General features: G+C 43.4%; 3 protein-coding genes and 2 pseudogenes across 6 annotated transcripts; 3 read left to right on the forward strand and 2 right to left on the reverse strand.

Moving 5' to 3' along the window:
* Nucleotides 1–1476: 1476 nt before the first annotated feature.
* Nucleotides 1477–7290, forward strand: apodb (apolipoprotein Db; the record flags this gene model as incomplete). The annotated part of the gene is made up of 4 exons (XM_083631882.1): nt 1477–1593; nt 2621–2742; nt 4346–4431; nt 7058–7290. 4 exons carry the CDS (start codon nt 1477–1479, stop codon nt 7288–7290), a joined length of 558 nt encoding a protein of 185 aa, XP_083488008.1.
* A 1498-nt stretch (nt 7291–8788) lies between these two features.
* otos (otospiralin) lies at nt 8789–11798 on the forward strand. Of its 2 annotated transcripts, none has more exons than XM_083632380.1 (4): nt 8789–8903; nt 9041–9104; nt 9879–9905; nt 11252–11798. In XM_083632380.1, exons 2-4 carry the CDS (start codon nt 9047–9049, stop codon nt 11437–11439), a joined length of 273 nt encoding a protein of 90 aa, XP_083488506.1. In that variant the 5' UTR covers nt 8789–8903; nt 9041–9046; the 3' UTR covers nt 11440–11798. The 2 variants fall into 2 exon arrangements, with proteins under 2 accessions (XP_083488506.1, XP_083488507.1); XM_083632381.1 differs by having other exon boundaries at nt 8847–8903; nt 9022–9104.
* Nucleotides 11799–13305: 1507 nt separating this feature from the next.
* On the reverse strand, nt 13306–13731 carry LOC310797049 (histone H2A pseudogene; annotated as a pseudogene). Its single transcript has one exon. The product of its transcript is annotated as a histone H2A pseudogene (transcript).
* A 4531-nt stretch (nt 13732–18262) lies between these two features.
* LOC310771136 (histone H2A pseudogene) lies at nt 18263–18688 on the reverse strand (annotated as a pseudogene). The gene has a single exon. The product of its transcript is annotated as a histone H2A pseudogene (transcript).
* Nucleotides 18689–26685: 7997 nt separating this feature from the next.
* Nucleotides 26686–40162, forward strand: cops9 (COP9 signalosome subunit 9). The gene is made up of 3 exons (XM_083656803.1): nt 26686–26875; nt 34852–34924; nt 39983–40162. The coding sequence occupies exons 1-3, from the start codon at nt 26813–26815 to the stop codon at nt 40018–40020; spliced, it is 174 nt and encodes a 57-aa protein (XP_083512929.1). The 5' UTR covers nt 26686–26812; the 3' UTR covers nt 40021–40162.
* The last annotated feature ends 21150 nt before the right edge of the window (nt 40163–61312 follow it).

The raw sequence follows: 61312 nt of genomic DNA on the forward strand, positions 1-61312 counted from the left end.
CCAGATGTGTAGCAGCCACCTGGCTGATGCACGGTGGTATGGACCATGTGTAGCAGCCACCTGGCTGATGCACGGCGGTATGGAGCAGATGTGTAGCAGCCACCTGGCTGATGCACGGTGGTATGGATCATGTGTAGCAGCCACCTGGCTGATGCACGGTGGTATGGACCAGATGTGTAGCAGCCACCTGGCTGATGCACGGTGGTATGGACCAGATGTGTAGCAGCCACCTGGCTGATGCACGGTGGTATGGACCAGATGTGTAGCAGCCACCTGGCTGATGCACGGCGGTATGGAGCAGATGTGTAGCAGCCACCTGGCTGATGCACGGCGGTATGGAGCAGATGTGTAGCAGCCACCTGGCTGATGCACGGTGGTATGGAGCAGAACTCTCACCACACATCCACACAGTGGAGAGTTGAGGACTGAATGTGCCAATTAGATATGGAGGGATGATTAGGTGGCCATGATGGAAGGAAGGCCTGTGTGGGAATTTAGCCAGGTTACTGGGGTTACACCCCCCAGGGCACCGGCCACCGGGGTTACACCCCCCAGGGCACCAGGGCACCGGGGTTACACCCCCCAGGGCACCGGGGTTACACCCCCCAGGGCACCGGGGTTACACCCCCCAGGGCACCGGGGTTACACCCCCCAGGGTACCAGGGTTACACCCCCCAGGGCATCGGAGTTACACCCCCCAGGGCACCGGAGTTACACCACCCAGGGCACCGGGGTTACACCCCCCAGGGCACCATTACACCCCCCAGGGCACTGGGGTTACACCCCCCAGGGCACCAGGGTTACACCCCCCAGGGCATCGGAGTTACACCCCCCAGGGCACCGGAGTTACACCCCCCAGGGCACCGGGGTTACACCCCTACTCTGGCAAAGAGTGCCGATGGGATATTTAATGACCACAGAGAGTCAGGACATCGGTTCTACCATCCGAAGGACGGTGCTCACTCACAGGACAGAGTCCCTGTCTCTGCCCTGGGGCATTGGGGATGGAGATATTATTCATGAGAGCAGAGGGAAGAGCACCTCCTACTGGTCCTCCAACATCACTTCCAGCACTATGGTCTCCCATCCAAGGACTGATCACAGTCGGACCTGCTTAGCTTCCCCAGCAAGCCAGCGATTTATTGCAGAAGCCACGATGCCAGCTCAGAGGAATAGGGCCACATTATTTCAGTTCAAGTCAGAAATCTGAGATTAAAATCAGAATTCTAAATGAATTCTCAGATTAACTCAGAGAGGGGGCACAGTGGCGCAGCGGTAGCGCTGTCGCCTCTCAGCAAGAAGGTCCTGTCGATTCCCGCCTGGGACGCTGTGGGCGATGAGGGTGTGTCCCCAATGTCCATGGGCTCATCAAAAGTGCCTTTCTGTGTGGAGTTTGCATGTTTCCTCCAGATAGGAACCCCCTGCTAAAAAACATGGAAGAAGAAAGAAAAAAAATCCCTCTCCCCTCCGACAGGCATGATGTGTCCCTGTGTCTCCCTGCTCGTGCTGCTCCTCCCTCTGGCCTTGGCTCAGACCTACCACTGGGGCCCCTGCCCCAGCCCCAAGATCCAGCCCAGCTTCAACCTGAAGCAGGTGACACACACACACATGCACACACGCACACACACACACACACACACACACACACACACACATGCACGCATGCACGCACGCACGCACGCACGCACACACACACACACACACACACACAGACAGACAGACACGTGCGCACACACACAAACACACACATATGGACCAATTATCATATCACTGTATTTTCAGGTGGAATGGCGATAAATTATATATATATCTTGGTATTTTCTACAAAGTAAAGCAATAGAGAGCCAAAGTGAAACGTCACTTCCTGTTTTCTCCTTGTACCAGCGCTGCGAAAAATATGAATGGCGGTGGACGGAGAATAAGGTTACTTTTTTGATCACGTTTGAATTGTGCCACGGGGTGCCAACGCTAATTTTATCAATTTTGTCAATTTAAAACATAACTTTGCATGTCAAGAAAGTCACAGTTTGTCTTCAAACTGAAATGTAGGGGTTAGTTTCGTATAAAAACTACATACTGTAGCTTGTGGAAGCTCGTGGCATGTCGCCGGTCTTCAGCTTTGCCGGTAGAGAAAGTGACATCACTTAGCCGACAGTGTATAGTCCTTCTGATTTATAACTTTGGCGATAAACTGTGACTTTCTTGACATGCAAATTTACGTTTTAAATTGACAAAATTAGCGTTGGCCCCCCCGTGGCACAATTCAAACGGGATCAAAAAAGTAACCTTATTCTCCGTCCACCGCCATTCATATTTTTCGCAGTGCTGGTACAGGGAGAAAGCAGGAAGTACCTCAATATTGATTATTGCAACAATATTGGAGCTTTCACAAAAATATTTACACAATGAGATTTTTTATAGATAATCATCAGTAATGTGGATATATTTACTAAGAACAGTTCAGTTCAGAAAATGACATCACTTTGGCATATCACAATATTACAATATCCAAAATCTAAGACAATATCAATCTCATATCACAATATCGATATAATATCAATATATTGCCCAGCCCGAGACTGAAGCACACAGGACTAACCAGACCTGTCTCCTGCCTCAGTACCTGGGTAGGTGGTATGAGATCGAGAAGCTTCCCGCCTCCTTCGAGAGAGGGAAGTGCATCGAGGCCAACTACGACTTCAGGAGCGACGGGACCATCCGGGTGCTCAACTCCCAGCTCTAGTGAGTACTGGCTGATTTTAACTCCCAGTTCTAGTGAGTACTGGCTGATTTTAACTCACAGTTCTAGTGAGTACTGGCTGATTTTAACTCACAGTTCTAGTGAGTACTGGCTGATTTTAACTCCCAGTTCTAGTGAGTACTGGCTGATTTTAACTCACAGCTCTAGTGAGTACTGGCTGATTTTAACTCCCAGTTCTAGTGAGTACTGGCTGATTTTAACTCACAGTTCTAGTGAGTACTGGCTGATTTGAACTCACAGCTCTAGTGAGTACTGGCTGATTTTAACTCACAGTTCTAGTGAGTACTGGCTGATTTTAACTCACAGTTCTAGTGAGTACTGGCTGATTTTAACTCCCAGTTCTAGTGAGTACTGGCTGATTTTAACTCCCAGCTCTAGTGAGTACTGGCTGATTTTAACTCACAGTTCTAGTGAGTACTGGCTGATTTTAACTCCCAGCTCTAGTGAGTAGGCTACTGGCTGATTTTAACTCACAGTTCTAGTGAGTACTGGCTGATTTTACTCCCAGCTCTAGTGAGTACTGGCTGATTTTAACTCCCAGCTCTAGTGAGTACTGGCTGATTTTAACTCCCAGTTCTAGTGAGTACTGGCTGATTTGAACTCCCAGCTCTAGTGAGTACTGGCTGATTTTAACTCACAGTTCTAGTGAGTACTGGCTGATTTGAACTCACAGCTCTAGTGAGTACTGGCTGATTTGAACTCCCAGCTCTAGTGAGTACTGGCTGATTTTAACTCACAGTTCTAGTGAGTACTGGCTGATTTTAACTCCCAGTTCTAGTGAGTACTGGCTGATTTTAACTCCCAGTTCTAGTGAGTACTGGCTGATTTTAACTCACAGTTCTAGTGAGTACTGGCTGATTTTAACTCACAGTTCTAGTGAGTACTGGCTGATTTTAACTCACAGTTCTAGTGAGTACTGGCTGATTTTAACTCACAGTTCTAGTGAGTACTGGATGTATCAACTCCCAGCTCTAGTGAGTAGTAGTGGCTGATTTTTGGTGTTGAGAATCTTTGCCGAGTCCTGAAAGACTAAACTGCCCACGATCAAAGCCTTTAGTTGTGTCTCTGTCCACAGTCTCACTCCAAACCAACTCGTCAAATACTGACGTTTGGTCAGGACTGGGAAGCCAACTCCTTTTTCGCCATTCTTTGACGCCACGAGACCGTAGCCAACAACTTGTGTTGTGGTTACAACTTATGGTTAAATAAGAAAAACGCCAATTTCAAATTTCAATGTGGCCTACAGTTGAAATGTACTTTGAAAGCTGTGTCTTGAACCCCGGTCGCATACGCCCATCCCCCACATTTTTTTAATCTCATTGTCACAGTTGAGTCCCGTGGCGTGGATGTCAACCCTGCACCTTGAAAAATGGGCATCCAGTGTGTTGCTCTGTCTCATGTTTCTCTCTCTCTCTCTTTCTCTCTCTGTGTGTCTGTCTGTGTGTGTGTGTGTGTGTGTGTGTGTGTGTGTGTGTGTGTGTGTGTGTGTGTGTGTGTGTGTGTGTGTGTGTGTGTGTGTGTGTGTGTGTGTGTGTGTGTGTGTGTGTGTGTGTGTGTGTGTGTGTGTGTGTGTGTGTGTGTCAGTAAGGACAAGGTGAGGACAGCAGAGGGGACAGGAGTGGTTGAAGACCCGAGAGAAGCAGCCAAACTGGGAGTCAGCTTTTCCTACTGTAAGACTCTTCTTCTGATGCTGCTAGTAGGCTACACTCCTGCTCATTATTGTATTGAGTTCTGAGTCCAAATTTAACAGGAGATGCTGATGATGATGATGATATGGAGTTAGTTAATAATCAAGCCTGTTTCCAAAGTACTGTAGGTAGGCTGCTATACATTTGTGTATACAGCTTTTACACATATCAATTGCAGGTTGAATTACCAATGACAAAAATAGAAAGTTGTTTTTAGTATTAGTAGCACTATAAATCAATTGTATACCTACTTTTTAAACACCAGTAAGAGATAATAAAATAATTGTATAGTACAAAATACAGTATGATATAAAATTAACACAAAAATACAAAGTAAAAACACACAAAAAAATCATAGAAAAGAGTCTTTTACATGAATCCTCATTATTTTGTGGATATATATATTTTTTTATATATATATTCATCGTCATCCACATAGTGTTCTCTGCAGTCATCAGTGAGCTAATCTGAGCCTGGTTAGAGTCGACATATTTACTGAATGAATGAGGACGCCACGCCTGACAGCACTGCACACTCACTGTTTGCATCATTTATTGTCACTTGAGAGGGAAATGCATGACCCTGAGTCTCTCTCTAGTCACTCCCTACAGCAGTGGTTCCCAAACTTAGGGTCGCGACCCTAAGTGGGGTCACCTGGAATTCAAATAGGGTCGCCTGAAATGTCATTTTTATTTTTATTTTTTACACCACACACAATTTAATATTACTGGCGGTGATTAGGGTTACTTGTGATTTTTGTTTTGTTTTGTTTTTAGTTTAAAGTGATAATCTCTAAGATTTCAGTTTTGTTCTCTTGGGTGACACCTATGGCGGTGGGTGGTAATTGCAGGTGAGATCCAAACAGTGTAATGACACATGTCACTATATACTGCAAAGGCTTCATCCAAATGGATTCTGAGAATAAAGTCAGAATTCTGAGATTAAAGTCGGAATTCTGAGATTAAAGACAGAATTCTGAGATTAAAGTCGGAAGTCTGAGATTAAAGACAGAATTCGAATTTACTGTCAGAATTTTTGGAAAAAAAAAATCAGAATTTTTAGATTAAAGTCAGAATTCTCAGATTAAAGTCAGAATTCGGCAGGGAAAAAGAAGCATATGTGACATCACTGACGATGTCACTGATGATATTATCGATGGTCTACCAGAATTTGAAATGTCTCTGGTCCCTAGATTTTTGTGACATCAAAATAGGGTCACAAGCCAAAAAAGTTTGGGAACCCCTGCCCTACGATCTGCACTGGATCCTGACCACAGACTACTCCAGCCTGTCTCTCTCCAGTCACTCCCTATAGTCTGTACTGGATCCTGACCACAGACTACTCCAGCCTGTCTCTCTCCAGTCACTCCCTATAGTCTGTACTGGATCCTGACCACAGACTACTCCAGCCTGCTCTCTCCAGTCACTCCCTATAGTCTGTACTGGATCCTGACCACAGACTACTCCAGCCTGTCTCTCTCCAGTCACTCCCTATAGTCTGTACTGGATCCTGACCACAGACTACTCCAGCCTGTCTCTCTCCAGTCACTCCCTATAGTCTGTACTGGATCCTGACCACAGACTACTCCAGCCTGTCTCTCTCCAGTCACTCCCTATGGTCTGTACTGGATCCTGACCACAGACTACTCCAGCCTGTCTCTCTCCAGTCACTCCCTATAGTCTGTACTGGATCCTGACCACAGACTACTCCAGCCTGTCTCTCTCCAGTCACTCCCTATAGTCTGTACTGGATCCTGACCACAGACTACTCCAGCCTGTCTCTCTCCAGTCACTCCCTATAGTCTGTACTGGATCCTGACCACAGACTACTCCAGTCTGTCTCTCCCAGTCACTCCCTACAATCTGCACTGGATCTTGACCACAGACTACTCCAGCCTGTCTCTCTCTCTCTCTCTCTCTCTCTCTCTCCCAGTCACTCCCTATAGTCCGTACTGGATCCTGACCACAGACTACTCCAGCCTGTCTCTCTCTCTCTCTCTCTCTCTCTCTCTCCCAGTCACTCCCTATAGTCCGTACTGGATCCTGACCACAGACTACTCCAGCCTGTCTCTCTTTCTCTCTGTCTCTCTCTCTCCCAGTCACTCCCTATAGTCCATACTGGATCCTGACCACAGACTACTCCAGCCTGTCTCTCTCTCTCTGTCTCTCTCTCTCTGTCTCTCTCCCAGTCACTCCCTACAGTCCGTACTGGATCCTGACCACAGACTACTCCAGTCTGTCTCTCTCCCAGTCACTCCCTACAATCTGCACTGGATCTTGACCACAGACTACTCCAGCCTGTCTCTCTCTCTCTCTCTCTCTCTCTCTCTCTCTCCCAGTCACTCCCTATAGTCCGTACTGGATCCTGACCACAGACTACTCCAGCCTGTCTCTCTCTCTCTCTCTCTCTCTCTCTCTCCCAGTCACTCCCTATAGTCCGTACTGGATCCTGACCACAGACTACTCCAGCCTGTCTCTCTCTCTCTCTCTCTCTCTCTCTCTCTCTCTCTCTCTCTCCCAGTCACTCCCTATAGTCCATACTGGATCCTGACCACAGACTACTCCAGCCTGTCTCTCTCTCTCTGTCTCTCTCCCTGTCTCTCTCCCAGTCACTCCCTACAGTCCGTACTGGATCCTGACCACAGACTACTCCAGCCTGTCGGTGGTGTACTCCTGTCACGACATCCTGCGCCTCTTCCATGTGGACTACGCCTGGATCCTGGGCCGCTCCCGCTTCCTGCCACCCCAGACGGTCCAGTACGCCAGGTGGCTGTTGGCCAGCGAGGGCATCGACCTGTTCAGGATGAAGGCCACCGACCAGACCGGCTGCAAGGACCACTAGAGCACTGCTTCTCAACCTGGGGTCTGGGGACCACCAGGGGTCCTTGAGGATGTTGTTCTTTGTTATCTCTCTAGCTACAATAAAAATAGTGGTGGAATTCTGGACAGAATCATGTCTAACAATAAAGAAATGTTCTCTGATTTGGGTTCAAGAGACAAAATCCCTGACCCTAATGTGGACTCATTTTGGGGTCCTTGAAATAAAAAGGGTTGGGAACTAGAGGAGGAACAAACCAGTTCAGTCTGCTGCATGGAAGCCTATAACCTTCAAGGGAGAAATATGGATTGACATTATTCGGGAATAATGTTATACTTCGTACATATCGATCAATATAATGTCTTTATATATTCTAATAGGACATGTTTCACTGTGTAAAAGTGTTTGTTGGATTATGGTGTGACCAGTTGCAATGAAATTCTTTTTTTGGTGATGGGAAGAACTTTTCTTTGTAAATTAAAGCTTTGTTCATATTGTAAGTCAGTAGTCAGAGGTGTGTTGAATTGTTAATTGGGGCCCTTCTTTGTTCAAAACCTCCAAACTAGACAACACAAACTACATCAAACAAAAGAACAGAACAAAAGTTGTACAGGTGAGGAGGGAGAGACACTGTGGTCTGAAGGCATTAAAGCCCAGGTGCACTCAATCCGCTTAACAACGACCTCAGCCACCAGGCTCCACCTGCAAGACAGAAACAGGAGAGTGGGAGGGTCGTCACAGTGGCGGTGCTGGGGTTGTGTTCCTCCTGTGAAGGAAATGAGAAGGATCACTGGCTTGATTATTCAAACTGGATCTCTGCTTCCCTCTGCTGGCAGTCTAGTGAAACAGCAGACGTGTTCAGCTATCTCACTGAAGACTGGGTAGCCCTCATTTTGAAGAGTTCCTTTCCACATCCATTTAGCAAAGGACAATCATAGTATATCTAAAATACAGGAGATTCAGTAAAGGACAAATAATGCCAGTCATTTTGAATAGGTTTCTTCAGTTGGGGGAAGGCAGACAGAGTAACACATGCAACATCGTCTCTTGCAGTCAGTCCTATTGGGTCACTCAAATAACAATCATAATCTGGTTATTAAGTGCACAGTGAGGTTGTGTGTGTGTGTGTGTGTGTGTGTGTGTGTGTGTGTGTGTGTGTGTGTGTGTCTGTGTGTGTGTGGGTGTGTGTGTGTGTGTGTGTGTGTGTGTGTGTGTGTGTGAGAGAGAGAGAGAAAAGTAATGAGTGAAATCAAATGTGTCAAGATTGGGGAACTTGGACTTCTCCATGCACTGACTTGGACAGTAACTTTGTGGAATCTACTGAATGTGTATTTGAGCTTTTACACACACAGCCTAATGCATTACAATACTACTACTAATAATAATAATGATGACTGACAAATGATGTGCTAAGACTTCTACACCAGGAAAATATATCCACATTCCTCACCTTCTAATTTATTCTCAGTGAAGCTCACATGTGTAACTTCTGTGTATTTTTCAACACACAACCCTGTGGGCAAGGCTTGGCTGAGCTGTGTGGGTCCACTGGGTCTTCCTCCAGCGAGCCCCTCACACCACTGCAGACCAGCAGATGAGCAGCAGCCTCTCCACACGGCTCCACAAACTATTCACAGGTAAAGAGCCGCACACATCCCAGTTGCTTGCGTGTCGTTGTAACCTTGCAGTATTATGGTCATCTCTCAAAAAGAGCTGTTGTATCACAGAGCGGATATCCTCACCATTGAGCATCAGGTGTATTGTGTTCCCTCAGGGCAAGATGAAGGGGCTGGTGTGGCTCGGTGTTCTCCTCTGTCTCATTGCCTGTCATCTCAGTGGTGAGTTTCTGTCTATAGATATCACTTTTTTTAAACTGTTAAATGAACTTTTTGGATAAAAAGTTGTGTTGTGGTAAGAATGTGATAAAGTTTAGTTTGTAGAGTGAAAACCTGAAAACATAAGTGAAATGATAAAACCTGGCATGATACATGCATGCACAAATGTTTATAACAAATAATTAGAAAACTGATTCCTCCAGATATGACAGCCCTGCATCCATAGAAGATTTGTTTTTGACCTCTGCATGTGTACAAAGAGCAGTCTGTGTGGTGAATTCCTTCTGGTTCAGACTGTGTGTGTGTGTGTGTGTGTGTGAGTGTGTGTGTGTGTGTGTGTGTGTGTGTGTGTGTGTGTGTGTGTGTGTGTGTGTGTGTGTGTGTGTGTGTGTGTGTGTGTGTGACTGTGTGTGTGTGTGTGTGTATGCGTGTGTGTGTGTGTGTGTGTGTGTGTGTGTGTGTGTGTGTGTGTGTGTGTGTGTGTGTGACTGTGTGTGTGTGTGTGTGTATGCGTGTGTGTGTGTGTGTGTGTGTGTGTGTGTGTGTGTGTGTGTGTGTGTGTTGTGCACGTGCGTGCGTGCATTTGTGCACTCACAAATAGTCAGCAATAATATTTGAGGAGGAAACAGGTATCCTGCATGGATTCCTCTGGGAGAAAGCTCAGTTTTCAGTTTTCCGGACCTGAATCCCGTCTTTGTACGAGGAAGGAACTGGAATGTTTGGGAATGTTAATTCTCTCTCTCTCTCCCTCCCCCCACCCCCCACCCCACCCCACAGAGGCCAGGATCATCGTCCCAGAAGGAGGTATCATACAAATAACTTCTTCTCCTTTTAGACATATTTTGCAACAGAAACCCCAGAAATGCCTTGCATCCGATTTTACTGCTGTGGAAATATTTAAATTCAAACACTCACTCACTCACTCACTCACTCACTCACTCACTCACTCACTCACTCACTCACTCATCCACCCAAATAGAACCTGTTTTTGTTTATCTCCACCAAAACCAAATAGAGGCTGGAGGTTGCACATTGCAGGCTCCATCTGGGCCCTTCTTGAACTAACTTCTTTCTCTCTCTCTAAAAAAAAACAAAAAAACTTACTAACTACTTACTAACTAAACTTTACCACTATTCCTTCAGAAGTTGTAGCTGTCATAGACTGTGTTGCATAGTTGATTGCTCTATTGCAGACAAAAATGTGTTATTGTAAGTCGCTTTGGATAAAAGCGTCTGCCAAATGACGTAATGTAATGTAATGTAATGAGGTGTCAGCCAATGCCAAAAATGGATGGATGGAAAAATGGATGAGCTGTTTATTTTTTCAGCAGCTGCAATGAACATGTTTCAGCATATAGGCTACTGTAGATATGTGAGAGATACAGCATTGATACAACAGCCTCCACCAATATTGAAGATGGTGGCATCCATCAAATGCTTCCTGGGTGGACATTTTGAGAGCCACAAGCATACAGACATGATAGTGTACACAGTGTACTGTAGCCTACAGCATACCATGGGTCATACAGACATGATAGTGTACACAGTGTACTGTAGCCTACAGCATACCATGGGTCATACAGACATGATAGTGTACACAGTGTACTGTAGCCTACAGCATACCATGGGTCATACAGACATGATAGTGTACACAGTGTACTGTAGCCTACAGCATACCATGGGTCATACAGACATGATAGTGTACACAGTGTACTGTAGCCTACAGCATACCATGGGTCATACAGACATGATAGTGTACACAGTGTACTGTAGCCTACAGCATACCATGGGTCATTTTGTCAAGACTTTTACCCCCCAAAACTTACAGTTTAAGGGAAAAATCCACTCTATGACAGGTTTTGCTGTCAGTCCCTCATCATAGAAGAGACAGAGAGACACATTTCCAACCCCAAAGTGGCCTCAATAGACCAGAATGCAGTTTTGAGTATGTTTTTCTTGACTGGAAAAACTGTCTTGCTCTTACTATGTTATCACTATCGCTCTTTCACCTACACATATCATTCACCTGTTCTCTAAGTGTGTTGAAAGGCATTCTGGAAACTTTAGGGAATACTGAAAGTAAAATGCAGGTTGAGGGAAATTGGGTTCACAGTGGAAGGCATTGATGATATCATCTGCTGTGTCTGCAGTACCGTATGATGAGCCACCAGCGGTCCCCTACTGGCCCTACTCCACCTCAGACTTCTGGCAGTACATCGAGTACTTCAGATCCATCGGAGCCTACAACCACATCAACGAGATGGCCCGAGCCTTCTTCGCCCACCAGCACCTCGGGGACACCCTGGGCTACGAGACTAACGAGGGACACGAACACTGAGGGGAGAGGGGAGGAGATGTGAGGAGGAGCAAGTGGGAGGAACCAGAGAGAGAATGATATTCAAATAAAATAAAGTGGGGGAGATCAGGAGAAAATAGAGACGTGGAGAGGAGAAGGGGACTTGAACTAAAAGAACACATTTAACATGAGGGAACATTTAATAAGGGGAAATATAAATGTTTTTCCCCCAAGTGTTATGTAGCGTTAGGCTATATGTTTTACTATAGCATATCCATTAATGGTTCAGTAGTAGTAGCAGCCAGGTAGTAAACATATTATGTCATGTGAATGTCATATAGGCTTATTACAATTTGTGTTCTTCATGTAATGTGCAAATAAATCAAATGTGGAATGTTTGTCTAAAGGATTTTTTCCACTACCATAACAACTGAATAGTATTTTCATGGAACAGATGTGTGAGAATAATTCATTATAAAATATTCCTGCATGTGAAAGCGGAACAATGGTGGAAGCAGGCCGTAGTCGAGAGGTCACGTCTGGAAGGAACGGACGAGTAAAACAAGACTTGGTTTGCGTGGCAGCTTTCAGAATCAGTGGCTTTTGGCATAATCTGATTTGTGACTGGATCTGAATGGTTAGTGACGGCTCAGATGAGGAGGACGGTATGGAGGGTTTGGAGATCAGTGCAGAGTGGCCTCAAATTGACAAAGGATGACAGAGGATTGTGAATAAACCGAGAAAAAACGAGTTAAAGCGGGGGCGGGATGGACGGGATGAGGGCAAGCCTGGCGAGGCAAGGCCAGTTGTCAAGAAAAAGCCTGTCATCGATAGGGTGGAAGAGTTTAAAGTAATCCTTAAATTTAAGGAGGGAAATAAGATAGCATCTGTTAGCCCAATGACTTTGACAAATGCATTGAAGAAGGCTGTAGGGGGGCAGATAGAGATGGCAAAGGTACTACAGGATGGAGAAAGCAATGAGTATAACATCGCTGTGTAAGAAAGAAGTAGCTGAGAAAAAGATGGTTGGGGAATGGAGAGGAGCTAGGGGAGTGATATCAGTGATCCCCATTGGAGAAAATCTGGAAGAACTGAAGAAAAATATGAAAGGAGGAGGGGTAGTCTCAGGAGTTAAACGCCTGCAAGCTTTTAGAAATGGAGAGAAAGGTGACTGAGTCAGTGCTGATACATTTTGAGAATGATGTGCTTCCTGTGAAAGTGATGGTAGGATACATGAGCTTTTATGTGAGAGAGTATGTTCCTCCTCCGGTCAGGTGTTTTAAATGCCAGAGATATGGACATACTGCTAATGTATTTAGAGGGAGACAAAGGTGCGGGAGGTGTGGAGGAGAACATGCATATGGATGAGGTTGGGATTAAATGTAACTGTGGAGGGAGCCATACAGCAGCTTATGGTGGGTGTGCAGTGAGGAAACCGGTGGAGATTTAACAAGTGAAGTCAGAACATAAAGTAACGTATGCAGCAGAGGCAGTAAGGATGTACAAAAGTGAAAAGAGAGGAAGGAGTCAGTCAAAGTCAGCCCAGTAATCAGAATGTCCAAAGCAAGAATGAAGCAAGAGCAGGATCAGGACAGGAGCATAACTGCAATTCAGGAATACTAAAGGATAAGATAGTGGTATTTCTAGCATATGTCATCAATGTCACAATCGATAATGAAGATAATAGTTGCAGCCCTAAATCACTTTAGGCATGATTGTGTTCACTTTAAACGAGTAGACAGAGCAGTCCCAGTAGAGAGGCTGGATTTTAGTTCTCCACCCACCCCACAGAATTCATAACCCTGACAAGCATGCACCAAAACCTTCCAGCAGCCAAGGCCAGTATATAAACAAGTGACATTTTACTCAAAAAAATCTTTATTACAAAATATAAACATTAAAAATACATTAAAACTCTTGTGACTGAAGGTCTTTGGCGCCGCCGTCACCATTAGGCATCTTTTTGGTCTTCTTGGGCAGGAGGGTGGCCTGGATGTTGGGCAGCACGCCTCCTTCAGAGATGGTGACCCCGGCCAGCAGCTTGTTGAGCTCCTCATCATTCCTGATGGCCAGCAGGAGGTGACGAGGGCTGATGCGTGACCGCTTGTTGTCTCGGCAGGCGTTCCCAGCCAGCTCCAGGATCTCTGCCGAAAGGTACTCCAGGATGGCTGCCAGGTACACCGCAGCACCAGTGCCCACTCTGTGGGCATAGTTGCCCTTCCTCAGTAGCCGGTGGATACGGCCCACTGGGAAGATCAGCCCTGCTCTGGAGGACTTTGACATGTGGGTCGTCTTGGCCTTGGGCGCAGAGGCTTTCTTACCACGGCCAGACATCTTCAGTCTGAGGGGGAAGAGAAAGGCTGTAGTCAGAACAGACTACTACACAGCAGTGAACAGCAAACACCACAGCAGGGAACAGCAAACACCAAACATGGTGGCACACACCTGTAGAGATCACCATCTTGTGGCATTTGGGCGGACTGCCTCCACGTAGGCCTACCTAATGTATTTAGCAGTGATGTGAAGTGCAGCTTGTTCGCAGTTATGCATCATTGGAATCCTTGCTTTCATTACCGTCACACACGTGCATTGTCAAAACTTGCTGAGCTGGTTTTAAATGATCATTGAGGGCTGTATTGTAAACTGCCTAGTATACAGACTAGCAGTAGGTACTGATCTGGCCAAAATGTAGTACACCACTGTTTAAGTGACTTCAGCTCTGTGGCCTATAGCGACCCAATAGTACACAGGTTTCCATTGCAACCAGCTGTAGCTGAAGTGTAGACTTTAAGGTTACAAAAGGTTACAATGCCAACATGGCTGAAGAAAGACTGGAGTCAGGCGGTAGTAGCTATAGGACATAATACATAATATCCAACACCACCTTAAAATAGGTATTGTGTCAACCAATCCAAGAATATTAAATAAAGACACAATCAAGAATATTAAATAAAGATACGAGTATCAATATAACAATAAAGGTTTATAGTCCCTAAATTATCAAAACCTTCAGAAAATTATATCACCACTCACCAGTATAAATATTTTCTAGCTCTTTCAAGGACAGAGAACAGCTGAACATTCTGTCTCCTCCAGCCTGCTGCTTTATATGAGGCATGTTAATGACCTGATTGGTCACACCTGACCGGAGGCAGGTAGTAATGACCTGATTGGTCACATCTGATCTCAGTTAATTAACAGGCTGTCTGGCTCCTCTGCTGCATGAAGTCTTTCAATGTTTGCCTGGAGTTACCTACTTCTACAAATAATAAATAATGTTTATATGATCAGGTAAATTAGTTGTGGAGCTCTTAATTGTGATTGCAGTGGTTTCCATTATCCTCCCATTACATTTGAAAGAAATTGCACATCAACTTCCGAAAGCTGCACTCTCTCTCTCTCTCTCTCTCTCTCTCTCTCTCTCTCTCTCTCTCTCTCTCTCTCTCTCTCTCTCTCTCTCTCTATGTCTAAATCTCACATTGTATTTTGAGCTTACTTTGTAGCACAAGTGTGCAGAAAGGCATGGACATTAACACTAGTTAGAATCAGAATAGCTTTATTGATCCCTGAGGGTAAATTGAGTCATGCTACAGTTGCTCGCACTCAGGGAGGGAAAAATATAAATATCAAACATATAAGAGGCATAGGAATATACCATAACAATGAAATAGAAGTTACTTAACCAGAACAAACATGAAATAGCAAATAATATAATTATTTTAATGATCCCAAACACCATTTCACTGAGCAGCTATACTCTGCAACTCATTAGCACAGTATTCATATATGAATTGGCTTTACTTAGACTACTGTACATTCATTACTGTAATCCCCATTGCTGCTACTATTGTATACTATACTATACCACTTTACACCCACATACCTTGGTGGCGCCCCCTGTTGAAACCCAATCACCCCTACTAAACTGTGCTTGGATTTTGTTTTTGGCAGCAAGAAGAGAAGTTTTGGATAATATAATAAACTCAAATTAAGTTTAGTGGAGTAGCCTAAGTTTAATGTACATTTGAGGACAGAAGAGGATAGACAAAGATACTCTAAAGACTATATACAATGTCAGGCCTTATTACAGTTTTCTCTATAGATTTATATTCATCTCAACTAATCCCCATGCTTTCAAAACCAAAAACAACAGTTCCACTCCATTGCATGCTGCTTTTTTCTTTCTTTTTTCTCCTCTTTTATTTTCTTTTTCAGATAAAACAACTTAAAACTACACATATTTATTAGGTCATATGCTGCCTCATTCATGCTGGAATAGCCTATTTTTTCTTTTCTACAATCTGATTTGATTCTATTTGCTTATTTATTTTTGTCCCTGATTTGTTGATGGAATGATTTCATTTACAGCATGGCAAAAACGCCGGTTTCACTTTTTTCTTTAATAATATGTCATATTTCACAGTTTCACATAAACTGTAAAAGGTTTGTTGATTTGTTTGCACTAATAAAAGCTGCAAATGTATCAGTGTGCCCCAGTCCCTCCTTTGTTTCCTGGAAGTTTGTCGATTTACATCTGTGCAACACAGTGGAGAGCGCTGATAAAGATGATCAACCACAACTTGCTTCAAAATAAACCATAAACAAGTTTTGCTGTTACAAGCAATGACTTTATGACATTATAAACCATCCCACTTGGCAGCAGAGATTGGAAAAGTTCCTTTTGAAAAGCAGGCCTGTGCACACTCTCACGGCTGCACCGCCCACACGTGGAAACCGCGCATGTGACTTGGGGAAGTAAGGAAGGACGACTTGTCCTGCATTAGCAGGCCCAATGTTGTGTGGTGTGGAGATTTCAATGCACACAGCACAATATGGGGTGAACAAGAAGATATAAATGGGGAAGTTTTAGAAGAGCTAATGGATGAGAAGGAATTGGTGTGTTTAAATGATGGGTCGGCTACAAGGGTGAATTTGGTAAAGGGCAAATAACCTGCAATAGATCTCACTTTGGTATCACAAGCTATGGCTGGAAACACTAATTGGGAAGTATATAAAGGAAGCACTGGTAGTGATCACTATCCGATATTCATTAGTATAGCAGGAGAAAGGGAAATAGAACAGGATGAGAGAGAAGGGAGGTGGAAGTTAGAAGTAGCAGATTGGGAGAAATATAGAATGTTAACTGATGGGAAATTAAAGCAAGTAAATTTAGACCAGGATATTGATGATCTCAATACAGAAATAAGCAGTATTATCATAGAAGCAGCGAAAGGTGTGATACCAAAAAGAAACAGTAGTAAAAGGAAAAAGATAGTTCCATGGTGGACGCAAGAATGTACTGATGCAATTAAAAATAGAAATAAGGCATTTAACGTATTGAAGAAAACACATAATTTTCAGAATTTAATTGAATATAAAAGAAAGCAGACAATAGTTAGGAATATAATAAAGTTAAAAAGAGATTTTTGGAGGTTTTGTGATTCATTAGGGAGGACCACGCTGTTAGAGCGAATATGGGGTATGATTAAAAAAAATTCTGGTAATGGATATCCTATAATGAAAGATGGAGGAAATATAATAGAAGGTAAGGATAAAGCCGAATTATTGTCAAAGAACTTTGTTAAGGTACATAGTAATGCGAATCTGAGTGATGAGGAAAAGAGACAGAGAGAGAGAGAACAATTGCCAAAAATATAGAGGCAGTGCACGATGACAATGAGTATGAACTGTGGAGGGAGCCATACAGCAGCTTATGGTGGGTGTGCAGTGAGGAAACAGGAGGTGGAGATTAACAAGTGAAGTCAGAACATAAAGTAACGTATGCAGCAGAGGCAGTAAGGATGTACAAAAGTGAAAGAAGAGAGGAAGGAGTCAGTCAAAGTCAGCCCAGTAGTCAGAATGTCCAAAGCAAGAATGAAGCAAGAGCAGGATCAGGACAGGAGCATAACTGCAATTCAGGAATACTAAAGGATAAGATAGTGGTATTTCTAGCATATGTCATCAATTGTTGGGAGCAAATAAAAAGCAAAACAGAAGGAATCAAAATGGTAGTAAGGGGAGCAAAGGCATTCCTATATATGAAAGAGTTAACATGGGAAAAGGTGCAAGCAGAGCTAAGTAAAGGAGAAGGATCTGTAAAGGCTACTTCTCACCATACATGGTAATACTACAATGGAACGCAAGAAGCCTGATAGCAAATGGACAGGAATTTAAACGATATATTAACAAGTTAAAAAGGAAACCAGATCTCATATGCATTCAAGAAACATGGCTCAAACCTCATTTGGATTTAATTATAAAAGGGTACACAACTATACGAAGGGATAGATGTAGTGGTAATGGGGGAGGGTGTGCAGTATTTATCAAAGAAGGCATAAATTATAGACTGTTAGTGACAATACAAGAATTGCAACAAATAGTTATTGAAGTATGGATTAGGAAAGAGTTGGAAGGTAATACATTTTTATAACCCATGCAAAAGGCTAGATAAAGTAAAACTAGAAGCAGTATTAGAAAGTTGGAGGGGTAATGTCAGAGCCAGATTAACACCCCACACGTCTTGTGGACAAGACATTTGAGGACGTCATCTTTGGGAAACGGACATAAAAAAGATTTGATATTTTATAGACCACACAACGAATTATCAAGAAAATCGACACAATCGATGAAGATAATAGTTGCAGCCCTAAATCACTTTAGGCATAATTGTGTTCACTTTAAACGAGTAGACCGAGCAGTCCCAGTAGAGAGGCTGGATTTTAGTCGTCCACCCACCCCACAGAATTCATAACCCTGACAAGCATGCACCAAAACCTTCCAGCAGCCAAGGCCAGTATATAAACAAGTGACATTTTACTCAAAAAAATCTTTATTACAAAACATAAACATTAAAAATTCAGTCACATTAAAACTCTTGTGACTGAAGGTCTTCGGCGCCGCCGTCACCATTAGGCATCTTTTTGGTCTTCTTGGGCAGGAGGGCGGCCTGGATGTTGGGCAGCACGCCTCCTTCAGAGATGGCGACCCCGGCCAGCAGCTTGTTGAGCTCCTCGTCGTTCCTGATGGCCAGCAGGAGGTGACGAGGGCCAATGCGTGACCGCTTGTTGTCTCGGCAGGCGTTCCCAGCCAGCTCCAGGATCTCTGCCGAAAGGTACTCCAGGATGGCTGCCAGGTACACTGCAGCACCAGTGCCCACTCTCTGGGCATAGTTGCCCTTCCTCAGTAGCCGGTGGAGACGGCCCACTGGGAAGGTCAGCCCTGCTCTGGAGGACTTTGACATGTGGGTCGTCTTGGCCTTGGGCGCAGAGATTTTCTTACCACGGCCAGACATCTTCAGTCTGAGGGGGAAGAGAAAGGCTGTAGTCAGAACAGACAACACAGCAGGGAACAGCAAACACCACAGCAGGGAACAGCAAACACCACAACATGGTGGCACACACCTGTAGAGATCACCATCTTGTGGCATTTGGGCGGACTGCCTCCACGTAGGCCTACCTAATGTATTTAGCAGTGATGTGAAGTGCAGCTTGTTCTCAGTTCTGTATCATTGGAATCCTTGCTTCCATTACCGTCACACACGTGCATTGTCAAAACTTGCTGAGCTGGTTTTAAATTATCATTGAGGGCTGTATTGGAAACTGCCTACTATACAGACTAGCAGTAGGTACTGATCTGGCCAAAATGTAGTACACCACTGTTGTTAAGTGACTTCAGCTCTGTGCCCTATAGTGACCCAATAGTACACAGGTTTCCATTGCAACCAGCTGTAGCTGAAGTGTAGACTTTAAGGTTACAATGCCAACATGGCTGAAGAAAGACTGGAGTCAGGCGGTAATAGCTATAGGACATAATACATAATATCCAACACCACCTTAAAATAGGTATTGTGTCAACCAATCCAAGAATATTAAATAAAGACACAATCAAGAATATTAAATAAAGATACAAGTCTATCAATATAACAATAAAGGTTTATAGTCCCTAAATTATCAAAACCTTCAGAAAATTATATCACCACTCACCAGTATAAATATGTTCTAGCTCTTTCAAGGACAGAGAACAGCTGAACATTCTGTCTCCTCCAGCCTGCTGCTTTATATGAGGCATGTTAATGACCTGATTGGTCACACCTGACCGGAGACAGGTAGTAATGACCTGATTGGTCACATCTGATCTCAGTTAATTAACAGGCTGTCTGGCTCCTCTGCTGCATGAAGTCTTTCAATGTTTGCCTGGAGTTACCTACTTCTACAAATAATAAATAATGTTTATATGATCAGGTAAATTAGTTGTGGAGCTCTTAATTGTGATTGCAGTGGTTTCCATTATCCTCCCATTACATTTGAAAGAAATTGCACATCAACTTCCGAAAGCTGCACTCTCTCTCTCTCTCTCTCTCGCTCTCTCTCACTCTATGTCTAAATCTCATATTGTATTTTGAGCTTACTTTGTAGCACAAGTGTGCAGAAAGGCATGGACATTAACACTAGTTAGAATCAGAATAGCTTTATTGATCCCTGAGGGTAAATTGAGTCATGCGTTGCTCGCACTCAGGGAGGGAAAAATATAAACATCAAACATATAAGAGGCATAGGAATATACCACAAGACGATGAAATAGAAGTTACTTAACCAGAACAAACATGAAATAGCAAATAATATAATTATTTTTGTTGAGTTAAACTCAGGATCTTCCACATTCAACACTGCACCAGCTCAAAAAACTACACTTCCCAAAATGCAGCAGCAAAATGGCCGCTCATTACCAGATTGAGAGCACCTGAAGAGGAGTGGAGGATCTCAGTCATACATTCAAACAAACAGACAGCAACCAGAAGCACCAAGCTCTACTCAGAGTTTAATTCTTTTTCGTGCCTTTTGTGCACTGGGGCCACGCCTGTGGAATCTGCTCCCAGGATCCATCCGGGCCTCGGACTCCCTTGCAGCCTTCAAAAGCAGCCTAAAGACCCACCTTTTTCACGCTGCGTTCGACTAGGGCCTGTTTTTAAATTCCTCTATTTAAGTGTTTTTATTTTTCTTATTTTTTTATTGTTATTTTTATTCTGTGTACTTTCTCTTGTGAAGCACCTTGGGATGTCAGTTTTGATTTGAAAGTGTGCTATACAAATACAATTCATTATTATTATTTTATTTTAATTCCAAAGACGCCAATGGTCGGTGAATATGTTTGCCAGACCCATGGGGTCGGCCTACAGAAGGCTTTGTCGGTCGGTCTGTCGGTGGGTCTGTCGGTGGGTCTGTCGGTCTGTCCCTCTTTTCCTCCCTGGAGGTACACAGGGGGACCGTGCAAGAGTCATCCAGGCTGGGATGCACTATTGGCGGATAGATTGAGCGGGATGAGAGCCTCCTTTTATGGAGCTTTTTTCCATTTTTTCCCATTTTTCGTGTGGTGCTCCAGGACGGACCCCCATCATGGCGCAGAGGTATGCCCGGCCTCGGTGGCCCCCTCCCGGGTTGGGAGGGGGGTCTACCCCCCCCCCCCCCCCACCCAAATTTTTTTTTTTTTTTTTTACTTTTTTTTCCGCTCTATCATGCAGAGGTTCGTCCCGGCCTCGGTGGCCCCCTCCCGGGTTGGGAGGGGGTCTACTTCCCCCCCCCCACCCAATTTTTTTTTTTTTTTTAACTTTTTTTTCCCCGCTCTATCATGCAGAGAGGTTGGTCCCGGCCTCGGTGGCCCCCATCCCGGGTTGGGAGGGGGGGTCGACCTACCACCCCCCCCCCCACCCATTTTTTTTCCTTTTGCCAACCAGGGGGTCGGCCTACAGGAGGCTTTGTCGGTCTGTCGGTCTGTCCCTCTTTTCCCCAATTTGTTCCTTCTGGGTCTGGCAGAACCAGGTCTCCTGGTCTTGTTTACATTCCTGTTGTTTTAAAATGCTGCTTAAATGTTTGATGCAATGCTGCTTAATTTATTTGTTAAATTGCTAAAGTTCAAATGGAAGGAACCATTGCATTGCAGCACTGATTTCATTTTTGTGTTTGCATCTTTGAATTCATATTGTGTTTTAGTTTAATAAGTTAAAAGCATAAGTTAAAAGTATAAATTACGAAAGAATAACACAAAGTAAAAAAAAAAATGTGGACATGAATGTTATTAAAGGTTTAAAAGACGTGGTGAAAAAGAGCCGATCTACAAGCTTGTAGATCAGCTATTTTTCCTTATTTTTCTTTATCCCATTTAAATGGCTTGAATGGTTAATTCATTTAATGTTTAAATTAAAATGTTGGCATTAATTAATTTGACATTAATTTACATTAATAATTTAATTTAAATGGTGACAATGTATTTTTTGTCTAAGGACATGTAATTGAAGAAAGAACATTTATTGTTTGAAAACATATTTGTAAAATAGCAATGTTGTTAACCTTATTTTCTCTGTCTTTGAAGGTTTTCAACCTGATTATCACCCAACCAATGAAGCCAACCAACCTTGAAACACAGTTGGAAAATAAAACTTGATTGAGTTGGAAATCTTCAGTTGTCCCGTGTGTCCTTTGGATTAAAACTAGAGAGAGACTTGACAATTTTAATGATCCCAAACACCATTTCACTGAGCAGCTATACTCTGCAACTCATTAGCACAGTATTCATATATGAATTGGCTTTACTTAGACTACTCATTACTGTAATCCCCATTGCTGCTACTTTGTATACTGTAACGGCACAGGCGAGGCCTGGTCGCGAACCCGGGTCTCCAGCTTACAAGCCCAACACGTTAACCATCAAGCTAAAGGGACAATCCCTTTAGCTTAGGCTCACGTGCTTGCTCTTATCCTTAGCGACCCAGGATCGCTACACTACCTCCTCCTGTGGGAAGCGCAGCCCCTGCGCTTCAGCTTACTCCCTGCCTTACCAGCTTGGTGCAGCAACTGGCGGACGCTTTCAGCTCCCTCACGCATCCCATCCGGGCTGCCTTCCGATGACCGCGCGGCCAACCCATCCCACTTCTGACACCAATGTAACGGCACAGGCGAGGCCTGGCCGCGAACCCGGGTCTCCAGCTTACAAGCCCAACACGTTAACCATCAAGCTAAAGGGACAATCCCTTTAGCTTAGGCTCACGTGCTTGCTCTTATCCTTAGCGACCCAGGATCGCTACAATACTATACTATACTACTTTACACCCACATACCTTGGTGGCGCCCCCTGTTGAAACCCAATCACCCCTACTAAACTGTGCTTGGATTTTGTTTTTGGCAGCAAGAAGAGAAGTTAATATATATAATATATATAAGTTAATATATGGATAATATAATAAACTCAAATTAAGTTTAGTGGAGTAGCCTAAGTTTAATGTACATTTGAGGACAGAAGAGGATAGACAAAGATACTCTAAAGACTATATTCTTAGCTCTTACAATGTCAGGCCTTATTACAGTTTTCTCTATAGATTTATATTCATCCCAACTAATCCCCATGCTTTCAAAACCAAAAACAACAGTTCCACTCCATTGCATGCTGCTTTTTTCTTTCTTTTTTCTCCTCTTTTATTTTCTTTTTCAGATAAAACTGAACTTAAAACTACCCATTTATTAGGTCATATGCTGCCTTATTCATGCTGGAATAGCCTATTTTTTCTTTTCTACAATCTGATTTGATTCTATTTGCTTATTTATTTTTGTCCCTGATTTGTTGATGGAATGATTTCATTTACAGCATGGCAAAAACGCCGGTTTCACTTTTTTCTTTAAGATGTCATATTTCACAGTTTCCTCCTCCCTCGTCTCACCAGGTCTAGGACCTGTGCGCTGCACCAGACTCCCCCGCTCCAAACATCTCATTCCGACGTGATGGTAGCTTGGTGGATACCATGCAGTACCAGTAATTGGTGGCACTGCAGACTCCACTTGCGGCTTGAATGGCCCTCCTAAAAGGCCTGTCGTGGATCTTACTTGGGCAACTCATATTGGTAAAATTGTGGATAAATGTAAAAAAGTATTGAATATTGTTAGATGTTTGAGGGGCAGGGATTGGGGGGCATGTAGGTTTTCTTTGAAAACTGTGTATAGTGGATTAATTAGGGCTGCTATAGACTATGGATGTATCATTACATTACATTACATTACATTACATTACGTCATTTGGCAGACACTTTTATCCAAAGCGACTTACAATAACACATTTTTTGTCAGCAATAGAGCAATCAACTATGGAGCACAGTCTATGACAACTACAACTTCTGAAGGAACAGTGGTACAAGTTTAGGTTAGTGGTACAAGTTTAGGTTAGGTTTTTTTTTTTTTTTTTTTTTTTTTGATAAAGAAAGAGAGAGAACGAAGTTAGATCAAGAAGTATCATTTATCAGTCTGCGTCAAAAACATTACTTAAGAAATTAGATACAGTGCAATATCAGGCTTTGAGACTCTGTTGTGGTGCCATTAAAACAACCCCAGTTGCAGCTCTATAGATGGAAATGAATGAAAAACCATTGGAAATCAGAAGAAATCAGTTAGCAATAGTATATTGGGCAAACCTTAAGGGCTATAAGGGGAATCATCCTACACAAAAAGTATTGCAGCCATGTGGACAATTGGAAAGGTAGTTAATGAGATAGGGGATATAGTGGTAAGCCCCACTGTACCATACTCAGGTGTTCCACCGTGGTTATTTGAGGAGGTTGTGGTTGACTTGAAATTACTGGAACTAAGTAGGAAGAAAGATGGGGAAAAGATAGGTAGGTACCAAGTTAACAGTTATTTAGAAGGGCAGTATGCAGATTATCTTAAAATATACACAGATGCATCAAAGACAACAAGTATTAGAGTGGGGGTGGCATTTATAAGTCCAGAATTAAATGTAATGGTAAATAAAAGAGTGACTGACAAATTATCAGTATAGAGGCTACAGGGGAATTGTTGGCTATTCTTTTAGCATTGGGTAGAATTGGGTAGAATAAAATAAACCAGGTATTGTTTTAGTAGAGTCAGACTCCACTAGTGCATTAGTAAGTATCAAGAATGTACAGTCGGAGGGAAGATTGGATATTGTACTGGAAATATCTCAGGCAATTTACAGAGTCAGTAAAGCAGGAACAACTGTGAAATGTATTTGGATCCCAGCACATATAGGGGTGGAGGGTAATGAACTGGCAGATAAGTATGCAAAAGATGCAACTAATAATACAGAAGTAAATATGGTAGTAAGTTATAGTAGGCAGAAGTTATAGTCAAAGGAGAAATGAAAAAGAAATGGCAGGAGGAGTGGAATAAAGAAACTAAAGGTAGGCATTATTACAATATCCAAAAGACAGTAGAAAAATGTAGAGATATAAGAACTAAAAAAAAGGAAGATATATCAAGGATGAGATTTGGGCACACTGGGCTTAACAGTACACTTAAGATCACGGAAAAGCATGAGACTGGTATGTATGAATATTGCAATAGGCAGGAAACAGTAGAACATGTAGGCTTAATGATTGATTGTCCATACACTGTAAAAACTACAAGTTCCTTGAGGAACCTCTAGGTTACTCCAAGAACCTAGGGGTTCCCCCAAGAACTCAGAAGTTCCTCAATGCTCCTCAATGCTCTCAGAGGTGCCTGCAAGAACCTTTACTTTTTACGCAGTATGAATATGGTTCCTCAAAGAACCCAATTTGAATTAAGGTTCCTGGAGGCTCTTTAGGCTATATTTTGATATCATATGATATATCTAAATATAGTAGCCTAAAGATATGTATGACTTGTGAGTATCTCTGGTATATACCAGAGATACTCACAAGTCATTTTTGCAAGTCCAAGTCAAGTCTCAAGTCTTTACAAGTCGAAGTCAAGTCGCAAGTCTTTGAGGACAAGTCTCAAGCCAAGTCTCAAGTCACTGTATGTGTGACTAGTCCCCATCTTTATCATACTGTGAGGATGTTTTTGAATTTATCTCACTGAAATCAAACTTTACTCTGAAAAGGCTTTCTTCTCCCAAGTATGTCTTTGAGTCATTGAAAAACACTATAAACTAATAATAATAATAATAATAATAATTATTATTATTAATATTATTATTATTATTATTATTATTAACAATAATAATATATTAAGAACATCACAGCAGACATTGTTAAAGGTTCTTCAAAGAGCTTCAAAAGGTTCCTCAAGTAACCCCAAGAGCGGGGTTCTTCAAAGAACCTTTTCTTGAAGGTTCCTCAAAGCACCTAGGGGTTCCTCCACAGCGACAAGCTGAAGAACCCCTAAAGGTTCCTCCAGGAACTTATAGTTTTAACAGTGTACTACCAACAGGAAAGACAGATAACAACACAGCAATCGTATCAAGCTGGAGTTAAAAGAAATATTGCAGTTGAATTCAGGGAATGTGGGGTATAGGGATATCTTTTCATTTTTAGAGGAAACTGGACTAAATAGAAGAATATAGTTAGGATAGTGTAGTGTTTTAGAAGTCCATTCTGATCCACACTCCATTTCAGAAGGTGGCGGTAATGCACCACAAGTTGTTTGCCAACCGCCATAAAACACTAGTAGCAAAGAACTTTTATGGAAAGAACTGAAAGCTCCATATTGCCCCATTGCAACATCAGCGCCCAGCAGCCTCCGCCATTTTTTATTTTTGGAAGCGTGACAGCACCAAAAGAACCTCGCACAGGCTCGCAGTGGTCAGCTGCGGTAGCGCGGGCCCCTATATTCAGCCTCTCAAACAGTAACTCAACGGGAGAACACTCTAAATTTCGTGGATTCACATATTTTCTGGGCGTACTGCAAATCTTGATTGAAGTGGTGTAGTGCAGGGATGTAAAACAACAACCATATTGTGGAAACTAAGCAAAATTTTTCGTTTTCTTTGTTTAGTTTTTTCAAGATAATTAGCTAATGCGGCTGTCGTCCACTCCGTCAGAAGTGCGTTGCCGTGGTTTTAACCTCGGGTCCTTTGCATTACTATTTATCTTGAAAAAACTAAAAGAAAACAAAAACAAATTTTGCTTAGTTTCCACAATAATGGTTGTTGTTTTACATCCCTGCACTACACCACTTCAATCAAGATTTGCAGTACGCCCAGAAAAGATGTGAATCCACGAAATTTAGAGTGTTCTCCCGTTGAGTTACTGTTTAGAGAGGCTGATTATAGGGGCCCGCGCTACCGCAGCTGACCACTGCGAGGCGCATTCTGTTTCCAAAAATGGCCGGAGTTTCGTCTCTTTCCTTCCATGCTCTTTGCTAGTAGTAGAAGAAGAAGAAGAAGAAGAAGAAGAAGAAGAAGAAGAAGAAGAAGAAGAAGAAGAAGAAGAAGAAGAAGAAGAAGAAGAAGAAGAAGAAGAAGAAGAAGAAGAAGAAGAAGAAGAAGAAGAAGAAGAACATTTGTGGCAAGTCAGTAGAGAACATCGAGCACAATTGAGTGTGACACAAGGCGGCATTTGTTGTTTACGCGAGAAGCTAAGTAGCGTCAAACTCACATCTCTACGGCGTTATTTACTTACTGACATCGAAACAGCATGAAGCCTGCAGTGGACGAGATGTTTCCTGAAGGCGCTGGTCCATACGTCGACCTAGACGAGGTGGGATGAGAACAACAACACAATGAACGCTGAAGTGTTTGCTAGCTACGTCTCTGTGAGGCCATTTACACCCGGCATTAACATGTGTTTTCTGTCATCAGATTGTAATCCGATTGTGCTTGACCACTTGAAAGTAGTAAACGTCCAGTAGCGGCTGGTGCATATTTGTCCAGGGAGGGCTATATATAGGCCTGGACGATGGGGTTGAAATCAATATGATAATCATAAGGATTCTTCTCAATATCAATATATGTTTCACGTATGCAAAATCAGTGTTCATCTCATTGAACTGAATGGTGATGTCAAACAAACCTTATATTTTCAAATAATATTCCTGCCATACCTCATTTCAGTTTTTAAGTAACATTTGCTTGTCATCATCAATTTAGACAGCAAAAATGTCACTATTAAAATAACTTAATATCATCACGATGATTCCACTGAAAGACAACAATAATAGGCTATTGAATTATCGTCCACTCCAGCCCTAAATCAAGCAAGTAGTAACGGACGTTACTAGCTACTAGAAACGTCTGAAAAAGACCCAAGTGTATTTTCTTCCTCTGTCTGTAGCCTGTTGTTTAACTCATTCACTGCCAATATCTGACTGGCATTTTTGGCACAGGCCAAGTATTTCCATAATGTTTGGTCATCTTTCAAGACCCACAGTAAATTCTGTACTAGGACTACAGTGATGTCCAATACCTCGAAATGAAGATCTAAGTCTCTACTTTCACCCCCAAAAAGAAAGTTAGCTTTTAGCATGTTCTGTACTCTACTTATAACCCTTTTTATACACCCCATGTTCACCAAAAAAGCCTGTCTGGGAAGAGAAAAGGGAGAAAAAAGCATTTTTGTAAAAGGGCACAATCTCAGGCATAACTCACTCTCAATTCTTTTATTTTGAACTGTATTGACATCAGACATGTAAATATTATTCGTTAGGACACAAATGACAAAAAAAAAAATATATATATATATACACACATGAAGTGCTTTTTTTTTACATTCAACAATACAGTTTACTCGGTGTGAGTGTGCAGACAGACAGACAGACAGACACACCGACAGACAGACAGACAGACAGACAGACAGACAGACAGACACACACACACACACACACACACACACACACACACACACACACACACACACACACACACACACACGATCCCCCTTTTAGATTTCTAACCCAACATAGGATAAGCAATAACCACGCCCTGTGGCGCTGGGATTGGCCAGGAGCAACACTGGAGGGCGAGCAGCCCAGCGATTTCATGAACGAGCTCTTGAGAAGGACAGCGGGCTGCTGTGAGTGCCTTCTGCCCGCTGCTGCCTAGCTGTTCCTGTGTTTATTTTGATTTGTTCTGGTACACCGTCCTCGTCCATGTCTCCCTGTCATATCTATGATCGTTCCCGTTTTCCCCTCGGCTATTCAACACGTCCTCACCGCCCTCGCAAACTGATCGATCATTTCCTCATTCCTCCGATGATCAAACACATCTCTTGATTACTTTCTCCCGTTTTCTCCTGGCTGGCACAGAGGAAGGCGACTCCAGCTCGGCGTTTCAATGGCGTTTCTCCTCTCTGCACAAGGAAGCGTTACCCGTTCTCTGCTTTTCCTCTAGCTCAATTTCAAAACAACAGCTGCGGTATGTGTTTGATCGCGTGCTGTCGGCTACCCTTTGAAGGCAGGGACCTGTGTCTGTGTGACAGGCTGGGCAAGTGTTTGCTGCAGGCGCTGCACCAATAAAAACAAAAACACGTCAAACACGTCCTTGGCGGGGAAGGCCATTGCTGATAACACGTCAAAGACGTCATTGGCGGTGAATGAGTTAATGGCGAGCTCAGGGTGATCTGGTCCAAGCTCTTTCACTCGATGCTTCTCCTGTAAAGTCCGTCTCTCAAACGGCGTCGTTTTGAGTGACTTCACAGAATTTTCTTTCTCCGTTCTTGCAAAACGTCTTTTGTGTTTTATGGCAGTTGAAAACAAACTTCTTTGCTTCGCACGCGTGCTGCAGGAAGACAACAAAGCCATCAGTGTGGGACTGCTACTAGTGTTTATATATACTGCGTCGCTACCACTGAGATGGTCACCCATCTACGTAGCCTAGCCTACGTCACGACACTCACTCTACCTGACCCCTCCACTTGGTCGCTAGATACGTGTGCCCAGAGCCCTCCCAAATTCCTTTGTTTTTTAGAGCTTAACAGCGCATGTGCAACTACACAGATCCTGATACTCTAATGATCTGCACTGGTGGAAACTGGAAGTAAACCGGAAGTCCCCGGACGGCGTCCGTGGCAATTCGGTGCAAGAAAATATTGACCCAAAAACAGTACACATGTAGATAATTATGAATCTACATATTTATTGCAGATTATATACTCACTATCTAATATTCACCTCGCTCATAAAAAAAATATATATATATAACATTTTATTTCCCTCTTCTTCATGTGGATACAGCAGATACAGTAGGTGGGGCGGCGCCCTGGCGCCGTCTAGTGGCCGGCCGCCACTGTAAATGTCCCCAAGACACATTGAAGATGGATTGCAATCTGATCGGCCAAACCACCTCCGGCGGTGGTCAGGGATGCACAATTTGTGTACACATTGAACACAAGTGTAAATGCAATGTCTCCTCTCAATCTGGATACAGCATCTTTATGTGGATTGAGAGGACACCCATTTCTGCCATAAAAACACTGCGGAGCGCATCATCATTCAGAAACCACGCCCAAAACGGGGAAAAACCATTGATAGGGAAACAAACTCCCATCCAATCCTGGCGTTCTCCTCATAGTTAGAGAATTTTAGCAAAATGCTTGGACCATCTGTGAAAAAATTTACTACCAATAGCTTTCTTCACCAATGTGTTCTTATAGGTGTCTAGAATCACCTCTCAATTAGTGCAAACCCAAATCCTCGTGGAAAATCCTGGAGAGCCAATCAAAGTTAAGGTGCCCCGAGGGCTTGGGTTAAAAATATGATAAAAATTAAAAGTCTAAAATGAACTTGTGGGGTGTCTAACTAGGGGTTTTCAGGGGTGCTGAATCCATTCCAAACATTATTTTTGAGTAAAAATGTCTCCCTGACCATTAGGGATGGGCATTTCTAGCAAAAACACTATTCGAAATTCGCTGGCCAAATTCGAATTTAATTCGAATTTCGAAAAAAAAAAAAAAAATGTAATTTTTTTTTTTTTTTTTTTTTTTTTTTTTTTTTTTGTGAGTGAAATGTTGCATTGTCTCCCCTGATTCTAAGTCTACGGCTTTATTAATTAATATAAAATGCTTCTGCTGTGGATTTTTAGCTCAAACAAGCATTGCACCACTGAAGTAAAGAACATGTTACATGACATTGACATTTTCGAAAATAAAAAACAGTTTTGACAATCATGAGTGGTTCATTAAATATTTAGTAGGCTCAGGTCTGAGTGCCAAAGGGGTGCCAAAGTCACCCCCTCTCCCTCTTCATGGGATTTCATCTGCCATTAATTTTTCCATAAACCTTGCTTAAAATGCTTATAAAAATTGTTTTACTTGCTCAAACCAAGCGATTTGACTATACTTAGAATCAGGGGAGACAATGCAACATTTCACTCAAAAAAAAAAAAAAAAAAAATTTTTTTTATTTTTTTTCGAATTTCGAATTTCAATAATAAAAGTCGACCTTGATAATAACAACGATTATTCGAAAATTCGAAATTCGATGCCCATCCCTACTGACCATATGATATTGGTATATTGGTTATTGTTATGTAAAGCACAGTGTATAATCAACCAGGATTTTCCACGAGGATTTGGGTTTGCACTAATTGAGAGGTGATTCTAGACACCTATAAGAACACATTGGTGAAGAAAGCTATTGGTAGTACATTTTTTCACAGATGGTCCAAGCATTTTGCTAAAATTCTCTAACTATCATGGATGTATTAAAAGAACTGGATAGGGGACGAGCCACACCCACCCATGCATTCGGACGGAGGCTGCTCACTGGCGCATGAAGCCATCATGGGGGGTTTTTCTTCCTGGTTTTACTTCCTGACCATGCGGCCCAAGGCGAAGTGCGCATGTGTACCATGACGTATTCCATGACGTCTCCCACCCATGGATGTAGATTAAGAAAATACACCCGTATACGGCTCTTAGTGGCTTCTGAAGAAAAAATGCCCCATAAACAATTATTTGATCATTAAAAGAGTCGTTTTATACTTTGAGTGACACCCGGAAAAAATTCCCCTGGGTTTAACAGCTGCCGGGGTTCCCATGCAAGTGGATGAGAATTTTCCTTTCTGGGCTGCATGGCGTCACGTGACTTGCAATACAGAGCTTCGCCACCATGTTCAAATGGCTTCACAGCCCAGCGCTATTCCTGGGGGCTTGGTTCTCCTATGTTGCGTGCATGGTCGGGTCTTGCACAAAAAGATCGTATATACAGAAGATGAACACTCCAACTTCATTGACAGCAACATCCACATTTTTCTTCTTGCCAATTCTCAATGGCTTCCTTGTTTTGCTTAGGAGTACAAAAAAACTTAAACTGGCGATTTTTTACATTTGTTGTCTGCGCAGCCCACCACACAACAGCTTTTAGCTATGTTTAATTCAAGGAAAATGACGCTGGTGTGTGGAAATTAACGGAGCTTTTCCCCCGTGCAGTGTCTCTATCAGATTGCAATCTGATGGCAGAAACGTATCGTGCATTCCTTTATCGCAAAATAACTGGGATGTGGAGGCTAAATGACATCACATCCGTTTTGTTAGCGTTCCATTTGCAGAAAACTTGAGCTGGGAAGTTCACTGTTCATTGGTCAGATCCAGTCGTGCTAGCCATTGTTAGCAATAACAATTGACAACATGGCATTTCGCGGCATTTTGCGCATACAAACACTGCAGCCTCATGTCCACACAGATAGAAGTTAGGCAGTGCTGTGTGTACAGCTGATTTAATGAGACACAAACAAAACAGAAGTGCTAAACAATATTACTACAATTATACTACTGTTGTTGAGCGGCGCAGCCATCTCAGATTTTTTAGGTCGGGGCTGCTGAGGCTCCTACGAGTTTGGAATGGGAAATACCAGCTCTGATGACGTCACCGTCCCAGCTCATGACCTTTGAAGTCGTAAGATTACCAGTTCCCAGTTATAAAGGAATGCACAGTTAATGCCAGGTGTAAATGAAATCAGGCTAATGTGGTCAGTGGTGTAGTAGTCTCGCTGGCCAACCTCCTCTAGTGGTGTAGTGGTCCCTGGAGAAGTGGGTAGACTGTAAGTAAGTGTGTTTATGTGTATATAAAGTAAGTGTGTGTATGTATGTGTGTATATATGTGTATATATATATATATATATATATATATATATATATATATATATATATATATATATATGTACAGTGAGGTACCCTGTAATTACCCTATAAGTACACATCTTGTTACCCTGTAGTTATAGGCTAAATTAACTTCTTGTTACACTATAAGTACAGTGTGGTACATTACGTTACAGGCTAAATTCACTTCTTGTACCCCGTAGTTACACTATAAGTACAGGTGTGGTACCCCGTAATTACCCTATAAGTACAGCTCTTGTTACCCTGTAGTTACATGGTTATTTGCGGGCTGTATTCTAAAGCGTTACCCAAAGCTCATAAGTGAGCCATTTGGAATGCACAAACGATGCCTCTTTTAGTAAGGTAGACAACGAGCTACAACTTCATTTTCACTTAAACATCCTCCGAGCTGGACAAATAACATTCGTCTCTCAGTGCTTAGGGACCATCTACAAAGTGCAACACAGAATGCTACACAAATATTCCATAACTTCACTGTCATACAGTAGCTTCACCAAAATCACATCACACATCAATGGCCTCCTGCTGGTTATACTACAGCACTAACTTTGTAAAAAATATTATTTTGAACTATTTTGGTGAATTCTTATTAGGAAAATTCATCAATAACTTCATTCTCATACAATGTAGTGTCACCAAAATCACCTCACACATCAATGGCTTCCTGCTGGTTATACTACAGCACTCATTTTGGAAACAGATGATTTTGCATGATCTTTTTTTTCTTTGGCTGATCCTAAATATACAGAGTGGAGCACACCCAAAAAGTTGAAGATGTGCAGACTAACGAGAATTCAAAATAACATGAAGAAAGAAAGTCGCACACTCAAAGAATTCTCCTCTGCTGTGTTTAATACCACACCAACATGTTTCAGCAGAATATGCCTTCGTCAGGGTATAGAGAGGCAAAGTGAACGTCACTTCCTGCTTCAGTACTGTACCAGAGATTTTTATCCGCAATTTATTTTCCCATAGACATTTCGTAAAATGCTTATAAAAAGAGTTTTACTTGGTCAAACAAACGGTTCAGCTATATTTAGAATCAGTGTTGGGGAAACTCATTACAAAAGTAACATATTACATGTACCGGTAATATATTACTTTTAGCAGTAACTCAGTAATATAACTGATTACTTATAGGATTTCAGTAATATTATACCAGTTACTTTGTCAAGTAACTCAAGTTACAAATTTAGTAAATTTCTTTTTTAAATCAAAGCACATTTTAAAAACGATACAATTTCCTAATCAAACTGTCTGTTTTTATGCAAATAACCACTACAGATTACAATAACAAAGGAAAAGAATAACATTTAGAATTTTGGATTGTTTACACTGACTTCAAGGCGGTTGACATTATTTTTCGGGATGGTTCCGGGGCAGCGATGCCATTCTGCTGCTGCTGTTGTTTTGGTGAAAGTATGGCAAAAGTAGTGTAATAAGTAACGAGTTACTCTACACAGACAGTAATATTGTAAAGTAACTTATTACTTTCAAATGAAAGTAACTAGTAATATTTAGTATATTCGATTTTGAAAGTAACTTGCCCAACACTGTTTAGAATCAGGAGAGACCATAGAACATTTCCCTCAGACCAAAAACATTGAAAAGATATTTTATTTAAACCCGCATTTTTTTACGTTTTGGTTTTGGTTAGTGAAATCTTATGCGATCTCTCCTGTTTCTAAGTATATCTGTACCGTTTGGTTTCAACAAGTAAAACTATTTTTATAAGCATTTTATGAAATGTCTATGGGAAAATAAATGGTGGATGAAAATCTCTTGTACAGTGCTGAAGCAGGAAGTGACGTTCCACTTTGGCTCTCTATAGTGCAAAATGAGTAGGTGTGACCCTTTTTATAGGGCACACCTAAAATCAGTTGCAGGTGAGACAAATACAATTAATATTTAAAACATATACAAATATCCACTTATTCAATCAGGTACAGATTTTCGGTCATTTCAACATCAGTAAATAAACACAATCTATACAACATTAATCTGCAGCTTAGGAAAAACATTCCACAATTAAGGTACAAAATCATTAATAAATTGAATATAGTACCAATCAAGGCACCTATTCAGGCAACATATAGCCTATTTATAGGCTATATATGCCCCAGGGTGGAGGGATCTTGACTGCACCCAGTGTTCGAACCGGCACTCCTGTGCGAACGTCCGCTATCAAAGTAAAATTTCCCGGGTACCCTGCGGACCGTCAATCACTAAACCAAAATGGATCTACAGAGGAATTAGAAGAACAATTCTTCCCAACATCATGGCCCTTGGCAGGCTATCGGAATTCAGAACAGCCAAATGGATTTGAGAGGGAATCAATCTGGGACGGAGTTGGTGAGAAGTTCAAGGGGTCTTTAATTTATTTTTTGGAAACTAACATAATTCGTACCACCTCTTTAAATAATTTGGGTGCTAATGTAGTATTGAGAATCAAACGTCACCGTATACCAAACAAAAAAATATACAGTATGTAAAATTGCAGGAAACGGTGTGTGTGCCCCCCCCCTCCCCCCCTCCCCCCAATATCAGAACAAAAGTCTCCACATGTCTTGTGTTTTTTGCCCTAGTCTCCATATGACTGGCTGTACTGCTGTGTGTTGCAGGCAGGAGGCAGCAGTGGGCTGCTAATGGACCTGGCAGCTAATGAAAAAGCAGTTCACTCTGATTTCTTCAATGGTAAGGCTCAGTCTTAAAGGAGAATTACTGTTTTTTACACCGCAGGCCTTGTTTCCATCTTAAAATATGATGTTTTACTCACCCAAATAACTTTGGTTTCATTCTGATCCCCCTAGAAGATATTCAGATCTGAGTAGAGTCCTGGAACTGGCCAAAACAGGTGTAAATGGGGCATACGTCATTCACACTGTAAATAACGTATTTTCTGTCACGTCATGGTTCATTATGGTTGTTATATAATTATGAGAACATGAATTAGCTATGGAAATAAGGTCTGGGTGTAAAAAACAGGAATTCTCCTTTAATCCATCCCCACTCTGTACCCAGAAACATTGTCCAAAACCCTATACTACCTCTTGCTCCTAAATTGTATAATATGCACTGTATCACATAACCCATTAAGTTAAGGGGAAATTGAAGTCAGTGGCATCAAAAGAGAAATTATAAATTCCACATTAAATTCCACTATTTTATCTGACACTTTTATCTAGGGGTGGGAATCACCAGATGCCCACGATATGATACTAAAACGATACTTGAGTCACGATACGATAGTATTGCGATATTGCGATATGCTAGTATTGTGATATATTGAATATTGCGATATTTCGATATATATTGTCTAACTCCTTTTCCTACCTTTTCCTTGACCTCACCGGAAGTAAAAGTGTTTTTTTGTTTTGTTTTGTTTTGTTTTTGCCCCACATGTAGGCTACATTATTAAGTTTCTCTGGACTCAATACGCCACTGCAGGCACGGACTGCAACATCAGGCACTTCAGGCAGAGGCCCGGTGGCCTGGCCTGGCATGGCCTGCAATTCTTTCTTTTTTTTATATCAATACTTGGCGTCCAAATATCGGTACAATATCGTCAGGCAAAATATCGCAATACTATGGTGTATCGATTTCCCCCCCCACCCCTACTTTTATCCAGAGTAGGGATGTTCATTTTGAAAATTTTCCAAAATCGATAATCGGTGAAAATTAACGATCAATTATCGATTATCGATCATATTAAAGGATGGGTTTTCCGTGGGGAATATGAATATATATTAAATCTCACGCCCCTAAGGTTTTCGAATCCGTTGAAATTTTTGAAATTGGTGGTTTACTCACAGAGATATCAACCGAAATCCACTCTGTGTGTGGGGGGGGGGGGGGTGGTGGGGGGGAGGTGCGGGTGCGGGGACTCGAAATACTACATTTCCCACAATGCACTGGGCTCGCGTGGCCTTCGTTTTCATGCCCACCCCTCAGGCATTTGGCTGATATCAAACTCCAGTAGGTGGCGGTAATGCACATATATGTTTGCCAACCGCCATAAAACTCAAAGAAGAAGAAGAAGAAGGCTTCGACAATAAAAGATACAAAGAAGAAGAAATAAATCGAAAATAAAATTGCCTCCAAATTGCACCAAATGTAAACGGTAGTACCGGTATATATGTCGGGAGATGTCTTCATAAAAAAATTTTCATGCATTTTAAGGCATTTTCGTAGGAGTTACGCGCATCTGATGTTGTAACTATTTTCTGTAAAAATGTGTAAAAACGGGTACATTGCTCAGCGTTGATTTCGTTACTTCAACCCACCTACTACTAGATGTAAAATTTGACGATCTTTCCAATGCCGCCAGTCCCGTGTCTATTAGTGCTTCCGTTCCCGAGATATGGTCTCTTTGCAAGGAACTATGGGAAGCTAATATTAGCTACAGCAGGCTAGGCGGTTGAAAAAGATGGCTGCCTTTTTGTTTTTGTCAAGGCCTCTTAAGGGGCGTGGAGGACCTCTAGAGGCGGGACCATGGCCAACAACAGTTGTAGTTCATAGGTGCACGACTTCCGCAAGGCGGGGGGTGTCGCTCTGACGCGTTTTGCGTCAGAGCGACATGGAAATAATGTGATAGATGCTTGATAGGCATGGCAGTGAATATCCAATTTCAAAAATTTCAACGGATTCGAAAACCTTAGGGGCGTGAGATTTAATATATATTCATATTCCCCACGGAAAACCCATCCTTTAATACTTAGAAAATTTTCTATTTTCAATTTTTTTTTTTTTTTTTTACAAAATGAATGCCTATGGCAGAAAATACGAAAGACAACGTGTTCTCCTCAATGAACTCTTTATTTCAATGTGTCTCCTCTCCAACACTGCTGTCCCCGGCGGCGGTGTGAATTTCCCATGTTTAAAACAGTTTTGTTGGCACAAAGGCCCGTGCCCAGCCAGAAAACTAGAGACTATATGAAACTCCACCTCAGGTTAGTCGGCTGTGCAATGGAGTGGGGCGAGGAGGAACGAATTCCACCCAAACCTAGTTCAAAAAATAATAATAATAATAATAATTAAAAAATCGATCCAAATGCCACAGGATCGATTCCAATCCTTAACGATCAATTATCGATTTTCGATAATTGATGAACATCCCTAATCCAGAGAGTCCAATAGAATATATAATATATATAATAAACTTTATTTATATAGCACTTTTCAAAACACAAGTTACAAAGTGCTTTACAATAAAAGCAGACACCGTTTTAAAATGCACGATGAATAAAACAAAGATTACAATTAAAATTAAAAATTAAAAGCCCAGAAAGAAAAAACAAGCCCTAAAAACGACATAGCAATGGAAATATTAAAAGCCCAAATAAAACACAGTAAGAACAGTAGCTAAAAGACGCTAAAAATCCCTAAAATCCCTGGAAGGCAGATTTAAAAAGGTGGGTTTTTAATAGTGTTTTAAAAGATGCGACAGAGTTTGCAGCCCTGATCTCCTCAGGTAGGTCGTTCCAGAGTCTTGGAGCCCTGGCTGCAAAAGCTCTGTCCCCTTTATGAATTAGCCTAGTCCTCGGAACAATAAGAACAGGCGCATCAGCTGATCTCAGGGAGCGAGAGGGGGCATAGGGCATTAAAAGCTCAGATAGATAGCTAGGGGCAAGGCCCCTCTGGGAACAGATCTGCAACATGACAGGCAGTCAGTACTAAGGAGTGTGAGATAATCGAAAGTACTGTACATTTTAAAAGTGATGGAAAAAAGGGAGAGGTGTATTTGTCTTTAATTCTACATGGACTATGCAGGTTCAAACCAGAGCAGTTAGATTAACATACATGAGAATAAAACAGAGCAGTCAGATTAACATACATGAGAATCTTAAGCAATAGATGCACTTAAATCCACTTGAATGTTTGCTTTGCCAACAGGACAGTCTTAAATTAAAAAACCTGCTGTCCTTAATTAAGTCACTAACACCCACACAAAGGCAGGCGCACACACACACACACACACACACACACACACACACACACACACACACACACACACAGGATTGCATAGGAACAGGCATACAAACACTTCAGCTAATCTGTTTTCCGTCGGCTACAGGCAAAACGGTTTATTATGGCTCAGCACATGACCTAGAAAAGAGCTGATTGTTAAATAAAAAGAGGGGAGAAGCGGGGAAGCCGGGTGAAGGAGAGGAGAGAGAAAGAGAGAGAGGGAGGGGAAAGAGAAGAGACATGGAGGGAGGAAAGAGGAGAGGACCATGGTAAATTGGGTTTATGGCTGCTGGTAGACTGAAACTCAGCAGGGCACCTCGCCAGTCAGCCACTTTGAACACTCACACGTGCACACACTCACAACACACACACACACACACACACACACACACACACACACACACACACACACACACACACACACACACACACACACACACACACACTGACTGAGGTTGCTAGTGTTGTTAACACTCTCTGACTTCAGTTCAGCTGTAAGCAGCACAATAATCAAATGTACAAATCCAGCTCAAAGAGTAGAGCGTGGGCCTAAAGGGCAGTTTACACCAAAGAGCCGCAACGAGACAAAACCGTCGCAGGGGAAAGTTGCAGCGGTGTAAACTGGCCTGTCATCTCGACTCCAGCCAGCTGATGGCGTTGCCAGCGATTCAGCTTGTCAAGTCGCAGGGGCTGTTTTGAGTAAGTCACCTTTTTCAACAGCCAATCGTAGCGAAGTCAGCTGGCCCACGTGGGGTAGCGGCAGTCGTTATTATGGATACGCAGCATTCAAGCGCCAGGATTGGCCACGAAGGCGCCCATGCAGGCTGTTCGTTCTGACGAGTAGCGCACCAGGTGTTTGCCTCTCGCATCAATCTGATGGTGGTTACTACCTGCTACAAATACTCCAGCTGCAAAAACGCCGTGGCAGTAAGGAAGTAAAAGAGCGGGAGTGACAGTCGTTGCTATGGAAACGGTCCACCGTCTCATCTAGTCGCATAGGCGTAAACTGGACAGTTGTAGATGGTTCCGTCTTGGCCCGTTGCGAGCAGTTGCAAGTGTAAACTCGTCTCGTTGCGGATCTTCGGTGTAACCTTGAATCCCACTGGGGCCGCCATAACAATATGTATAGGCTCATAGGTTACACTCATGGTGCTGTAATGCCTCATTGAAGCTTCATGAAGAAAGGGAAGCCATGTGAATGCACACACAAGTCAGATGGATGTCATTGTGTGACTGGGCAGCAGTGGAGTTGGAGTTGAGTGCAAAGTTTTGTAAGACCTGAAACAACAACAACGTAGAGTCTAGACCAGTGGTAGCCAACACGGTGCCCACGGGTTGGTGACCCCTGGTCTAGACGCTGACGCACTGCCTCCGGTCCGTCCGTGATTGGCCGAACAAAGAGCATTTGTTTTTTCTTCTTGCTTGTCCGACATGGAGAGCTGAATTCTCCTAGGGCGCCACAATGCTTCCCGAGCATGCGGTCGTCATAAGAAGTCTTGTTATTTGCACTTGTCTGTTTTATTAACATGTTTGTACATGTTCTTGATGCAAGGGACTGACCCACAGGCAGCGTATGTTCTGAGAACTCCTGACTGCTCCAAATGCGTTAGACAGGCAACACACAGCAGCCAGTGAGCCCAGTCAAGTTAGGTTGCAGCATAATTAGCTGAGAATGTGCTGGGAAACAACAGGACTAATTCCCCCCCTGCTCTCCTCTGCTCTCCTCTGCTCTCCTCTGCCTCTCTGTCACCTTGTGTTTTTGGCTTCTACCTTTCACATCTGCAGACTTCGAGGACCTGTACGATGACGATGACTTGCAGTGATGATGACAGCATCCTGATACCTCTGCGTGTGCACATATGCACTTGATAGAAATGGGTGTATTCTTCCTGAAACAAGCTCTGTATTATTTGTACAGCCCCCACCTTTCACTCACCACATTACTGAAATAAAGCCTCTTTTTTTCCATAAAAAAGCCGTCTTGGTGAACCAGGTGTCTGTGAATTGTGAGAATCCCATACATTCCTGCGTCGGGGGAAATGATGAGTATGGTTTTGGCGGCGTCGTGTTTCGATCTGCTCCCGGCTGGATTGTAGGTTTGCGGGCGCTGGGCAACACCTGTTAGCAAACGTAATTACACACGAGATACAGTGCTAACATGACCACTAAGTGTTGCTGTTGGGGCACGACGGGACAGGACAGGGGCTCTGCTGCAAAAATGTGGAAATGCTGAAGAAATAATGGAGTAAAATAACGCATCCGCATTCAGGTGCAGACTCCAGTGGGGACATTCAGGTGCAGACTCCAGTGGGGGCATTCTCCAGTGGGGACATTCAGGTGCAGACTCCAGTCGGGACATTCAGGTGCAGAATCCAGTGGGGACATGCAGGTGCAGAATCCAGTGGGGACATTCAGGTGCAGACTCCAGTGGGGACATTCAGGTGCAGACTCCAGTGGGGACATTCAGGTGCAGAATCCAGTGGGGACATGCAGGTGCAGAATCCAGTGGGGACATTCAGGTGCAGACTCCAGTGGGGGCATTCAGGTGCAGACTGCAGTGGGGACATTCAGGTGCAGACTCCAGTGGGGACATTCAGGTGCAGACTCCAGTGGGGACATTCAGGTGCAGACACCAGTGGGGACATTCAGGTGCAGACTCCAGTGGGGACATTCAGGTGCAGACTCCAGTGGGGACATTCAGGTGCAGACTCCAGTGGGGACATTCAGGTGCAGACTCCAGTGGGGACATTCAGGTGCAGACTCCAGTGGGGACATTCAGGTGCAGACTCCAGTGGGGACATTCAGGTGCAGACTCCAGTGGGGACATTCAGGTGCAGAATCCAGTGGGGACATGCAGGTGCAGAATCCAGTGGGGACATTCAGGTGCAGACTCCAGTGGGGACATTCAGGTGCAGACTCCAGTGGGGACATTCAGGTGCAGAATCCAGTGGGGACATGCAGGTGCAGAATCCAGTGGGGACATTCAGGTGCAGACTCCAGTGGGGACATTCAGGTGCAGACTCCAGTGGGGACATTCAGGTGCAGACTCCAGTGGGGACATTCAGGTGCAGACTCCAGTGGGGACATGGTTTGCTGTCAGGAGTCAAATCTGATAAATATGGAAGAAGCAGGAATGAGAAAGTTGTGATTTGATTTTGGCGTCACGCCTCGTGGGCATCAACTGATTTTATTGATTGTCTCATGAAACTGGGAGTTCTTATATCAAAACAAATCCAGTTTGTTGTCCTCATTTTCCCTCACAGAAGATGCTGCTCTTATCTAAAGTTGCCATATTTACAGACTGCAAAAGTGAAGATGTTTATGTTTATGTTTATGTTTATTTGCACACAAATACATAACATACAGAAATCATTTAAAAACAAATTGCTTATTGTGCCGGAGAGGTTGGAAGCCAAAAATGGCTTATAAAGGTACCTCCCCCATATCAAATTCAACAGATATATTTAAAAAAGGAAAACAAATGAAAAGAAAGAACGAAAGAAAGAAAGAACAGAAAAAATATTACATAATAGTATGGTTTATAGACTAAACAATAACATTAACAAAATCTAGAATTAGCAAGGAAATTATACAAGTTAGTTAAGTTAAGAAACACAACAAATTAAATAAAATTACAGTAGGGTCCTTTTCAGATGTTTCTTGAATGATGATAATGTAGGTATTGTTTTTAGTGATGGAAGTAAATTGTTCCAAAGAGATGGTCCTCTGTATTTCAATGAGTATTGGTTAAGGGAAGTCCGACAAAATGGAAGATGAAAGTCCTTAGAGTGTCTTGTGGAATATGAATGTATGTCTGAAGAAACTTTAATTATTTTTTGAAAAACAATAGGTAAATCATGAGATAGGTGTACATATTTATACATGAATACACAAGTCTGATATATGTTAACATTATAAATTGACAAAAGTTTGTATTTACTGAAAAGTAAATTCAAGTAAGATGAGTTTGGAAACACTAGATCACACAGCTACATTAATATCATTATAATCCTAGTTTTTATATAGTATATATTGCAGTGTAAGTGGCACATTTCAATGGCCCAGGGGCAGAAAGAGGGCTGCTCAAGACAGATTAACAGATTATAACAATTTAGAGGAGTTACTTTGACTTAATGTGCGGAGCCAGCTAAAGTAGGCAAATAAAATGGTGTGTGTGTGTGCGCGCACACACGCGCGTGTGTGTGTGCAATCTCATCAAGCTTATGTGAAGATTCACATTACAGTGTTCATCTGGCCACATCACAGACTCTACATGATTAATTAAATCCCAGCATTCAATACATCCAGTAATTATAGGAAAATGTAATTACCTTTAATAATCTATATAATAATATTGGGAAATCTTTCAGGGCTGGCATTTTGTCAACATAGGGAGTAAGGTGTCCTTTTAAAAACCTTTAAAGTATATTTTAATTTTCTGAAATCAGTTTATTTATAAAATATGTTTTTCCATTGTGAATATCTCATTATCTAGGCATGATCATAATGGTCCTGGTATAACTATATTATACAATTACTGGAAAATCCAATAGGATTGACAGGTATTGCATCATTCATCTAAGCAATATGGCCATTTAGAGATCCACTAAAAGCTGAATACGTGTGTGTGTGTGTGTGTGTGTGTGTTTATTACAAGGCATGTCTCAACGCAGCTAAACTGAGGAGGAAACTGTAGATTATGGAATTCCTCATGTGGACCAGCTGTCTGTGTGTTTGTGTGTCTGTGTGTGTTTGTGTGTCTGTGTGTGTGTTTGTGTACTTGCTTACGTTCAGACAGAGGCTGTGGTTTTGCCTCATAGAGGTCTTTGAGAAGTGCGTATGTGGCAGCTCAACTCCCCTTCATTAGTTCCTTCTGTTTTCCTTCTTCCCTCCCTCTGTCCATCTCACAGATCCCAACTTCCCGTCTTAACTTTTAATGTCAATCTCACACTCACACACACACACACACACACAATCACACAAGTCATGGCCATTAAGTACTATTAATCGATAAACATCACTTGAGACAACTACTCTGCCACTCTCTTCTTCTCCCCCTTTCTCCACGTCTCCATCTCTCCTCCTTAGCCCTCCCACCTGCTCTCTCTTCCTGCCTTTAATTACGGTTGCCTCTGATTGGTCAGATCCTTCCTAACGTTTCAACCAATCGGGCATCACGTCGAGGTGGCCCTTGACCCCCACGAGAGGTCTCTGTGTGCGCTTTTTCCCCTGAATGTTAATGAATGCTTATTACACGTGTTTGTGTGTGTGTGCACGCGTGCGTGCGTGTGTGTGTGCGCGTGCGTGCGTGCGTGTGTGTGTGTGTGTGTCAGAGATGACGGGCTCGCTTTAAAACCTGCCAGATCACCTTGGTTGGGGCAGTCTGTCAGAAGGGCCTGCAGGGACACGGTGCACCAGGAGTCTCTTCACACACTCACACACAAAAACACACACATACACGAAGTGTTCCGAGTCCAAACCACACCAAGGTGGAGCGAGTCATCTGGCCTGCTGCCTTCATCAGAGAACACACTTCACCTCAGGATCAACAGGCAGACACAGTCTTAACAACCAGAGGTAAGAAGAGCACACACACACACACACACACACACACACTTCTGCATGCTCAAAGCTTGGCTGGTAGATTCAGGTACTTCCCAGGAATTCAAGTTCAGGTTGAAGTCCAGTTTGACTGCAGAAAACACCTGGCGCTTTGCTTTTACGATGACAAGAAAACCCCCCGACTCAACGCCTTCCACACGTCAGGGTCACTTCCAGATCAAACTGCCTCAAGCCTGGGGACTAAAGTTGGGACCCGTGTGGCAATCTAACCCCTTCCAATCAATCTAACCCCTTCCAATCAATCTAACCCCTTCCAATCAATCTAACCCCTTCCAATCAATCTAACCCCTTCCAATAGCCATTTTGTTTCACTCATTTTGAAGTTTGTCTAGCCTGCCAGGCAGCCACTCTGGCAGGCAACCGAGGATCTTTTGGAGCTCCTGTTCTCACGGCATCCTTTTCTAAAAATGTAGTTGGCTGGTGCATTAGTGAAGATTTCAGTTCACACACTGAGTTCAGCCAGCGCATAACAATGGTTGAAATCCCAGTAAAAACACTGACCAAAAACTGTCAGCATGTGTAGTAACACATTATCTGAAAAACGGACTATTTCCTCAGGACCAGGTGTAGGTGCTTAACACAGTCACCTTTGCAAATGGTAGGCAATTAAAGTGCAATAACATTCTGTCAGACACAAAGTAGTCATCGTTCCGCATGTGTGATGTTTAGTCTATAAGGTAGGAATTCATAAGACGGTACTGGAATCAAAGTACATGTTAGGGATCGATGGAGTTTGGACATTTTGGGTGGAAAACCTTTTGTTTTGTCTCTGGTCCCATCAGGAGAGGAGGAGGTCAAGTCATGGCTGGAGGAAGGAGAGCACCTTTCTCCGGTGTCTTCATCATCACACTGCTGGCTGTAGTGTTGCTGGCTGGTGAGTACAGATTGGGACACACACAAATAAATGACATTGCACATACTGTAGCATTAGCAAGGTTTATATGCAACGTCTTGCACACAAAGCAAACAGAAAACACACAAAAGAAACATTATTTTCTGTTTTTGTTAAGTGTAGCACTGAGTGGAGAATTAATCAGACGATGAATTATCCCAAATTAACTGCAATCAGTATACTGCCGCTAATAGTACAGCCCTGACATTAGTATAGTAGAGGAAAAAAGCATGTTTTGATTGTGATATTATTTTCATTTTACACTACCCGTCATGATGTTAATAACACTGTTCAAATTGCAGTCTGTATAGTGGAATAAATTGTCTTTTTTTAAATTCAAATTTTTTAACATAAAAGAAGAAAAACACAAGAACTACAAACATCTACAAAAATCACACAAAATACATACACACATACACAAACAAATTCACTCATAACATAACCTCCCTCCCCGCAAGAGCCCCCCCCCCACACCACCCACCAACCCACACATAAATGGCTCACAGCACTGTGTGCCCATCAACGTATACAAGACTCAGCCCTCTTACAACTTGTCTGTCTCTTTTTCAAAGTCCTACTCTATAGATTCTGGAGGCCACGTAATCCCTACAATAACTAAAAGTAATCAGATTACCTTTCTAGAGTACATTACAATGGGTTTTCTGAATAGTTTCAGCAATTCATAGTTTGAGCAGATCATTAAGTCATCAATCTAGAATTTATTTATCTTTATTACTACTTTTATTAGATTTATTACTGACTCCTGAGGCCAGTTCAAGAAAACACAATCACCCGATGGTTTAGTGTGGCTGTAACTCTCTAACTGTGCAACACGTTCATCACAACGTGGCTCTCTAACATAGCCTGTATGACGTTCATAAATCATCTATTTGCCACGAGTGGAAGACAGGTTTCTCCTCCTCCACCTGTTTCCAGTGGGTTCCTGACATGACTGACATATTTACGTCGGACGAAGCTTTACTGATGTCTCATCTTTCCCTTAAAAAGGGCTTTTAAAAACGGACCTGTCTGATAGTTAGAAGGGAAAAGAGGGGGAGGAGTGGGGGGAATTAAGGGGGGGTTCTCGTGGGTCTCTTTCATCGCTCCTCGTCCTGTAAAAGATTAGTACCTGTCAGCATTGCCCCCCCTTCCCCAAACCTCCTCCTCTGCCCTGTTAAAGCGCTGCTGTTTCCAGATGTGCCAGCCAGCGTTTTTACAGGCTTGTAAAAAACAATACAGCGGATACACCGCAGCAGAGACAGCATCATTTTTTAACGGTTAACCCACCCTCCTCTCTCTCTCTCTCTCTCTCTCTCTCCCTCCCTCACCCTGGGTCACCTTCACTCCCCCCCCCTCTCTTTTTCTGCGTTTCTCTCCACTTTTGCTTGTCTCCGCAACCTTTTACGCAACGACGCACCCCGACTTGCCCTGATTATTCCATCAAAGCTTATCAAAGCCGGCCATCCTTTGCATCTCTCCCTCGCTGCCTTTATCAGCGGGCAGACGTTTGACACTCGCGACACGCGCCGCCAAACCCTGTATGACTCCCTCCGGATCTCTCCTTTAAGGCTGTCATCTGTTGTTCCTCTCCCGGGCCGCCCTTCCTCCTCCCTCCTCCTCTTCCTCTCCTTCTGTAAGGCATTAACACCTTTCCCCTGTGGAGATGAAAGAGACCAGGGGAGCCCAGCTCAATCCACTCTTTCCTCAGCTGGGGGGGTCAAACAGTACACATACGTACAGAGGCGTGTGTGCATAGATACACACTGTGCGCACACACGCGCGCACACACACACACACACACACACACACATGCACACACACACGCACGCAGACGCACACACACACACACACACACACACACACACACACACACACACACACGCACACACACACACACGCACACACACGCACACACAAGTGCTCACGCAGCTCTTTGAGGTACCACAGCATGGGTTTGCTGTTATAGGCTCACCTATAAAATCTACAAAGAGCTGCAGTCGCCTGCCCTTCAGGCAGAGCCAATTAGCCCTGCCCTATATAACACAATATCTACCTGTTTGTTTGAGCTTTAATGTCATATATCATCACCTATGTATTACAGACGCTTTCATAAAAAACTAAGAGACAGAATTGACAGAATAAGCAATTTCTGAGACTTTTCTTTGACTCCAGCAACATCTGGCTCTGTTTACATCTGGCTCTGTTTACATCTGGCTCTGTTTACACCCGTTTGTCTCATTTTCTGTGCCTTCAGAATTCTTGTCCGCTGGACCGATTGTACAAAAGCAGAAAGGAGATGGTGCGTATGCAATTGAACTTATTTTGTGTTGTTTGTTTGGCATTTGCGTAATGTACATCCATCTTTCAACCCTATAAGTACAGCGCTCATGACCACACTGTGTCACAGGGTCGAAAGGCCTTGAATGTTTTTGACGATGAATGGCTGTCAAAAGTAATTGATTTGATGAAAATCAATAGTGCCCAAATTCATCAATATGCCTCTCTCCGCCCTGACATCAATACTTCACAGCCTGAGGAAGAGACTATACAGCAGCAGTTTCAAGATGAATGTGCTTGACAGGCAGGCTCAAGAGTAAAAAGAAAATGATGCCTCGGTGTTGTCTAATTTTGACCAATGTTGTGTCTTAACCAAAAACAGGCCAATCCTGAGTCTTCAACTTCAGCAAACAAAACTTTGAAAGTCATTCAAAAGTCTGAATTTGGTGTCCTTGGTATCAGTTAGGATTTTGCTTACTGTCCTGTCCTCAGCTGGGGAGAGCATCCAGGAGAAAGATGCTGCCGCTGCAGCACACAGGAGGCTGATCCGCAACCGCAGGAACATCAGCTGGTACAAACAGCACTCTGACTTCTGGGGCTGGTACAAATACTTCACTGACAACGGCAACCAGGAGGCAGTGAGTAAACACACACACACACACACACACACACACACACACACACACACACACACACACAAGCTAAACATGAAGTCTGGATCATGTCCGGCTAGCCAGAGCAGGATATTTCCGGTTTTACCTTTCTAGACATGAGGAGTCTGTGTTTAGAAACAGCTAGATATGGTCCGTATTCTCTCTACCAGTGGGCAGGGGGGAAGGGGGGGTGCGGTAGTGTGTATCGATAACAAGAAATGTGATATGGAAACAGCTTTAGCGACTCTGTAACCAAACTCCATTCAAAAACATGCCGTTTTAACGGAGGATCCATTCGGACCATTCAGGCAATAACGAGGGGTGGGAATGTGCCAAAAATGAGCGCTTGCCTTTGTTACATAAAGCCGCCTAGTCAAAATAGTGGTCGCACCGTCGTCAATCACTGGGTGATTTATTTTACAAGTGGCATTCAAGTCATATCTGACTAGTTCAATTTATTTCTCCCCACAAAAGTTAGGCTAGGCCTATGTCTCGATATAGGCTGTCAGTCAGTCAGCTCCTCTTATCGACATAACCAAATCGGCTCCTCTCCGCAGCTGTGTTAGCTTGGACGCTCACAGTAACAACACTGGCTGGCTGCCTCACAATACTTGGGTGCATCCAACTCGAGACAACTTTTCAGACCCTCCTGGAGACAATCTTTCTCAGAAGAGACTAACGTTAGCAACAAATCTGGAGACTTTTTCTGACATGGGATTAACATTACCAGCAAGCAGCAGTAAGCAGGCAATGATGATAGCTGGCTAAGTCCCGCTAGCATCGATGCTAAATTAGCAAAGTACGCGAGCACAGCTGAAGCACATGGCTAATTAATATGGATGTTAACGTCCATATTAATTAGCCATGTGCTTGCGCAATGACATCATGTATTGGCGATGTCAAAGGGTGGCGATTGACGATCTGACTGAGGTCAAGATTGCGCGACTCTAGTAGTAGGCTATCATCTCCTTGTTGCATTTTTAAACTGGCAGATGGTGGACAAAGAAACGATTCAACTTTTACTTGTTTACTCACATAATTTGGCTCTCTTCCAAATAATCCAGCCATGTAACTAACGCTACGTCCATTCATGAAAATAATGATCACTGGGACATTAATGGTTTGTAAAGTGCCACCACTCGCCCACTCAGACATAACAGCTACATGATCCGGAGCATGAGCTGCCAGTGTTAACTCATTGAGTGCCAGCCACTTTTGGAGAACGGACTCTCCCAGTGCCAGAGTTTCAGAGCGTTTTCAGTGATTTCTCGAGGCCCACAGAATATTGTGTGATATTACTATGTAAACACCGAACACGCACAAAGAACGAGCTGACTCTATTGTATCATCAGCAAAAAAAAGTTTATTGATACCATTTTCCGTTCTTTAGTTATGAGCCGGAGAAGATAGGTTGTTTTGAGCAAAAACATGCGTTTCAAATTAGAAGCTGAGATATTCCGCCTTTTGTGAATTGAAGCATTTCAAGCACATTCACTGACTCTGAAGATAATATTTTCTGATGTAGTGACGTGGTGTAGTTGTGTGGTGCCCTGCGTGGCCCACCCCCCTCCCCCCCCCCCTCAGCTGCAAACTCCTCCCCACACTAACACACAGCCTAACACGCACCCAGTCTATTTTCGGAGTGCTCTGTTTTTGTGCACCGGCTCCCAGCGCCACACGGAAAAGCCAAACCGGACTGCTGAGAATGGTTTGGCTCTTCGGCGTCGGGTGCTGCTTTTCTGGCGGCTAATCGTGTGGAGAAACTATGCAGACAGACAGACAGAGGCAGAGGGGCTCAGTTGTGGGCACGGATTGACTGCTGTTCGCAGCCAACGTCAGCTCCAGACAGAGCAATCTATATGGCTCTGGCTGCAGCATGAGCGGTTTCTCTTTCATCACGGGGCTTTTTCCTGCTGTTTTCCGGACTTCTCTAATCTGGAGAGCACTGTCGCCACCTAATGAGTCCGTAAAATAGGTTATACACCTTCAATAGCTACAATATTTGTACAGGAGATGCCTGAGGCTTTGATCCACGTCCCACCATCAAAAAACACAATTGACGAACATACTCGTCCTTGGCACTCTACGTTAGTATCTGAATTGACGAACATACTCGTCCTTGGCACTCAATGAGTTAAACAACAGCTGCTTTTCCAATAATGCGGATCCTATACTAGGCGCTCAGATGGTCATGATCCGCACTCGTGGGAGTGCGCATAAGCCGGCTAATTGTTTCTAAACATGCAGACCAACCGGCTAGGAGCTGGTTATAATCCGGATTCCACTGCATGTTTAGAAGGGGCTACACACACACTAGGGCTGGCACGGATCACGGATAATCCGTGACCCCTACGGATCAGCCCCCACGGTTCGGAACGCGGTTCGGAACGTCAATGGTCCGCGGACACATAACAACAAAACAACACGTGGGGCCACCGAGTAGCATAACGTAGCATCAACGTTATGTTTCCAGACTCACCCGGTCTGGTCTGTACCTGTGTCAAGTGACTACGTTAGCAAGCAACAGCCAGGAAGTTAGGCGCAGTGCCACCTAAAACAGGAAGTTGGGTTGTTCTGCCTTCAGAGTAAAAGCATAAATTGTGTGATGAGAAAAAAATATTTTTTGAGCTGTGCAGGGCAACAAATGGTTAGAGAAGTATAATAGTATTACAAATATCTAATTTTGAAAATCTGATATAGCCTATTTTTTTCTTTTTTTGCTGATCCGAAAAATCCGTGATCCGTGGCTCAAAATCCGTCACGCGATCCGATCCGTGCCAGCCCTAACACACACACACACACACACACACACACACACACACACACACACGTGACTGCCTTGGGAGTTTCTGCTAGTGTTTATCCCTACTACTTCTTCCTCCATCATAATGAAAGTTTAAATCTTTGCCCTTGCTGAAAAATGATGCCAATATGGAAGTGTCTTACACCTGCATTCTTTCAAATGGCGGTGAATGGGGGTGACTCCATTGGCTGCAAAAAATAAGTCTGATTGTATAGAAGTCGATGGGAAAATGACCCTACTTCTCACTTGATTTATGACCTCAGTAAACATTTTCCAAATTCATGGTCTCAATCGCTAGTTTCAAAAATGTTCAAGACTATGTTTTGGGGCGTTATTGACAGGTCGCCTGTCCAGTGATCACACAGCTAGCCGAGCATGGACCAATAGCAGGCGGCGCTGCGGCTCTGTGGGAAACCCCTGGTCTCGCACTAGCTGTTTATGACAAAAAAAAGTACCAAACTCAAGGCTTCAAAAATGGGAGTCCACAAACCAATGTGTGATGTCACGGTGGTTATGTCCATATTTGAATACGGTCTATAAACCATACCCATGCTGTTTTGATCTAAAGCAGCGGTGTCAAACATACAGCCTGGGGGCCAGAACCGGCCTGTCAAAGGGTCCAATCCGGCCCACAGGATGACTTGGCAAAGTGTGAAAATCAATCCAATTTTTCAAGCTCAGGAATCAGGATTTGACACCTAAAATTGGCGTACTTGTGAAGGCTCAGAGGTACCAGGTTTCAAGTGCAAGTTACAATATTAAGTACAGTAGCCTATTCACAGTTACAGATAGACGTATGGTAGCTGACATAACCCTATGTGAAACTGTGTTCGTCAAATGTACATGTAGGCCTAATTCTTTACACTAAAATAAACTTGGGAAGTGTTGTTATTTATAGGTTATTATGCATTGATTTTCTTTGTCTGGCCCAATTGGGTCCCATGAGTTTGACACTCCTGATCTAAAGCGATTCCCCAACAACAAAAATACCCTTCTTTCCATTCAGGTTCAGGAGCTGGACCGCATCTACCTGGCCTACCTCCAGAACAAGAACCGTGCCGAGGGTCGCCGCTCCTACAAGGCCTACCTGCGCCACCTGGGGGAGATCTACAAGTCCTGCGCCGACACAGATGACCCCAACTGCGTTGCGTCCTACACCACCAGGCCCAAGCCTAAACCAGAGCCCCCCAAACCTGCGCCATTGAAAACCTGCGACCCCACCAAGGACCCTTACTGCCTGTACGCTGCTCTGATCCAGGGCAAGAGTCCCTACCTGCCCCTGGTGCTCCCTGCTGCCCCCGCTCCGGTCAAGGCCCCCGCTCCGGTCAAGGCCCCCGCTGCGGTCAAGGCCCCTGCTCCTCTTTATGTCCGCTCTGCTGCTCCAGTGAAAGACCCCCAGTCAGGGTTTTACTACTACGCCCCCGCCGTGCAGCCTTTCCTTTCCAAGGTAACACTACCAGGCACTGTTGATTTATCACTGTATTACTCTTCCTTACTGTGATTTATTGAGGCGTTTAGTGCAATGCCAGCCTACTGTTTTCAGGAGGATAATATATGAATTAATAACAATGTCTTGTTTATTGGACTGCAAAAATACAGGTTATCACAATTTTACCACAAATTTATGACATCCTGTAATTCGGCTATTTCATTTAGATTTATTAATCCCCGGTGGGGAAACTCATTTGCCACCAAATCAACTCGTAAAGAAATTAAAAACACTGGAACAAACAAGAACAAAAGACCTGCAATGGTCAGATTTTTTAATGAACGCTTTATCACAAGTCTGGGAAAATACAGTGTCTGTCTAAACCTGTATACTTGCTATTTTCTAGAAGAATATTCTTTGAACTTTGAGGAAAATCCTTTATCAAAATGCTGGGGAATCCATTGAAAATGTCTCAAAACTGTTCTCACCCATGTTTTTATTTCAGGTATTTTAGCTGACACACTTAACCAGAACATTTTACTCTGAGGTAGCAGATAGAAATGCCCCATCTTGCTCACTTTCAGCTGTTGCAGGTTATCGAACCTGTAACATTTAAACTACGGGATAGTTTCTCTATGTACGACACCCTGCTGCCATATCTGCATCTGTTTGTCCCGCTCCAGGAGCAGAAGGCGGAGCTGCTGCGTATCTGCTCTTCTGATGATGTGGAGTGTCTGCAGTATCACCTGAGAGCCGCCCATGGCTACAAGCCCTCCGCTGGGCCCCTGCCCTCCTACGCCCACCTCGGCTGTGACCCCAAGAAAGACCCTAACTGCAAACCCGAGCTGGTGCAGAAATCCCCATCTGGCCACTACCTCCAGTACCCCAACTGTGACCCGCTCAGAGACCCCATGTGCGCCTACGCATCCTCACTAGTGGTATGCCCCATTTATTATTGATTAAATGCTTTTTTTGAGTACCAATCTTTTATCATTTACCAATTTCATTCATTTATCACTGCCTGTTCCTCCATGAAGAGGATCACGACTCATGTGTTTTTTGTGTGATCCATCCCACCAGGCGCCCCGTGCCCCTGTCGCCCCTGCAGCTGTCCCTGGATCCTGCAACCCTATCTTTGAGAAAGGCTGCAACCCTCTGACTGCCAGCAAGTTTGCCTCCACCCCAGAGTCGTACAAAGACGAGCCCAAAGAGGAGGCCGCTGCCATTCGTGCCGCCCCTCCTCCCGCCGAGCAGCGCAACGACCCCTACGCTATGTTTAGAGATGCTTATGCTAATGCTAATGCCAACAGAGCCAGTGATCCTTATGCTATGTTCCGCCGGGCTAGCGCTCCAGGTGCCGCTCCAGCGAGTGACCCATATGCTATGTACCGCCAGGCTAGTGCTCCAGCTAATGACCCCTACGCCATGTACCGCCAGGCTAGTGCTCCAGCTAATGACCCCTACGCCATGTACCGCCAGGCTAGCTCTCCATCTAATGACCCCTACGCCATGTACCGCCAGGCTAGCGCTCCGGCTAATGACCCCTACGCCATGTACCGCCAGGCTAGCCCTCCAACTCCCGCTCCAACTCCAGCTAATGACCCATACGCCATGATACGCCAATATATGGCTCAAGCCCAGGTTAATGACCCGTACTCTCCACGTATGGAAGCCGCCCCAGACGCCAACCCTAACGATCCTTTCTCTGTGTTGCGTGAGGCGGCAGCTGCCATGCACCGCCGTGGCCCCACCTCCCCCAGGCAGCAGTTCCCCCAGCCCCACCACGAGGAGCCCACCCAGGAGGATCAGCATCACCCTCTGGGCCCCCCAGGTAAAACCAAAGAGGGCTACGACTGCTTCATCGGCTACGACCGCGACTGTTTCCCGGTGAAGCCCAACGAGCCTCGCTCCGGAGCTCACCGCCACATCGCCTACCCCGCCGAGGCCTACGAGCCGCACCTCAATGGTGATGGCTCCCGGAACGGAGTCCTGGAGCCCGCCAACCCCCACTGTGACCCCGAGTACGACCGCGACTGCCGCCTGCGCCGGTATGAGCCCGAGGAGCCCCACGCAGAGCCCCAGCCCGAGCCTCACGCCGAGGACGAGCATGGCCAGCAGGGGGCACCGGAGAGTGAGCAGCAGCCGGAGCAGCAGGAGCAGTACGAGGCGGAGCCGTACCAAAGCGGCCAGGAGGAGCCCTACATGGCCTACCCCCAGCAGGGCATGCCCAACTTCCAGGACATACTGAGGGGCTACGGAGACCAGTTCCCCGAGCAGGATGATCACAGAGCCTACGCAGACGACTACCGCAAGAAGTAAATGCACACACACATACAGACGGACATGAACACAGCGTTCTTGTTAGGCCCTAGACCGCCTAACAGATCGTAACACCAGCACACATCCAGTCTGACTGGAGCAGATATGGGACAAGTCTATGGACCAACTGGGCGGTCACAGAGAATGTCTACAAATTCTCAACACGCATGTGCACACATACACATGTACTGTACATATGCTTGCACACACACACACCCACACATACATTGCTCTCAGCTGTAGCAGCGCGCTTGGCAGGCAGAAGGTGTTTTCGACTCTATAGCTGCTGTAGACGTGTTGCTTTATCTGGCCTTCCGCTTTGCAGTTTCCCTCCTCAAACCACTGGAATGTGTAATGACTTCTCAACGCTCAGCTTCGCTTCTGCATCTATGTATCTCACACTTTTTTATTTGTTTGTCGCTTTTTGTCAATGATGGATTATGTAAAGTTTTTTTATGTTCTAATAAAAGCTCTAGAAAACTTTTTTTTTCTTTTGCTTTACTGAATAAAGACCTGTGGCCTCTTTTATGCAATAGTCCTTTGTACAGCTACCTGGATCTGGCCATCTGAAAACATCTCGGCCTTAAGATCATATTTGTCAATAATCTTTACATGAGGCAGATTGACTTACAATGGCACAAAGATGTTGTATGTGTTGAGGTGATTTTACTTACATATCAAAGTTGAAGGCTCGCCTCTTACTAAGAATGTAATTGTTGATTTCAATTCTAAATTGTCCGTAAAACAATAATTTTGGAGGACTGGAGTTACACACTATCCATTTCAAAGTTGCATAATTAAATGTTGTACTGTCAATCATTAGTAGCTCACTTTTTTCTGATGGTGGCTATTTCATTTGAGAAGAAAACATTCCAATTATTGTCCTAAACTAGACCCACTGGGAGAAATCCACCAGGCACTATATAGTAGATGAGGCCATTCTTATTACTGCAATGATTCATACTCCTCACTTCCTTAGAACCTCATGTGAAATGAAGATTTATGCACAGTTTAATAAAACCTACTGACTCGTATATCAAGTGAAGAAGTTTCTTTCCATAATGAATTCTTTGCCATTTTAACAAATGTATTTGTAATAATTGTAGGTGTATAAGTAAAGCTCACTGGGAAAGCATTATGTATATTTGAAGCTTTTGTCTGCAAAACTAACATTTTTGAAGATGAAATCTTAAAATATTTGGGAAATATTCACTGATGAATTCTATGTTCCATTGTTTTTCTGAAAAGGGATTAATTCAGGGGCGTAGCTCTTTGAAATGAGCATGAGAGTTTACTCACCTATTTTCAGACCAACTATATCAATCAATGCGGGGAAACCAGGTGGGTAAACCGCCGATAGTTTATCCAAGATTCAAGATATTTATTGTCACTCTGTTGTACAAGTACACATGTGTGAAATACTTATGCTAAGGACCTCCATTACAAGACATATAGTGCAAGTACAGTAGGTGCATAGTCACAACAGCAATACTTTACGGCAAACACGGGAAGGGGGCTATAGAATAGCATAATTTGTCAGTGGAAGGTGCAGTCAGAGGAAGTTGTGCAGCAGCTATGTGCAAATGGCAATATGCCTACAACAGATGTATTGCACTCAGTCAAGGTATTGTCTGTGTGCTAAGGTGACCAGATTTCTGAAGTGAAAATCGTGGACAACTAAACTAAAAGTTGCTTTTGTTGCCTAAACCCAACCGTTATTTTACTTGCCTAAACCCAACTAGATATGGTCTTAGATGTTGGTAATAATACGGTGATATGAGAGTAGATATGCTCTTAGATGTTGGATATATGGTGATATTATTAGACTAGATATGGTCTTCGATTTTGGATATGTTGAACAACACTTTCAGTTAGTGCAGTTTTTCTGCCATTACAATATGGTGATATGAGACTATGGTGTTAGATGTTCAAATATTAAAAGTTCAGCTGTCTGTGGTTTCCTCTCATAATCCCCTGCTCATATCTCTGGAAGTCAGGGGTGGGGGGGGGGGGGGGGGGGGGATGAAAATACCCCCGCCAGCTGTGCAGGCCTTAAGGACCCACCTCTGTATTTGGGTGGTTGACATATGGCCCTCCAAAAACAAATATATATTTTACTTCAAATATTGCACATGAAAATGATAGAGTTGTGGAGTACTGACTCTTGGATTTCCAAAACGGTGGTATTTTGGATTGAATATGAATTTGTTCACCAATTTGTTGTATTAGTCCCTAAAATTGTAATGTGGTGTGACATGAAAGTTAATATAAAATGAAAATGAGGTAGGCTATATTTTTCTTAATTAACTCACTTTATCATTACTCTTTATCATGACTATCTTGAGATACAGCATTTCCTCATGCAAATTCATGACATTTTGTATTAATTCTTTTGAGCCGTTTTCTGAAAATCATGTTAAAAAAAAAATCATAAAAGTGATTCACGTTTGTGAAGATTATCCTGTTGAACACAAATTACCACTCCCATAAACTGTTGTTAACCACAGACCTTATTTCATGTATTTAAGGGAAATCCCCATTCTAAAACTCCATTCACTTTTCCAATGAAGATGCAACATGCAACTTCCGGACTCATTCCTCTATGACTCAAAATATTATGTCTGGACTTTGAAAAGAGCAGACTCACAAATAGACATCTGTGACATGCTGTGTTTTGTTGACTCAGGAGAGTTGCATTTATTTGTCTTAGTTTTATTCAAGTTTAAACTTTGTGAAAGGTGACGGGGACACAATATTTTGTCATATGAGCTTTTTCATGTTTGGTTGAAAAGTGTGGAAAAAAAGTGAGTGATGAATTTCATGAATGTTCAGTATGTTCACATAAAGCAGCATGCCTTGAACAATTTAAAATAATTTTTTGAGAAATTACATTTTTATTTATTTGCCACTACACCCCTGGATTCATTATAATAGGTAAACCCCTCCTCAAGTTTTCATCCAGGTCATATTTTTCTCTGTATTCCTACATGTAGCCTACTGTCAGAAAGACATTTTGATTTGATTTTTGAAAAGGCTCTTCAGCCATGTCGAACAATACTTGAATTGAGAGACAGAGTCAGTTGTCTCACCCCTCCCTTGACCTCCTACTGCACCCACTTTCTCTGTCAATTCCAAATACACAAAAGACAGCATGAGGGGGTCACAGAGAGCACTTGGCTTTATTGATCTGAGAGAGCACTCAGACACACCAACAACAGCAGCTGTTGGGCGCTCCATAGGGAAGCTCTCACATCACACACGATCTATAGCTACTTTTCAAACAATTCACTGCAGACAGAACATTATTTCCTGGTAGCACTTTTCCACTTCACTAATCTTTTGTCTGGTGTCCATACGTGTCCTCTTAATGGCAGGCACAGCAATCATACAAAGCTATCGTTATGGCTCCTCTCATTCAGAGGCACAGCAGGTTGGTTTAAAAATATCCGCAGACTCGCTGACCTTGTGTCATTACGTATTAGTATAAAGCAGAAGATACAAAGAGAAGAGTGACGTAAATAGCATGCACCCAGCAGGGAAGATGACGAAGCCAGTCTCACACCAACGTCACTGTGGCCGAAGACGAGCTGAACTGACAGAAGTGGCCAGATCTTTGGCCACAGCACTGCCACCACCCTAAAGCACACACACCTTCATGTGATAAGAGGTGGTTGAAATGTTCAGCAAGCCGGCAATGTTAGGCGGCGGTATATTGATTATTACCTCAAATCAGGAAATGTAAGTTAAGTTGGCTTACACAGCATTTGGTTTGTTCACTATAGGTCCTGTTTTTAACTAGATTAGCCTTGTCCACATGCACCGAGCTAACATGGAGCATTGCTTTGGTTCAGGTAGGACATGATGGAAGTCTATTAGCTTACCATGTTTATACAGGTATTAGCCTATTCTGATACACTTTCCTACCTGACAGGATGGGCTACCCAAGTCCAAATAACCCATATAGCCTACAGATACTAGCCCATTCAGATACGTTTTCCTATTCATCAGAATGGGGCCTAGAATAGAGCCACAGGCTATAGAGTGCCAAAGTCACACCCTCTTCTGGGTTAGGCATACTAATAATAGTTTTACTTGGTGTGATTAAACTATATTTAGAATCAGGAGAGACCATATAACATTTCACTCTGATAGAAAACGGAACAATACACACACACACACACACACACACACACACACACACACACACACACACACACACACCAGCTGTGTTGCTGTTTTTACCTCTTTTCTAAAAATAAAATGATGCTCTGGAGCAGAGCTCCTCCCGCTCTATTTCCTGTCCACTTTTTTCCCACGGTGCTGGCAGCAGGCCAGGATGTTGAGGTGTGATCCGTCATGCCAACTCAGTGGTTCCCAACCTTAGGGTCGCCACCCTAAGTGGGGTCGCCTGAAATTCAAATAAGGGAAGAAAAAAAAAACACCACACACAATTTAAAACTAGCGAAGATGATTAGGGTCACTTGCATTTTGTTTGTTTGTTTGTTTTAGTCCTGAGTTTAAAGTGAAAGTGATAATCTAAGATTTCAGTTTTGTTCTCTTGGGGCAATGAGTGGTAATTGCAGGTGAGATCCAAACAGTGTCAATGGGCTCACTATCAGATAGTGACTTTTTTTATGAAAATGTTTGAGATTATAACTTTAAATCAGGATGCCAAGGAAGGAGGGCGGGGCTGGGGAAAAGGAGTCGTAGCTAGGGATAGGAAGGTCATAGAGTCGGGGTTTGAGGGGTAATAATAATAATAATGATTGGATTTATATAGCGCCTTTCCAAGTGCTCAAAGCGCTTCACAGAATCATTATTCGTTCACACCATTTGTACCGGTGGTTCGAAAGCGTGGCAGCCACACATCGGCGCTCAACGGCCCCTCCGACCACCATCATTCATGTCTACATTCATACGAGGCAAGGAGGGTTAAGTGTCTTGCCCAAGGACACAACGACAGCAGCTGGGAGGGAGCGGGGATCGAACCGCCAACCCTTGCGTCATTGGCCGACCCGCTCTACCTCCTGAGCTAAAGCCGCCCCAATAATACACATGGGTCTTTAGAGGGAGTGGCTATGGGGATGTGGGTGGTGGAAGTGGGCGTGGTGGCCTTCCTACCCAACTACGGCTCCTGATCTGCAGATATCTGCAGTGTTTTCACGGTTTTCTTTTACATTGCACATTTCTATTATAGGTGTCCTAGTTTTAATAAATCATCATATGCACAGCAACAAAATGATTATTTACTCGAATGTATCTCTTTTGCCTGCAGCCTGAATAGGATCTTGTAATAATTACGTCTAATCTTGAATCTGAAACTTGTTTTGTGTTTGTGTTTTTCCTGGTTATCTGGTGTTGGCGGGGAATCTCCTCTGCAGAGAAATGTGTTTTGACAAAACTTCTATTGCCATGGGACTGCAGATAAGATTAATTATTTGCCTCTGTGTTCTTCCTTTCTCTATCTGCTTTTCGCTCTAAAGCCTGCTGTCTCTTTATAAAATGAGATAATATCTGAAAATGTATGATTGGGTTTATCTTGAAAATGTAAGAAACTGTCCACAAATGAACAAACATCGTCCCCCGATGAGATTTCCTACACATACATGAAAGGCACAGCTGCAGCTGCTCTGCTCAGTGGCCAACAGTGTTGGGGGTAACTCATTACAAAAGTAACACATTACATGTAATATATTACTTTTAGCAGTAACTCAGTAATATAACTTATTACTTATAGGATTTCTGTAATATTATAGCAGTAACTCAAGTTACAAATTGAGTTACATTTTATTAAATCAAAGCACATATTTAAAAAAGATACAATCATTTCCTAATCAAACTGTGTGTTTTTATGCAAATAACCACTATAGATGACAATAACAAAGGAAAATAATAACATTTCGAAATTGGGATTTTTTTACACTGACTACACTGAATAGTTAAGAACTTTCTAAGCGAGTTGGTTCTCAGGAACCTGAGTCTCTCCATCTGTATAACAGAAACCATGTCTATCAGCCATACTTGAAAAGAAGGTGAAGAGGAGGACTTCCATTCCTTCAGGATGAGTCTTTTGGCGACAGTTGTCCCCAGTGTCAGAGATTGTTGCACAGCTGTAGGGAAGTTCAGAGAGGACTCCGAGCAGCCGAAGATGGCGAGTTCCGCCTCTGGCTGCAGGGTTATTTTGTAGGCCTTAGAGTACCAGTCAAGGGAAGGTACGGTGGTGCAGTGGTAAGCACTATCGCTTCACAGCTCGAAGGTCGTGGGTTCGATTCCCACCTGGGACGAGGTCAACGCTGAAGGAATGCGTGCCCGTCGGCATGTCCTCGAGTGCCCACCGCCCGGGTGGGGTCGGCAAAAGGGCCTTTCTGTGTGGAGTTTGCATGTTCTCCCCGTGCCTCCCGGGGGTTTCCTTCATATAGGAACCCCCTTCACAAAAACATGCAATATCCTGGTTGCTAATGTGGTTCCTCCTCTGGTCGTTAAGGGCGCCTGTTCAGAGGGAGGGGAACTGGTTGGAATAGCGTGAACCTCCCACGTGCTATGTCTTACCGGTGAAGCTTCCTCTGTCAGGTGAAAAGAAGCGGCTGGCTGACTGCCCATGTCTCGGAGGAAGCATGGAGCCAGTCTCGGCTCTCCCCAGATCGGCAGAGGATGGAGTAGCAACCAGGATTGAGAAATCAAGTGAGCACTAATGGGGGATAAAATGGGATAAAAAAAATAAAATCTGGGTAAAAAAATAAAAATAAATAAATAAAAATAGAGTACCAGTCAAATATTTTGGCCCAGAATCCTGTTAGTGAAGGGCAAAACCAGAAGGCATGAGATAGTGTGCCCTCTGACACATGACATCTGTCACACAGTGGTGAGACAGAAGGGAAGATCCTGTGTAGTTTCTGCTTGGAGTAGTGAAGACGGTGAGCGACTTTAAATTGGATCAGCTGGTGTCTGCTATTAACTGAGCAAAGTTGCACCACAGACAGACTCCTTTCCCATATACTGTCAGATAAATTAATATCAAGTTCCCCCTGCCACGTTTCTCTAATATTCTCAGTAGAGGCTGTGTTGCGGTTATCAAATAGACATACAAATCTAGAGATAAGATGCTTGGAGTGAAGAGGAC

The sequence above is a fragment of the Poromitra crassiceps genome (assembly GCF_964638095.1).
Source record: "Poromitra crassiceps genome assembly, chromosome: 2".
NCBI classification, from domain to species: Eukaryota; Metazoa; Chordata; class Actinopteri; order Beryciformes; family Melamphaidae; genus Poromitra; species Poromitra crassiceps.

Coding starts and splice junctions, on each gene's coding strand:
- otos (XM_083632380.1), top strand. CDS start 9,047: ATGAAGGGGCTGGTGTGGCTCGGTGTTCTCCTCTGTCTCATTGCCTGT. Junction 9,105..9,878: donor CATTGCCTGTCATCTCAGTG/GTGAGTTTCTGT, acceptor CCCACCCCACAG/AGGCCAGGATCATCGTCCCA. Junction 9,906..11,251: donor GATCATCGTCCCAGAAGGAG/GTATCATACAAA, acceptor CTGTGTCTGCAG/TACCGTATGATGAGCCACCA.
- cops9 (XM_083656803.1), top strand. CDS start 26,813: ATGAAGCCTGCAGTGGACGAGATGTTTCCTGAAGGCGCTGGTCCATAC. Junction 26,876..34,851: donor CATACGTCGACCTAGACGAG/GTGGGATGAGAA, acceptor TGTGTGTTGCAG/GCAGGAGGCAGCAGTGGGCT. Junction 34,925..39,982: donor TCACTCTGATTTCTTCAATG/GTAAGGCTCAGT, acceptor TCACATCTGCAG/ACTTCGAGGACCTGTACGAT.